The following is a 65286-nucleotide window of genomic DNA, read 5'->3' as shown; positions in this document are numbered from 1 at the left end:
TTTTTTTTTGTTTATTATTTGCTTTTGTTTTGTCTCAGCCGAAACCTGCACTTTTTGATACTTAGAAGACAGAGCCTTGAGAGAGGTTATTCTTGCGCAATACTAAGGCTCTTAGTACAGTTATGGGGAAGAAGTAAAAATATAAACAAAAGTTTCAAAATGACAATGTCATTTGGTGTGCTTCTTTTCCCCTGGACGTAAAACGCGGAAAGAGAAATGGTGAACATTTACACATTGTGATGCGAATCACTGAGCTAAATTACGTGAACCTAGCAATCGTGTAAAAATCTTTTGTATATTTCACTTTCTGTGATTTCATTTTTGTTTTTCTTTTCGAGAGATGTGTTACATCTCAGGAGTTCGTCCCTCTGAAAATTATCTCGACACACTTTACTTGCTGCGGGACAAACGATTTCTCTTCTGTGGAGCAAAAAAAAAAAAAACGACAGAAATACAGATGTGGCCCTTTTCACAGTCACCTACCTTCAGCAAAACCTGGCTTTGAAAGCCCACTCCTGAGCCTTGGCTCATCTCTCCACGCAAATTTTCGTTAGGGTCCACAATATAATAAGCCATTAATCTTCCAATGTGTCACCGGCCTCCTCTACTGATAGACTGGCCAGTCCACCTGGTGTTCTGTGTTGGTAGGCCCTAGCCCAATGTCTATTGGCGTAAAAAAAAAGCCCACCTTTCTTAAATTCTTTTCACCTTTCGCCATATTAGCACAACTAAAAGTGTTGAGGTGTTAGGAAAATCTCTCCAATATATTTCCCCTAGATTGACGAAGGCATACCATTATGAACTAAGTAAGCTTAGGTTGCTATTAGGGTGTCATTCAATCAGGGCAAAATTCCAGAAAAATTTATTACTGTAATGAAACGCAGAATGTAGCCTAGTCCATTCCTTACGAAAGAAAGCAAAGTGAATTCCATAGTTTTAACTCAACACACAGCCATGACAGACGACTACATACGTATTGGAACATGATTATTAGATCACGCTATCTCGCCCTTCATCTTAGGCACGCCAACGTCTTTCAGAACTCTGCGCTTTGTTAATTAAATCTATGAGGTGTACCTTGCCTTCCTTACTTGGTTGTCAGTTCGCTTGGAAGCCCTTAAACTATCGCTTTCCGATGGCGTTCTCTCTGACAGCAGAACCTCAGCTGATGAACTCATAGAGTGAGACTTTACAAACTTATGGGAATCTGAAACTTGTAGGCAGAGCGGAATCAATGTATCGCTGGCCCATGGCCGCCCTTCTATATGTCTAGCTTCGATCAGACACTCGTGGTCGGCTTAACCAAAGCAAAGGCGTAGGATAAATAGACAACGTAACCAACGCAAGAAACTTTCACAGAAACTGCTTCAAAAATATAATGCGCTGAAAGCACTCCCAAAACCATTTCCCCTTTTTGAACGACAAAATCTTGTATTGCATCAGTTTTGTTAGCGTATTAAAATTAGACAGCCACTTATTATCTCTAACCTAATATAAAATGCTCAAATAGTTATTATGCAAAATGTCACGGCCTTGTCGTAAACGGTGAGAACGCATTCTGACCTGAATCGCCGTATCTAGTGTTTTTTTTTTTATTTTTTCATTTTAGCATGCCTACAATATTTATGAATAACTTGAATGCTCCTGAACTTTGGAAGTTTCGTGATACGTTTACAAATTTATCCACAACGCAATCATTAAAAGAAATGCTAACATATTGTGTGTTAGTTTACCAGATTTTTTTTCACCATGCAATCCACTCCATTGAAGGCTCTTTTATTTTCAAAAGTATTAAGCACGCGAGTAATGTTATTTGCCGTCTGTGCGTTCTTTGTGTCACCTGTACTTAATTCAATCAGGCGTATCTTATCAAGCTGCTCTCAGCAAACCATAAACGACTGTAACCTCGAAAGCAAAGAATAAAGCAGAAGAAAACGTACTCCTCAATGAGCAAAGGCGCCTGACTCGTTTAATCTCTATTCTGACAGACTCACACAACGCTTAATGCTTTGACCACTAGGCAGCAGACAAATTGATAGCCATCGCTGCATTGACAAGGCCGAATGATCACAGGGACTTATACAATATGCATACGGTTCTTATGTCGCAAACGATGCGTACAAACGTGGTGTTTGTCTGCGCAGGGCTGATTTGTGCCACTGATTTGAGCCAGTGCCTCATTGCTTATGATTTCCTTATTTTAATAGCACTGCCAGTTGGAAGTGATAATTTTACCGTCAGGCCAAGCTGCATACTCCCGTCTCATACATACTTTTTTTACTCGATGTCGACTTCACGTGACCGTAGTACAAAGAATCAAGTACTTCCTTGTACGCTGGCGCTCTGCAGCTGAGGTGGAGGTTTCGAGTTCGATTTTTATTTCAACAGTGACCGCATTCGCACTGAGGTGGTGCAGGCAACTCTCCGCCACTTAAATTATGCACACGTGCAGACACTCCAGGTTGGGGACCTCGGAGCTCTTAGAAGCTCTCTTGCTTCGGGAACTTGAAAGTGCGTCGCGCAGTCAATAAGCCGATATGTAAACCAAGCAAGCTTTGCATTCACCTGAATGCACCACGAAGTACAAAATACAGGTACCAGCAGTCCCTTTCATGTATGTGTTTACATTTCAGTCATGCGATGAGTGTATCTGCCTAACGGCGGGCTGTGTCAGTTTGCGATAAAAGTGAATGGGCACATCTTATGCGCAGAGGACGAACGTTATCGTAGTTCCCGGGACACGTATTCTTGAAGTCGCCATCAGAATTCTTCGCACCCTAACTCGACCGCGCAGGAAAGGTCGTGCCCTCGAATCCCAAGCCATGCATTTCTGTAGAAGAGGTCGACTTTGGTCGATTCCTAGGCTTAAGTGAAGTATAGCAGCAGGCGTACTGTCGGAGATCTGAAAGTTTCGGAGCGCAGGCCTATATTACGTGGTGGAATACTGCATGTATGCCGCAGAACCCTATTTTAAACGCACACACACGGAAGAATGAATTAAGAGATGTGGATGTAAACTGAGCTCTGTATAACATGTAGGCCAACAGCTAGGTGGAACCCTTAGGTTCACGCATAAGCTCGCCACAACGTCCCGGAACTTGGCAACATATCTTCACCTGTAAAGCACAACACAGCATTGTAATGGAACCAAATACTAAACGCACAGACTTTCGCCAAACTTTATTCTTCCCCAGAGCGGCCCAAATATGAAAAAGCACCTTGAAATGCGGGACATTACACACCCCTAGCGGCACTCAAGGTTTTCCCGCCAAATTGGATTGAAGGAAGTTTGGCCTACGTTGGCAGGGGTAGTCACGCAAAATATCCGTACGATATGAACGGAAATATCGTTCCTAAAAAGCGTTACCGGTCTAAACTTACTTAACGCTGGTGTGCGAACATAATGTATTCCCCATACTGCCCCATCCTATGCAGCAAATCCTAGAGTAAGCCACAGCACCGAGCAAAACCGATACTCTCCGGCCAGCTCCCCGATTCCTTCACTCTCAACATCTTCATGATAGGCTACACTGACCAGCTCAGGCCCGCAGAAACAACGAAGGGGCATCCAACACGCATGTGATGTGGCCCGCACCATTGGGGCATTCAAGAGCTCCACTTTACGAAGAATATGCCCCATCCTGTTACAAATAAAAGCATATTTGTGTTTCTTTCATTAACAAATGCTCCGAAGGTGTACTTCGCTGCACGTCTGCGTGCTACGTAACATGCATGATGTTATACGCGTGAAATTTCACAATTGCGCTTTGAAAGCATGCACAGAGGAGTGCTCCTGTAGATTGCCTCAGCATGTGTTGAGGACTGCTTTCGCGCATACAGGTTCAAGCGCCATCACAACGCGGAGGCCAAGGAAACGCGAATCCGGAGAGCATGACACGTAAAACACGTTTCACGAAATGTGCGGACATGAGCAAGGCAAGCTAGCGATTTAAGTATAGCGGGTACATCAAAAGGTGCTAAACATAAAGGCGCCAACACGCAAGCTGGCTTGATATCTAATGCTCACATTCCAAAAAAATCCTGGACCTGAAAAACAACCAAGCGAATGAACAGACAATTCATTTAGAACAAACGTACGGGACATTTTGTCTTATGTTGTTTTGAAGTGTGCACTTAATAATGTAAAGAAAAATGAAAGTGGCCGAAATGATAATTTGGCAACTGGGGAGCCGAGTGTACATTTTCAACAATACACCTACAGTGCTTTACTCATTATTTAGGTACCATGAGGGCCGTGAGCCACTCAACTTTCTTGATTATTTCGTATATGCATAATGCTAGCACTGACATTGTTGGCCAGTGTCACTCACAACCAAGGTGGTACCCAATAAACCGAACACACGCCCAGTATCTTGCCAAATGGCTCGAATGTCTATATGCCAAAGCATAAGAAGCCAACAAACAAAGACACCAAGGACAACACAGGGGAAATTACTTGTACTTACCGGTTGAAATAAAGAAATTATAAATTAATGAAATTGAAAGTGGGTGAAGAAACAACTTGCCGCAGGTGGCGAACGATCCCAGAACCTTCGCGACGGGTGTGGGATCGAAGGTTGTGGATGCGAAGGTTGTGGGATCGTTCCCCACCTGTGGCAAGTGCTTTTTTTATCCAGTTTCATTTCCATTAATTTATAATTTCTTTATTTCAATAGGTAAGTACAAGTAATTTCCCCTGTGTTGTCCTTGGTGCCTTTGTTTGTTGGCTTTTTATATGTTTAATAAAAATCGGGCGCCTCGGGTAATCCCGTTTCTTCTTGTTCATATCCCAAAGCAACATTTGAGAAACATTATTGAAACGTCTTCCCTGGATATAAACAAAAAAAGTAAAAAGTTACTAGGAACCAAAAAGAGCCCTAGCATGCCGCTGCGGCAGCACTTTCATTAAAACGCGACCAGCACACAACAGCCCTCTCTATTCCACAGAACGGCTACATAAGACGAAATCTTTCAACTTAAATGTCATAAAAAGCAAAACACCACATTTAGTCCCAAAAAGAAACCCTTTGGGAGCAACAAAGCCTAGGAGCAAACCTTCCTTCTGCGTATTATTTCATTGTTGCCAGCGCCATAGGCCAGCGTGCCGAGCGCTGGCCTATGAGTGTGAAGCTTTTGCAGAGCTCTTGTCGAAACGTTGCTCGAAAAAGCGCGCATTTTGAAATAATGGCAAGCAACCAAGAGCCTGTTGCTTGGCAAGTGCAAGTTGTGCGGTGCCATGGCGTGGATGCCGATGTTACGCGTTCATTGTCGGTGCGTTTTGTGCGGTGGTTATTCGCTTCGAGCTCTTGCAGGTGTTGTGCCAAGGCTCTCGATCTGCTGTCCGTGATCCCACGAGGTATGTGTGCCCAGATTTAAGGACACGCTTTCTAACGGCTGTTTGTGCTGCTCGTTGTGTGTGGAAGTGGTGCGAGTACTATTCTGCATGGGAATACGTAGTTCGAAGTCATGAATTAGTACTGCGTGTATTCCGAGGCTGGAGGGAAATTCGGGCGTTACAAAAAAGAAAAAGGTAACATGAAGACACTTGGGACGATATGATCACACCGGGGCTCATTTATTCGCGAGTGTGTTGCACATGCCTTGCCTCGTTTTTCTTCGTTGTCTTTTATTCGGGAACCACCAAACGCTATCACTATTATTCTAACGTTGTACCTCTTCGACATTTCGCTTTGACTTGTAAAAGCTTTGCTTTCATTTCGGTGCCCAACTCCAAGGAACAGGTTATATGTTCAAGGAACGCTTATATGTAAAAGAGACTAAAAATAAGTTTCTAGGACGTTCTGTGCAAGCAATGTATTTGTTTACTACTTAACACCCTTTTTTTCTATCGTGGTCCCTGACGTGACTGTTAAATTTATTCCTTAGTTTACCGGTTAGTGATGATGTTTGTCCACACTGTGATGTCTTTTTTCCTTGTACAAATTGACCAAAGTGTCACTACAAGCTTAAGCAGGCACTTATATGTCATTATTGGCTTCTTATGATATGACTAATAAAAATCGGGCCATTCGGTTAACCCCCTTTCTTCTCGTTTATTATCCGTCAGGTATTATACCAAAGACCTCGTTACTAAGCAATAACCATGTTCGACATGTTGCAGTGAGGGAGAAAATATTAATCAATACTCATAATTGGATACGACAGTTGTAAGCATAGTTACGTGTAACCGTCCTTCCCGGGTCAGAGCTAGCACAAAGTACCAGCCAGCCCGATCCAAGATGTACTCGCAGCACATTATTTCTGAAGGCATATTGCGTTGAATGGTTTGTGTACGAACGAGACGGAACGAATTTCGTTAACTGCAAGTTGTTTACTGTTGATGAAAAAGTAAAGAGAAGGAGCGCAAATTATGACTAGACAAGCTATTTTATCGAGCCGAATCAGGGAGTGATGTATTGTTGGGAAACTTGCAACCATTTGCAGATGTCTAGAAGAGTGCCAAAACAGTGCCCGCCACAATACCATGTGTGGCATGCAGGATTATGTTGAAGATTAAGGAGGCCAAACAAATTATTTTGGGTGATGAGGCAGGACGCCCTCGTCAACATGTATTTACACAAGTCACGAACATAATTTGCACTGTTGAGGTCATCCTTTCGACTTGGAGGGCTGGTGTGCGCTGCTGCCGCTTTCCCCTAGAGGTCGACGGCGTACGGCTTTCGATGGAAGTTTCTTCACTCTGAAAAGGAAGGGAAATATGGTTGCACATAAGTATCATAATTTGACGCAAATACACTGAAGTGGTTCGCATGCATACGCCGCAGGAATTTCTGAGGTGCCTGACGGTGTTTTCTTTAGGATATAACCGAAAGCACACGTCTCTGTGGGGCACTTGATTGTAGCTCAAACAATGTACTCGGAGTAAATTCTGTATGGTTACTTGGTTTAATATATGAAATTATAGGCTTGCGGCAGCCAGCAAAGTGCACATCACTGAAATCAGACATGTTAAAAATGTGATCGACATTTTGCTCCACATGTGCAGGTGGAGCAAAATAGCCGCAATTCATCTGCAGCGAATACATCCTAACTTACGGATACTTTCTTTTTTATATTATTTACCACAAAAACGACCCTCTTCGTAACGAGCAGTGATCGCGTCTTTACATTCGCAAGTGTCACTAATATGACTGTCCGACTCATGCGATGGCTGCACTTTATCTGCAAAACTACAAGCAAACAGCTACTCTATGCGTTAGCATCCGGCTTAGTTCTTGTCAAAATTATTTGAGCAAATTGAAAAGTACTACCGCTCTATTTACATGTAAAAATCTAAATAGTTTAAGCAATTTTTTTTCACGTTATCGTCTTGACTCAAGATGCCGACGTGCTTACTGCTCACGACGTGCTTAAGTAAGCTTAGAAGAATCGCGCTCTCTAGCGCTTGACCCGACAGAGCAAGTTGTCCGAAGTGTACATTCTGATAATTTTTACTTTGGAAGCAAAATTAGTAACCTACCAGATTGTTGAACACATTAGAAGTGGACGCCTATTTGTGGTGCTTGACGACCACGACCTTGCCGACGACACCGCTGCCGCCGCCATATCCACCAGCGCCGTAGCCACCATAGCCTCCGGCGCCATAGCCCCCGTAACCACCATAGCCACCAGCACCGTAGCCACCATAGCCACCATAGCCACCATAGGTGACGCCACCTCCGTAACCTCCGAGGCCACCTCCGAGACCTCCAACACCACCGCCGAGGCCGACACCTCCAGCGCCAGCGCCTCCGCCGACGCCTCCGAGACCGGAGTGGGCGACGATAGCGCCGCCACCGTGAACTTGGTTGACGTGGTGCACAGTGCGGACCAGGAACGCCGGTCCGGCCACGGACTTTCCGGCACCAGCCCGGCCACCGCTGAGCAGCACGACGCTGCTGCCGACACCAACGGCACCGCCGCCTCCGCCGACGCCACCGGCACCTAGGCCTCCGAAACCGACGCCGCCCCCGAGACCTCCGCCGTAGCCTCCGCCGTAGCCTCCGCCATAGCCGCCTCCGTAGCCTCCAACACCACCTCCACCAACGTATCCACCACCCAGACCGCCGCCCAGACCACCGCCTAGACCACCGCCACCGCCGCCTCCGATGAAACCTCCGAAGGCGCTGGCAACCAGGGCACTTAGTAGGACGCTGCTGACCTGCGACGATTTGGAAGCACAGAGCGCTGATTCGATCATTTTGTCTCTGTACGCAACATACTGTTAGGAATGGCTTCTGAGGATGGGGCTACTTTGGGGAGAAGAATTTACGGCTGGTCTTATGCTGTCTTGATCTTTTTATTGACACTTGCTAATATAGAATCAAATTGTCTTTATCAGTACAACTAGTGTACTAGCTAGGCTTTTCACTGTTATTTCTGCTCTACGACATAACGAAATGACAAACATTTCTTACAAATTCTGGTTATTGGATTAGGTGGTCCCCGTTGCCATCACTCTGATTAGATTTAAGAGTATCATCTAGATCAACACTCTTATTGGCGTTTTTACACGGCATGTTCTAGATTCTTGGTGCTAACTAAATAAAATAAACAATTTCACGAAGAAACTGTGGGCAGCATGCAGGGTCGCCTGACAGGTAAAAAGTTCTGTAGTGCATTAGGAACCACAAAGCGGACAAAGTTGGACTGTGGCACAATCCGGTCGCACACGCACACAAAACGCGCATAGATGAATAGCAGTTATCGGGGCATGGCATAGAACACGTGATGTAAATTCGCTGGCTAAGGTATTTGTCAATCGCTACACATAAATGCGGATCATTGCAAATCTGCGATGTTTACTTGTCTAAGCTGGACACGACTGGATAGAGAAAACACTAGGGCACGTATTCAGAAAGGTTATTTAGCTAGAAATATTCGCAAGGGCACATCGTATCCAATCCCGATTACGAACATCATATCAGCGAAAGCCTATGGCCAAACGCAAAAAAAAGGTGCTGCCGAGCGGAAAGCTTTGCAAGTTATCCCCAATTTCTCCATGTCGCTGCTTAATACAGCAATCTTTTTGTTTCGCCCACCGCTCTTGCGCTAGAGCAGAACGAAATACAGATGGGCGGAGAACCACGCAATGGTGTATGTATGCCGCTGCGCACAGCTCCAGAGTAGTTGCTCTGCTTTTGATACCGCTTTAGGTAGATACGATGCCGTGAGTTTTGTGCCAGTTCACGTAATAGGCAGCTTCGCGATACAAGAGCAGTAGTTTGGAAGAGCAGTAGTTTTGCGCAGGTGCAGTGTCAAATTGGCGCCTTCATGCTCAGTTTGTTCCCCGCACTCTATGCGTCGCTATGACTGTGCGCCTTCTGTACACTGGCGTGGTTACCGTGGTTTGGATCATTGCTTTGAACACATGAACAAGGACAAGGACTGAACAACACAATAGAGCCCTGCCTGCTTCGCGATTCTGCAATTTCTCGTTGACGTTCTTTTCTATATTTGACCGTGCAGTTGCAAGCGATACTACTTATCACAAGCTCATCACTACAGATTCGTTGTCGAACCTAATTGGAGGCCTCTGCACGCGTGTACTATTGCCTAAAGTGACGGAGTATTAAGGCTGCTAAAGGAAACACCAAAATATTCTGCAGCTCATGTTTAAACACTGACGTGGGTTTCATGGAAGTATGTCTTTTAGTAAAAGTTGATGGAGGAATGGGCGCGGTAAAGCCGAACTCAGGAGGTAGTAACAGGTACAGATCTGCACAGAAGCTTGCATTGCGCCACGACTATCAACAAAATGTGGAATTTTTCTGCAATAGTGGACAATAACAGATTACTCGCTGAATGGCGATTATGTTGATTACTAGCGTACTCATCATTAACGCCTATGTAAGGCTTAATAGGTCCCATTGAAACCATTCAAGCCAACGGAAAGATATTTTCTTGTTATTGTGATGCCTCATTGATAAGCATCCCATCTTGCGACTGCTGATACACGAGTTTTATCAAAGTCACTATTGAGGATTTATGCTATACTGGACCAGAATATTAGCTTCGTTTTTCTCACATGTGCTTCAACTCTTCCTTTGTCGTAAAAACCTGCAAGAATCTTGTCACTGGCAATTCTGTGTCGTTCTTTTTTTGGTGCCCATGTATGACTGACCTCCCAACGATTGCTTTCTGCAAGGGGCGTTACCTCCCTCCTACGGAGTGAAGGAGGTAACGTCAGATGGCGTCATATTTAACATAAATATTTTGGAAATCTAAAAACTACATTTCTGGTCGCAGTGGCAAATATGCCGCCCGGTTCCCACAAGCGCCGTAAGACGCCAAGGGTGCGCCATAACATTCCAACGACATGCCAATACGCCGCTCAATTTATACTCAAGTTGGAGCTATCGCAACTCCGCCGTCTCTAATGTTCAAATAAAGTACGTGCGGCTACAATGATTAAAAAATAAACACGGCGTCCGTGATTCTAATTGTGCCATTCCAGTGGGGTACTTATGCTGCTGGGTGATTTGGTTTTTCAGCATTCCGGCGTAAGCATTACATGGAAAAGACGGTTCCAGAAACTAGGCTGCTCACTTTCTGCACTGCGTAAACAACGGCCGACAGCGTCATAGGTCGAACTGAGAGCGCCAGCACTTTACAATCATTGCGTTTCGGACACCTGCAGCGACAGTGTTTCCGTGTCAGGCTCCCACGGTCGTCCTACGTTCTAGCACTTGATACGGCATTCATATTCGAGCTTACAGAAGCGCCTCAAAGGCGCACGAGACCCACCCGGCGAACTGGCGACTCCTATTGTTACTAAAGTAAGCTACCGCAACCAAGATACTCCACTTTCCGGCTGACGTTTTCCAGTGAATAAACTTCTCCTTCTACCGCAACCAATGAAATGGGGAAGCTTTCGGAACCGAACGCGTGCGTCCGGGCGTTCCTGGAGCGGCACAACGGCAGATCCTTACCAGGGCGTTCATGGTGTAGACTGACGGATAGCTCAGAGCACAAGCGATCGAGAGGCCTCGGAAGATGTGTGTCTTCTGCGCGCAGGCAGACGGGCTTTTATACCCAACCGACACGACACGCCCCCCCCCCCCCCCCCCCCACCCCCCCGTGGTGCCCTTCGGCCTACGTCACAGGCGGAGGGCCTAAGGTGTGCCGCCAGTCCGCATGGACAAGCTCTCACCAGGAGAGCACGGCTTCCGATGTCCTCCCTTTCCGTTTCGGACCGAGATCGTGAGGAAAGGAGAACCGTCCCCCTACGCCGCCACTTTCCCAGAGCAACGCTTCCTCAATGCAGAAGCGCGAAAGCATAAGCAAGCGAAACGCGACGCGTGCACAATCTCTTCCCGCTTATCTCGATCTAGAAGTCGAGTTATACGAAGGGCCGCGAGAAGGAAGTATTACGGTAACACCGCAGAAAGGCAAGAGCCGCAGCGCAACAGTGTTCGGCGGCGAGCTGCCTACCGCCCTCCGTCAAGAATCCGAAGAATCACCGGGCAATTTTTCTTTCTGCGGCTTCGCTGTATTCGTGACTACTTTGGAACGCCACAGGCAGTGCTGTCGTTTTTGTGCTGGTAGGCCGAATTCTGTTCTGTATTCTTTTCATCAACCCCCCTCCCCGTAGCGTGTACTAACCCTTCGCCCCCCGTTGCCACCCCCGTATTCTTGAAGAAAAAATCAACCAATGCAGCCCCATCCCCGGATGCCAGCTTTTTTTGTTTATACCGGCATATCTCGACATCGTCAGCAGCATGAGGAATTGACCCTCTCCCATGGTGAAACAAAATGTGATTTAGATTATATACCACGCTTGAATTCCGGGTTAGTCGGAAGCTAACACCGGTTCTGTACCACCGAAATCTCGTGGTCGGCGTTATACAGACTAACCTTGATTGGTGGAAAACAAAATAAAAAAACGCATTAAATAAAGCATTTTTTTTTCTTTTTTGAAATATTTTACTTCATGCGGGCCTTGCTCAAGTCATCCTCAGGGCGAACCACTTACAGGAGCAGCGCTAACTGAAACATAGTTTGCAAATTATCAACACGTTCAGCATGTTTTCAACGGTTCAACCAAGTTCGAACATCTTTCAAAGCCATATCAACATTTTGACGTTCTAGTCAGATTTCGCGCGCCTTACACAAAGTCAGGCCGCAACCAGCGTCAGCTGATTATGCGTAAGTTTACTTAACGCAGTCACTCGGAGCGCAGTGGAAGCTGACAACTGTTTTTGAATGTGGCCAACCATAAATGAAAAGTGCAGGCGCACTTTGCACTTCATCAAGCTCTTGGAGGAGCTGTAATAGAATGAAAGGAAAATATTCTCATCCATTGGACTGCAGCACGAAACTAAAACGCGAATCCATAGGTTGTCTCTCAAGGTATCCTACGCAGCTGAACAAAAATTCGCCCTGGTCCTGTGATAAAAAGCGAGACCAATGCGTTTCCAGGGGGTCACTCTACCATCGGAGCTAACCTCGAAGATTGCAAAGCGAGGCCAAATGAATCGACAACTCGAAGCACAGGGGCATGGAATATGACAAATTAGGGGCCGAATTCAAAACGCTATTGTTTCAAAGTGATTTTAAATGTTGGCCGACCACCTTTCCTGATAATACGTACGTCCAGCATCAGGATTGGCTGGAAATTTTTTCTTGCGAATAATTCTATCTTAAAAGGTTTTCGTTAGTACAGGCCCAATTCTGCGGAAGCCTGCAAGATTGAGAAAGGTTCATGAAAGAAAATGTTGTCAGCAATCCCACTGTACCACGGAGCTACTAGAGAAACTCAAACGAAATTCTCTAAATAATGGCGTCGGAGTTTCAGCGTTTGTATGTATAACTTCAAAAATGTGAAAACTTCAGTCATGTCCTCCGAGCATCATCTCGGCAAACAGTGCTTGTTCGTGACAAGGGATTCTATCTCATGCCAAAGAAAAAAAAAAAAACGACAGAAATTGAAGACGTTCAATTTGCTTAGGCATCGTCATTCACTAAAAGCTCCCATCGAAAGCTGATTCATATTCCTGGTCACATCTCTCGATTCAAGTTTTCGCCATTATGCACGATATATTCAGCCATTTAACTTATGATGTGCAAAACGCCTTGTGTGCTAGTAGCCTGCGCAGCCTGGTCAGTATTATTTGTGGCTTCGCCCTAATTTCATGTCTATGCGCGTTAAACATTCCACGGAATTTTAATTTCATAGTGTCAGTACAAATGCAGGTCCGGAGGAGCTGGAAAAAAATCTCCCAAAAATATAGCCTGTTTTGACGAAGACATATGGTTCTAGAGGTTACTTCAGTAAGCTTGGCTTGCTTTCGGGCTCTTATTGTATCAAGGAAACATTCCACAGAAATTCCTTCCTTTAATAAAACACAGATTAAAGTTTAGTTCGCTCCTTGTGAGAGAAAGAAAAGTAGTTTTAAGACAGTTAACACAGACTTCGTTTGAATCTCACTTCGCTTGAAAGCCTTCATGATATCCTTTTCCGATGGTTGGCTCGGATAGCACAACGTCAACTGATGAAGTACCAGAGTGAAATTTTACAAATTGATGGTTGAAATAATTTCTTCGATTTTTTTTACTTGACGCCACGTGCCCCGTCATGTTAAAATGCGCAGCCGAAACTGGTAGGCAGAGCGCAATCTTTGTATGACTTATCCGAGGCCACCCTTCAATCTGTCTACCATCACTACGACATACAAGGTCGGTTCAAAACCATGGTGTACGCGTAGCTTAAATTGACCACGTAACCAACATATACTACTTTCACAAAAACTTCTCCCAGATTTGAAAAGTCTGAAAGCGCTTCGAAAAAGCCGTACTTTATTTTTTTCAAAGCGAAAATTAGTATTGCGTCATTCGCGTTCGGAATAACACAATTTCGCAAGCCACTAATAATGCCTAACCGCATATAAAATACTCAAATAGTCATCATACAAAGCCATAGCCTTTTCGTAAACGGTACTAAACCATTTTTGCTTCAATCGCCACCTGAGTTTTTTTTTTGTTTTGTTTTACCATGCTGCAATATTTAGGAATAAATTTAATGCATCTGATCTTTGCCATTATTTTTAAAAGTTTACACGTTTGTGCCTAGCCCCGGGCACCAACATCAACAACCGTTGGACAAATAAAGTTTATTCCTACCCTATCCTACACGTTTGTGGGGAATGCTATTATATTTAAGTAAACGCTAATAATGTGTTGTCTTTATTTTAACAAAACATTTTTGTTTCACAACGCATCCGCCTCATTGAAGGCTTTCTTTCAAAATAAACCAAGCCACACGTTTGATGTTATTTGTCGTGTGCGAGTTTTTCTTGTGTGTCACGTGTGACTAATTCGATCGTGCGTCTCTTATCAAGCTGCTCTTAGCAAAACTTGAACTATTGTCGTTACAAAAAGCAGCGAATAAAGCACTAAATATAGAACCCCTTCCATAAACTGTGGTCGTCTAAATTGCTTAATTTGTATTCCGACAGGCTCACATGACGTTTAATGGGTTTGACCACTAGGCAGCAGACAAATGGATAACCATAACTTCACTAACAAGGCCGAGTGATCGCAGGCCCAAATAGAATATGCATATGTTTCTTATGTTTCAGACGATGCGTATGGACGTAGCGTTCGGTTGCGCAGGGCTGATGTGTGTCAATGATACGAGCCCGTTCCTTGGTGCATATAATATTTTTGTCTTGTTAGCCCTGTCAGTTGGAAGAGAAAACGCTATGGTCAGCCCACTGATGCATGGTATCGCTTCATATTTTTATTCGATATCGACCTCACGTGCCCGTGGTACGTAGAATTAAGTAGTTCCGTGCGGATATAGGCATGAGAAAATTTGCATCTGTTCTCCATGGTGGCTTCCTGGCAATCGCTTCCCGCAGACCTGAGCTAGCGGTTTCGAGCTCGACCCTTCGTTATCGGAGTGACCGCATTCTCATTCATGTGGGATCCCAACCACTCGAGCATTTAAATTAGCTGCCCGTCCAGAAACTCCAGATGGCAGAATTTCTGTAATTTTTTTTTATTTCAAGGCTGTCGCGAGCCTCTGTGTTACTTACAGATTTAAATGTGCACAGAGCAGTCGCTCAGCCAATAAATCAACCCAGAACAATTTGCATTTACCTGGCTAAATGCTCCCCGAAGTAGATAGGTGGCAACTTGCGCTGTCACGCATACGTTGTCGTTTTGGGACGCGATGGTTTGCGTATCGGCGAAGTAAGTGTGCCAATCTGCGATAAAAGTATGCCCTAAGCTCCGTCGTGTAGGGGGCGCCCATAACAGTATTTCCCCGAACGCATATTCCGGAAGTCGCATCAAAGTTCTTCGCAACATGATAAGTCGACAGCCGTGGAAAGGTCATGGCCTCGCATCCCAAGCCGAGCCTTTCTGAAGAGGTCCTACTTAGACGGTTGCTATGCGTAAGTGAAGTCACTGCAGGCATTGCGTGCTGTCGAATTACGCATCGCTGCCTTATATAGTCATGCTCGCCTGCAAGTAAAGATCAGTTGGAAGTTAGCGCTGTTTTCTCTGACCTTTTTTCCCACGGCCGTTATGTACAAAAACCAACTCGCCCAAGCTTCTGCTCTAATCATAATACACAGTGGAAAAGGATATACGTGCATAAAAGGGCCTCTTTGAGGGCACACAAAAGAATAATTAGCGCGGCTTGTAATGGCAAATGCGCTTCCAGCTACAATAATGAAATAGACAATGTCCGATGTACAGGAGGTGGGCGTGAGCGCATTCGGTTGCTGACACAGGCAATCTAACGGGGTGAGTCGTAGAAGGAGCTGGTAGCAACAGTGCATACAGATGCAGAGGAGATGTTCGATAGACACCTCACACATGCAAGTATTGTATTAAATTGTGTCTGTGATCCCAATAAGGAACGAATTGCTCTTGGTGAACGCCACATCCAGCCCCGAATGACTCTATTGGCCTTGTTACAGCTGGAGCTTCGTGGAAGTGTAGAAAAAAATCTAGGGTGGTGCTACGAGACAGTGAGACAAGTTTTTTTGGCAAGGTCCGCTCGAAACAGGGCTGTGCGAACTATCTTGGCGGTGTCGTGGGTGGACGCAGCGTAACCTTCAACGGGTCATTGCAAACGGTGCTGCTATGACCTGGCAACCAGTGAAAATGGCCTCACCCTTTGAGAAAGCACAATGGTAAATCTTCCGGATCGCGGACATCAACTGTTCGTAGTTTCGGTGAGATACGTTTTTAGCAAGCTCTGAAGCACTGGCTTGGAATCACAAAACACTGTCTCTTTTTTTTCGTGCTTCTTCGATGGCATAAGTAGTAACGGAAAGCAGAGAACCAAGATCAGCGGCCATCAGTGTCGTAACTATGAAATGGGGCATTGCTAACTTAAGCGGAATGATAACGGCATCGCAGCAGCTCTCCAAGAAAATGGAGCCGTCGGTGCAATGTGCTAGCAGTCACGTACGCCTCTCGCGGCAAAGTAAGCACATTTGGTTAAACGCCAATGCAGACATTACGGCCTCTTTTGTGACGTCTTAAATTATGAGGCACACAATTTGCGTTGCGAGAAACACAAAAAATGCACTGGTCTTGCCGTAGGTGAATTGTTCAGAAGAATGTCGTGGTTATCAGCCAATAAATGAGAAAATGTTGCACGTCGTCCCCACGCTTGCAAGCAAGCAAAATTACAGTTCTGTAACCTCCGATAGTGTCAGATGTGTGCTCTCAGAGAGTCAGCAATGATACACATCGTGACCGCATTGTCATTCACAATGGAAACCGCCACGTGTGTGTGTTTGTGTGTGAGCTGTTAAGTATTTATCACTGTATATAACATAATCATCACCCGCCACCAGGAGTAGCATGTCAAGCCAACAGCCAGGCTAACATCTCCAGCATGTCATTAAAGCTTATATCTCTGTCTATATCTCACATCCGGTAATGCGCAACGAGGAAGATTGATGCACCTCGATGGGGCTTGAGCCTTATATACGTTTAAAAGCACGAATATTTGTTTTGAATGTGTTCCACAGCGGTGGACCACTGTGTCCTAATATCACAGAAAGGGCCTTCTGTGCAGCTCAAGCGTAGCAAGCACTTATTCGCCTCAAACCTTCGTAGTAGAAGCGCAGTGGATGACGACCTCTTCTTGAAGTATGCGCATTGTGGGCTTCAGGTGAAACCGCGATCAATGATCACGACTAAGAAGCGATGCTTGTTAACAGAGGAGAGGACATGGTGGTTATTAAAAATAGTATATGGCCTCACGGACTTGCGGGGAATAGCTACGGTGCGCATATTTCGGTAGAAACTCACAAGCCTTGTGCACCGAATTAGGTAACATTCGTTTGGCTTCCGCTGTACTTCGTTTTCAAGTGCGTTCGACTGTAGCTATCCGCAACAGAGAACTGAGTATCGACTCAGAATAGGATGCGGGCAGTTAAGCCAATATATTTGCTCTCTGTTATCTTTTGTTGTATTAAAACCATTCTAAAACTGGTACAGCGCAACAAAGAAAAGAAGAAACAAGCCGAGCCGGCCAGATGGAAGAACAGAGCACTTTGTTGCTGCTTTATCGGACCATTGCTGCTTTTAATTGCATTTACCATTTAAGGAACATTGTTGCATTTAACCATTGCTGCTTTATTAAATGCATTTTATGCACTAGTGGTTATGAATAGTCTCCATCGTACGGGTTGTGAGGCCGTGCATGATAGCCTCCTGTATGTCTGTGAAGGTTAAGTCTGAAATATACAGAACTCTAGAGGACACACTTCAACTACCCCCTCCCCTCCACACATACAGTAGATGTACGTATGTCTTGAGGTCTTTCATATTTCTGACAAGTGCAAGGTTTGTGGATCGCGCAGGTGAAAACTAGGGACGAACGAAAAAAGAAAAATGCCTTCGTTACTGCTTGTACATAGCGAAGCACCTTATGGCCTAATATTTGATGTAGGTCGCGCACGTTATTACGTACCGTGCACAAGGGCAAGCTCTACTTTTGTACTCGGAAACACAAAAGTGATCGGGCACTTTTGTACCGGCTGCTGGCATCGTTTCGGAAGCACGTTTTGTTCGAACCGCGACGGATGATCCTCCCTACAAGTTTTGGATTGTCCGACGCACACCGATGGACACGAAGTGTTCATTAGATACAGATTGAAAAACATCATCACCCTTATTTAGCGCATGGCATAGAACGTCGTTTGTAATATCACGTTAGGCTTCTATAAGAGAACTCTGCTTAGAATAAGTGTACTGAAGGAAGGCATCGCGTTCGCAAAATTTGTTGGATTAGACGTTTACGCAAGAAGAGTTGAATAATAAGTTTAGCCAAATAATCTTTGTGACGGAAGTTTATGTTAAGTGAGTGTTTTTAAATGTATTTAGTCATGACCATTGTTGTCGTAGCAAAGTCGGCTACAAAACTCGACATTAGAGGTTCATTGTGACTTCCTAGCGATTTGAGAAAAATAAGATTAAACAGGCCACGCGATGAGTGCTTTTTATTGCGATAGTAATTATGCGTACTTCTGATGCGCATCCGGGCCGCACTCGTGCCGCAAGGGAAATGGCTAACAAAAGAAAATCACATAAATGTATGTTACTGCGCCTTGTTCAGTAACTGCAGGCATGTCTGTGCAACCCAGCGCCACGCAACGCGTGTCGTTTCTTACGCTTTCTGACCTTTCAACAAAGCGCCACAGTCAGGGTTTAAGAAAACACTTAGGTACCATGAAGCATCATATGTTATATATATTTTGGACGCCTTCATCCTGCAAAGCGGTAACATGTTTTACACGTCCCTCTAAAAATAAAGGAAATATAAATTTCTGTAGCTGGATACGACCTTCTGTAAGCACGATTATGTGTAGGCATAGGTCGCGATTGAGAGCATGGTCATATTGTCATGCCAGCATTGTTTACCTTTTTTTTCGCAATGACTGCTCTTTCACAACTGTTCTGGTTGTTAACTTACAGTTAAGGTATTGTCACGTTGTCGTAACGCTATCAGCCAGCCCCATCTCGGATGTGCTTGCAGCGCATTCCGAGTACAATTAGGCCGATTCCAGTTTGTTGAAGGAAGAGGAAGAAGAGGAGGATGAATAAGCTTTATTTTAGGGCAGGAGAGTAGAGCCCTAGGCCTCTCTATCTAGATGACAGCCTCGAGCCCTTGGGCCTTGGCGGCATCTCCGGCCTGCTGGATTGCCTCAAGTTGGCTTTCCAGGGCACAGCTGAGCAACGTGGTCTCCCACTGCTCCCTGGTCTTGTGTATCTTATTCTGTGTGAGTGTCCGAGGACAAGCCCAAACCATATGTTGTAGGTCCGCCCTTTCTTGGGAGAATTTTACATCTATCCCTGTAAAGTTGCGGACAGCAGCGGGGGTAGGCCACCGGGTTCGTATATGCATCTGCTTGCAAGAGGCGCCATGCCGTCGCTTGCAGTCTACTTAGCGAGGAGTGTGCCGGGGGGAAATGGGCCCTTCCAAATTTATAGTGTTTCTTGATGTCGTTAAAGCTGGTCATCCGGTCTCTCTCCGTTCCCAGTATTTGTTGCGTGTCACCTGCTCGGCCTGTCAGTTCTCGAGCCAGCTTGTGCACTATTTCGTTTCCGGGAAAGGAGGAGTGTGCGGGCGCCCATATAATGTGAATGTCTCGATCTTCACGAAAGTTGGTCAACATTCTCAGCGCTTCCGGCGAGATTCAGTTAGTCGAAAACAAGTTTTTTTACAGCAAGAGATCCAGTATTGTCGAGAAAGCAAGAACAATAACAGAAAATAACGACTAGATGTGTTATTTTATCACGCAGGTTCAGGGATTGTTGTATTTTGCGTACTGACATCATGTGTTCATTCGCTAATTCAGAATCTTTTGCAGCGGTCTGGCAGAGTCCCGAAACAATGCCTACAGAAAAAGTCATTTGTTCCATCCAATTTGACGTTGAAAATGAAAAAGGCGAAGCATTTTTTTTCTGGTGACGAGGGACGTTGCCCTCGTCAGCATATATTTACACGAGTCACGAACATAATTTGCACTGTTGAGGTCATCGCTTCGACTTAGATGGCAGGTATAGGCTGTGAACGTTTTCCCGCAGAGGCCGCCATTGTACGGCTTTCGCTGAAAGATTCTTCACGCTGTAAAGAAAAAAGAATATGGGTAAGCTTACGTAACATAATTGGGCGCAGACCGAAGTGGTTCCCGCACATGTGGAAGCAGAATTTCGTAGATGTGTTACGCACACTACCATATGATATAGAATAAAAGCGGCCGCTTCTATGGAGTACTCTCCCATAGCTGAAACAATTATTCAACTCTGGTCAAATTCTGTTTTGTTATTAGGTTTCACACCTGTTGTTATGAGCGTGCAGCAGACACTTTAATGAATTTCTCTTAAACACGCCACGCAGATAAGTTTCCGAATTTTTTTGCTTCGCACGTGCACCTATGAAAATCTTCCACAAAGATCCGAGATCCCGATATAGTGTACACATTTCCAATAAACAGCATATATCTTAATATATAAAGGCGTCGGAACCTATCACTCCTATATTGTTTACCACAAAAACGACATCGTTCAATGCGAGTGATAGCCACATATGTATATACACAAGCGCAACGATTGTAGCTGTATGAGTCATATGACATCCACACATCAAATGCTAAAATACACGTACAAAAGGCTACCCGATTGGTAAATCTCCACTTTCGTTTGTTTAAAAATTACTTGGACAGATAGAAAGATGCTCCTGATGCATGTACATCTATAAGATTTTGAGCTTTCTTACACCATCTTTTTCAACCAATCATTGTGTCTCAAGAAAGCAACGAGATTTTTTTTACTGCTTAAACTGTTTCAGATTTGAGCCGCACCGTCCTGCCTTGGGACCCACCCATGCATATTGCCCGAAGCATACATTTCAATATATTTTTTCAAGTTTCAAAGTGAGATTACCAAGTAACTTACCAGAATGTGGCAGATACTAGAAGGGGACGCCTATTTGTGGTGCTTGACGAGCACGACCTTGCCGACGGCACCACCGCCGCCATAGCCGCCAGCGCCGTAACCACCGTAGCCACCGTATCCACCAGCGCCGTAGCCCCCGTAACCACCATAGCCACCATAGGTGACGCCACCTCCGTAACCTCCGAGGCCACCTCCGAGACCTCCAAAGCCACCGCCGAGACCGGCACCTCCAACGCCGGCGCCTCCGCCGACGCCTCCGATTCCGGAGTGGGCCACGACGGCTCCGCCGCCGCTGACCTGATTGACGTGGTGTACAGTGCGGACCAGGAAGGCCGGTCCGGCCACGGACTTGCCGGCACCCGCCCGGCCACCGCTGAGCAGGACGACGCTGCTTCCGACACCGACGGCACCGCCGCCTCCGCCGAGGCCACCGGCACCCAGACCTCCGAAACCGACGCCGCCTCCGAGACCTCCGCCGTAGCCCCCACCGTAGCTTCCGCCGTAGCCTCCGCCGTAGCCACCGAGACCACCTCCACCAACGTATCCACCACCCAGACCGCCGCCTAGACCACCGCCGCCACCTCCAATGAAACCTCCGAAGGCGCTGGCAACCAGGACACTTAGCAGGACGCTGCAGACCTGCGACGATTTGGAAGCACAGAACGCTCATTCACTCATTTTATCTCTGTACTCCACATAATGTTATGAACATTTTGTAACGCTTCGTAGGCGTACTTTCTGGACGCTTGCTTTGCTGTTTTCTATAATTTCCTGCTTCATTACCCCTACACGCGTGTTATTGTACGAATCAGATTGTTTTCTTTTCAATGCAACTGGTGTGTTAGCTGAGCCTTTCACTTTTACTTCTGTTGTAGTACATAGCCAATCAGAATAAGGCATTGAACCTTCTGGTGGTTCGCATTGCATTACTTGTGTCATCCTCACTCTGCCTTGTATAGGAAGCAACGTCCCCATGAACATTCTTACTTTTTACACTCTAGATCAACAGAAGTAGGCAGTCACTTACGTATCCTTACGTGATGTGAAGGCGAAAGCATGATGACTTGTCCGAGTTACCTTAAATAGAAACTCTACTTAAATCCACCTTAATTCACCTTCCTTTAATTTGTATCAACCTTAGTTCACCTTCATCCACTTTAGTCTGTCTCAATGCAGCCTAATTCACTTTATTGTACATTATTCTACCATAATTCATTTTAATCCCTGCGCTGAGTCCTTGTGTGTAGGAGCAGCCCGAGAACCTCTACTTGATGCTCAGTCACTTCCCCGCACTCTATGATTAGCTATGACTGTTCGCCTGACTCGAACCTTGTATACGTTTAATTCATCCACAAAGACATGGACTTGACAACAGAATAGTGCCCTGCCAGGTTCTTGCAATTTCATGTCATCGTTTTCTTTCTTTTTTGAATATTTTGAAGAGGACTTGCACATCACAATTATTTATGACAAGCTCATTCTTACAGATTCAGGATCAAAAATAATTTGAGGCCTCTGCTGGTGTTTATGGTGTCGTTCACGGTGACTGAGAATTATGGATACTTAATTGGGAACACTAACAAAACCTTGTTGGTGCTGTCCTGAGCGGAAAGGCCCTGGAGTAATGGATCCAGTTAAAATATACATTAGAATGTAACCACCAGTACAGGTCGGCCCTGAGGCATGTGTTACGCCTATGCTATGAACGAAATCTTCGAGCACTCTGCATAATGGATAGTATGCGATTACTTATTTCATATTACAGAATTTCAAGCGATGATGTTGCAGAGAACCGAAACCATCTGTAACGCCTGAGTCAGACATAATAGGATAAGCTGAGTCCATTGCTCCTGAAGAAAGATATTTCCTTGGTTTTGTGCTGTCTCATTCACAGGCGGCGAATCATGCTGCTGCTGCTGCTGCTGACGGCATATTAGGAAACATCACTATCAAGAATTTGTGTTCAGAGCTCCAGAAAATTAGTGTCGTTCTTGTTGACTGCCTTCAAAGTTTCATTTATAACGAAGAGCTCCAAGAATCTTGTGCCTGGCAGTTATGTGTCTTCGTTTTGTTTGTTTACATCCAACACTCATGTTTCAACGAGTGCTTTCTGCAAGCTGGATGGCCGGAGCTAACGTCACGTGATCCCAAGTTTAAGATAAATGTTTGGAAAGTTCGTAAACTATACTACTTTTGCCAGTGGCGACAATGTCGCCGTTTGTTAGCAAACTCCATCAGGCGCTGGAGATAAGTGCTAACATTCCAACGCCATGTCACGCCTTGGAAACGACCAATCCATAGCGCTTATGTTAACTACGCTGTAATACACCGAGCGCTTTATACGAAAGTTCGAGCTATCGGAATGTTTTTGTTTTGAAAATTCGAATTAGCTATACGTGGTTACATTGATTATTAAATAAATTATGTGGCTGTGAGCCTACTTGTGCCGTTGCAGTGTAAGATGTACGCTGCTGGATGATTTGGTGTCGCAGCAGTCCTGTGGAGGAATTAGCTCTAAATACGGTTCCAGAACTCTATGTACACAATCATGCGCCAACAACGTTTTAGGTGAACTGAAGCGCCAAAAGTTCACAAACTTTGCTTTTGGGATCCAGGCACTCACTGTATATGTGTCCCAACTCGGAACCTTCGTAAAAATTAGTGCCTATTGGGGTGATCTCCTTCGAACTTCGAGACTGATCTCAAAAGTACACGACATTTAGCGACCGAACACGCCAGCTCCAGCGGTAGTAAAATAAACTTTGGCAACCGATGAAATCAAGAAGTCCTCGAAACCGAACGCAGCGCTAGGCCCTTGGAAGAGTGGGACACTTAAGTGCGGATGCTTACCAGGGAGTTCATGGCGAAGGCTGGCCGGTTGCTCAAAGCACAAGCGAGCACGAGACTTTGGAAGATGTGCGTCTTCTGCACGGAAGCAGACGCGCTTTTATACCCAACCGACACGGAATCCCCCCCCCCCCCCTCCCCCTGCCCCGGTGTTCCCTTCTGCCCACGTGACAAGAGGGAGGTGTGCCGCCACTCCGGGCAGGTATAACCCTCTCTTAAAGCTCATAGCTTCCGATGTCTGTCTTCCCTTTTCGTTTTGAACAGAAATGAAGCGGCGAGGAGGAGGGTCCCTGCCGCGACCGTCCCAGAGCGGCGCTTCCTCAACGCAAAAGAGCGAGAGCATAGGCAAACGGAACGCGACGCGTGCACAGTTCCTCCGCTTATCTCGATCCTAGAATTCGAGTTAAACGACACGCCGCGTGGGGGAAGTGTAACGGCAACATAGGAGAGTACGAAGAGCCGCAGTGCAACATTATTCGGAAAGCTGCGCGCAGCTATCCCTCCTAGATCGGAAGAGCTGCTCGATTTCTCTTTCTGTGCTTCCGCCGCGCTCGTAACGTCTCTGGAACGCCACCCGCCGCGCTTCTTTTTTCTCACCGGATGGTCGAATCGTGTTCTTGTGTAATTCTTGCTTCGCCCCTGCATGCCGTGCGCTAAACCTTCTCTCCCCTCTCCCCCAGAAAAAAAAAGAAAGAAAGAACCGAACGAAAGCAACCAATCCTGCCCCACCTCACGGTGTTCGCGTTGTTAGTTATGCCGACATATCTCGGTATCCTCAGCGGCATAAAGAATTGCTGCTCCGGCCTAGTCAAACGCAGTATTACGTGCAATATACGACGTCCGCATTGCGGGAAAAGGCGGAAGTTAAGCTTGGTTCTTTACCTCCGATATAGCATCGTCTGCGTTATACAGACTCACCCTGCTGGGTTACCGCATTTACTCGTGTAAAACTTGTGGTGTTTTTTCAAGTTTTGAAATATTTGCAAGGTGTGGGCTTCACAGGAGTCAGGCTTGTGGCTACTAGCGTATCCTAGTGGCGCTCAGTCAAACATTCTTTGCAATTTTCTGGCAGCTTCAGCATGCTTACAACGGGTTTAATAAGGTTCCAACGCCTCTCAGACCCATGACACGACGTATCGGACACCGCATTTTCGCAGCCCTGTCAGGTTTTGCGGGCCTTAAGACGAAGACGTGCCGTAAGCAATGTCTGCAGATTGTGCGTAAGTTTGCAAAACGCACTTACTGGGAGCGTAGTGGCATGACGACAATGGTTTTTGAACATAGCTAACGCCAAGTGAAAGCGCAAGCACAGTTTTTGTTTTAGCAAGTGCATAGATGACCTGTGTTTTCATGAAAGAAAGAATATGGTCCTCCATGTAACTGCAGCATGAAGCTGCAATAAAAATATTTACTGATGCCTCCGACAGAAAGCTACTCAGTTGAAAAAAAAATTCTATTCGGCTCCGGGGACCAAACCCGGGGCCAATGCATTTCCGAGGTGGTCACTGTGCCACCAGAGCTGACCAAGAGCATAGCAGATAGTAAAGCCAGGGCGAATTAATCAAAAACTGAGTGCACAGGAACATAGAACACTGCAAATCATCGACAGAATTCAGAGAGAATTTTATTTGTTATTGCTCTTTGAGGTTGTCTGCACACCTCCGTTCCGCATCAGGCTGACCACCTTGTCCAGTATGAGTATTGGTTGAAATTACTTCTTACGAATAACTGTGCCGTGAAAGTTTTTTATTATAGCAGTTGGAGTTCTGTAGAAATCCGCCATGTGAAGGAAGTTTCATGAATTGTAATATTGGCATCCATCCGACTGTAGCTCGAAGTTATAACAAAAAAGGCCCGTACGGATTTTCCTGAAAGTGCGCTTCGCTGTTTCGTGTGTATTATATATAATTCCTAAATGTCAAAGGAAAGCCGCACGAAGCCAGTGGCTTTGTGTCACATTGAGGTGAACCACAATTTTTCATCCCATAAGCTTTCCTGCACATTGAGGAATTTCACCAAAACTGATTTTCCACTTTCTAAACGTGGAAACAAAAGGATATGCCGTTTCTAAATTTCGTTTTCGTCATTCCCGAAGGTTCATTTGTGCACCCGAATACGTAGGACCGCCTGATCTTACCTTTATATTTTAGATATTTATCTTGCCCCACCGCTATCTTCACTTACATAGGCCATGTCCTTCATCTGTTCCTCCGTAGAAGAACGGTTTCTTGATGCCCCTTTACGATTGTTCTTGGCATCGAAGCTGCGATGTCTAAGGAAACCTTAGCCATAGCTCCAACGAGAGTGTGCTTATAGACGTAATGCCAATCTTTAAAACGTACTGGTATGTACAAGCGACTACTTACTGCTGCCATTTACAATTTCAAAAGTTTCGTAGATAATTCAGAGGCTGTGGAAATGGTATGGTATGATGAACTTTATTCAGGTCCTGAAGGTCAACCCTTTGGTTGATGCAGGTGTCTCCCACGTCGGGACTTAAAGTTTAACCTTACCGCCGTATCGTGGGCCTTCTGGATGGCCTGTAGTTGATCTAAAAGAACTCCACTGTGAAGAACTCTTTGCCACCAGTCTTTTTTCGTGTCGCACTCTGTGAAAGACACAGGACACTGTCAAAACATGTGATCAGGGTATTGATGCCATTAGACTTCTCGGAATTGATTGTTACCTCTCTTTGTGGATATAGCTGGCGTGAACTTATAGATTTCTCTTCATGACCTGAAAAAAAAAATGCTGTGGAGATGCTGGCTGCATACTTGTTGTCGACATATATGTGGTCATACTGCAGCAAAGTCAAATTACCACTCGTTCATTTCAGAAAGAAATACGGAATTTCCTATTTTTAACCACAAAAATGAAGCGCGTGTACTATTTGGCTGAATCTAAGACCGTCAAGTCTTAAGCGTGTTGTGGTATGTTCTGTGTGCATATCTTTCAGTTTTCCTTTTCTTAATTTTTTTTTTTTTTTGCTTTTCAATACGAAACTGCGACATTTTCCCGCTTCACAGATAAGCATCCAAGGAGTGGTTATCCCTACCTCATTCTCAGGTTGAGAGTGTACTGAAATGAAAAAAAAAGCTGCAGAACGTTAACAACGAAAAAACTTTTATTGCGCGATTTTTCCTGGGCATATAATGCGGGAAGGATAGAACGTTCCGAATTTAGATTCTGTATTTAGGAGAATTGAAATGAATCACGTGGAACTAGCCGTTGTGCAGAAATTCGTGCCACGTACAATAGTTAATGCAGTTTGTGTAATGTTTTTACGGTCAAGAAGTTTGCTGCATCTCCAGTGTCCATTCCTCTGAACATCATCTCGACACACATTAGTTGTCAAGGCATGAAAGGAACCAACTTCCCACGACAGAAACACGACAGAAATTACAGTCGCGGCAGTGGCCTTATTCATCTAGATTAAGACAAAGCTGGCTTCGAAAGCAGAGTCACCCGAATTACCTAATCTCTCGAAGCATGTTTCCGCTGGCATGCACGATATAATCATGCCTTTGTCTAAGAGAGTGCGAAAGGCCTTCTGTGCCGATAGAATGGTGAGTGCGCCAAATATTCTGTGTTGTTAGTCTGTATAGTTCCATGTGATTCGCATCCAATATAGCGCAGAATTTTAATTGATTGTTACCTTTGGCCACGTCAACACAAATGACGGTGCTTAGTAGTTAATTTCTTTTCTCTACGATATCTACACCCTGTATTGACGGAGGCATACCGCTCTTGCGATGGCCTTAAATTGGCGCCTGCAATGCGCAGCCTAAACTGGTTGGCCGAACAAAATCCCTGTATGCCTATTCCTTGGCCACCCTTCTGTACGTTTGACTTCGCTGAGATATTGGAGGTTGGTCTAGCCATGACGATACGTACATTACTAATCTCAACACGTAACCAACGCATACTAAGTTCACACAAACTGCTCCTCAAACTTAAAACACAGGAAACGCTCCCAAAAAGGCCTTCCCTTGAAATGTCATCGCCTTCTAGCAAGCGGTGTGAACGTATTCATACATAGACCGTCATCTGTAGTTCATTTCATTTGACCTTCCTTCAATCGACAAGAATAAGTTTGAATTATTCCGTGCTTCCCGAAAAATATTTCTGAGAAGCCGGGGAAGCTTTTACACCCATACCCGAAACGGAATTATTGTAAATAAAATCTAATGTGTTGTTTGCTATTTTGAAGGCAATTTGTGGTATTCAACGCAATAAGCATCTCTGAAGGCTTTCTTTCAAACTAAATTAGGCCATGGATCTGATGTTACCTGCCATGTGAGTAATTTGTTCAGTAATGTGTAACTAATCCGTGCGTCTCTTAACCAACGTCTGAAGCATTAGGATACTAAGAGCTATTCGAAGCGAAGAATCTGTACTTATTGAAACCTCTAGAGACTGGCGACTACAAGCGCAGCAAATAAATAACAAAAAAGACCCCACTCAATCAGCTGTAGGCGTCGGTCACGTTTAATCTATCCTGACGGGCTCACGCAGCGTTTAATGTGTTTTGCCACTAGGCAGCAGACAAAGTGATAACCATTACTTCACTAACAAGGCCGAATGACCGCAGGAACTAATAGAATATGCATAAGGTTGTTAAGTTTGAAACGATATGCGTGTGCACGGGGCGTCTATCTGTGCAAGGCTGATGTGTGTTGCTGATATGAGCCCGTCCCTTTAACGCGTATCATTTTGACACTTTGGTTGCACTGCTAGTATGAAGAGAGAATTTCATGTTCACCCTAATGATGAATGGTCTCCCCTCATTATGTTTATTGCGTTTACGGCACTCTACGTGACCATGGTGCAAATAACGAAGAACTTGGGTGCGGATACAGGTGAGGGAAGATTTGCATTCCTCCTACACGGCGGATTCGTGGCTATGGCGGTATACAGCTGAGCTCGGAACTCCGAGTTCTATTTCATTTCGAGAGCGACCGCATTGTCATTGCTGTGGGATCCCAAACACTCGAGCATTTACTTTAGGCGCCCGCTCAGAGATTACAGGCGGCAAATTTTGGAGCACTCGCGAGTTCCCGTGTTGCTTCCAAACTAGAAGGTGCATAGAGAAGTCAATCTGCCAATAAATCAATCAAGCAAGCTTTGCATTCATCTGTCTCAGTGTTCTACGAAGTACAAAATAAGGGTGCCAGCGTTCACTTTCATGAAGGCATACATGTTTTTTTGATGAGCGGATTTGCGTAGCGGCGGAGTAAGTGTGTCGACCTGTAATAGAAGTGCACAGACAACTTAATCGTTTAGAGGCCGAATACGCGCGTGGTTCCCCGTAAGCACGTTTTGGAAGTGCGCATAAAATTTCTTCACTACACGATAAGTAGACCGCAAAGTAAATATTCTGCGCTCGCATCCTAAGCGACGCATGTCTGTAAAAGAGGTCTTTCGAGCCGATTTCTTGGCATAGGTGAATTAGTAGCAAGCGTACATTGCACTGTCGAGATATCGACTCTGTGCAGCATGGTCACATACTGTGAAGTGGAACACCGCATATATTCTAGAGAGGGAAGCGAAATATAACTTAGGATAGCGTGCAGTGGCAAATACGTTTCTGCGATAGAGACGTGACCACTGTTTTAGGTGCTGGAGGCTCAGTAAGGCAGGAGAATTAACAAGAACGAAAGACGCGGAGGGCAAGCTCGCCATACGTTCCCGCATGACCTGACCGTCGCCTCACGGATATGGACACTGTCTCGTCGCGTGGAATCTACCCGTAAAGCACACTACTGCAATCTAATGGCCCTCCCTCTGCCTGCGGACGGTGTAAGTGGTACGCAATGCGGCGCACGTCTCAAAATGTTGGCGTGCACTGAATCCGTACGCTCGTGCCGATTCGGCGTGTACACCAACGAACTCTGATTTGACGACGCGACGTTTGTTGACAGGTGGAAACCGTTCGGCGGAGCAGAAGGTGTTCGAGGTTGACGACCATCGGCACCAGGAGACATTTTTCTTCTCGAGCCGAGTTCAAGTTTCCGCGTGATTGCGCGAACGCGCCTCGTGCGCTGTCACATTTTGTTCTGCGGCCACGCCTGTTGCTGCATTGACTAGATTATGCACGATCGAAACATAGCACGGCCGTCTTACCTGTGCCTACCTTGTTAAAGAAGAATATATTGCTATTGCATCATGTACCACTCACATGGCACGTATTCTCGGACGATCACTTTCAGTGCGCGCTGAAATGGCTTGTTGAGCGAAACCGCTCAAATAACCAGTCGCGCCGCGTTCCGCGTCACGCGGTGCGACCTTGACCTTGACCTACGCAGCGGTATTCCGTGACGGTTGGAGTCCCAGAACACCGCTGCGTAGGTCAAGTCACACCCCTTTACCAGTGATCAGGCGTGTGAAGCTTCGAATACAGCTTGCTCATTTGCTTGCGTTTACTTGTGCGTGTTTATGATGATGAATTCATGATGATGATGACGATACTGACTTGAATACCTTTGGCACATACCCACTCACGGGGATTTGGCCAAGAGTCTGGCAGATTTTTTCATACGTGTTAAAGTTAAGCGCGGCCTGGACATTCAACGCTCCTGTAATGCTGTCTTTCGGAGTGGCTGTGTTTGGGCACTCACACAGGAAAGTATGCGTCGACATCAAAAAATTCATTATTGAATCAAGCCGATTTCATTGTTGACCGTATTATTCATCTCACTCCACCCTTATTCCCTGAATTATATATATATTGAATGACTGTCTACTGAATTGTCTTGGGTATAACTCACCCGCCGTGGTTGCTCAGTGGCTGTGGTGTTCGACTGCTGAGCACGAGGTCGCGGGATCGAATCCCGGCCATGGCGGCCGCATATTGATAGGGGCGAAATGCGAAACACCCGTGTGCTTAGGTTTAGGTGGACGTTAGAGAACCCCAGGTGGTCCAAATTTTCGGAGTCTCTCACTACGGCATGCCATGTAATCAGACTCTGGTTTTGGCACGTAAGACCCCATTATTGTTTCCTTTCGCACACTATGCTTTGTCTTTCATGCAAAACTGCAGCCTCTTTTTGTTTTATTTTACTCTTCCACGGGAGTATCCATAAAGTAGCTTGATGAAAGAAATTCCTGTTCCTTTGTTTATATATATATATATATATATATATATATATATATATATATATATACGGGGTGATCCTTTTTGAGTGTCAGGGAATTTTCAAAAATCGCCTGTTGCAGATAACATCGTAATTCAAGTCCTTGAGCTGCATTATCTAGACATGCGGACATTACTTGCACAAGAAATCAAAGCACGTATTTATAAAAAAAACACGAATTCACATCTTAACGGCGCATATCGCAATTTAGGATTGTAACCGGAGAGTCTGCAAGGCGTATCCACTTTGAAAGAATTTCTAAAGTGACAATCATTGAAAGATATACGAAAATTCACTGTTGTTCTACTACCTCTTCAACAAAATGCCCTTTCATGCATTGAAGCACAAAATTAACTGGAGCGCCGATGTATTTTTAACCCGTAGTTTCCGAAAACAATGTCTCGAAACTGGTGTCATCCTGGTGAATCATTTCATGTGCATAACTCTGCTAAAGTGGGCGGTTACAATTTGTTAATTGCAGGATGTACCATACGGTAATGACTTGAGAAGATAATTAGTAATTTTGTCAATTAGTTGAATATGTGTTTTGATTTCTTGTGCTATAGTAATGTCCGCCTGTTCGAATAATCCCTCTCAACTGCAAGAATTGTGCTATCCGCCACACGCAACATCTAAAAATTCCGTAAACATTAAAAAGATCACCCGTAAAGAATCACCAGACAAACTGCGGCATAAAACAGGCCTCTTAAGGATTTGTCATTTGCAGCTTATAAACTTTGCAAAGAATATAAATTCAGCAGAAAAATAAAATATGTGCTCAGTCATGAAGGAAGTTCATACCGTTTTAAATATATTGTGAATAAGCGGTTAACATGATACAGCAGGGAAATGAAAGTTAAGAAGTGTGAGTGTAGAATTCAGTATTATTGGCGGAAATGCAATATGGTCACCTTATTTGGAGATACTCATCCAATTTTTTCAGGTTGAGAATATTTGTATGAAAGCAAATAACAATTTTACGTTTGTAGTGCAAGACATTTTACGTTCGAAGTGCGAAACCCTAAAGATGAATAGGAACGACACAACACAGATACTTGCGCTTTGGCCTCCCGGTGATAATACAGGTATTTTCTGCGGTTCTCTCTGTTGTTTTCTGCTACAAACATGGACAGAAGGCTACAGGAGAAAAAGCCGCAGCTTGACAGCCTCCCGAGTCTCATATATATAAAATACAAAGAAAAGCAACATGAAGCTCCAGTATATGCATTTCCTATCCGATGACCATTTTCTTCTACAGGCCATATATATATATACACACACACACACACACACACACACACACACATATATATATATATATATATATATATACATATATATATCATAGGAAGCTAACAAACAACAGTACAAGTAATTTATCCTATGTTGTCCTTGGTGTCATAGTTTGTTGGCTTATTATGATATGATTAATAAAAAATCGGGTTCCTGGGTTAACCCCTTCTCGTTCACACACACACACACATATATATATATATATATATATATATATATATATATATATATATATATATATATATATATATATATATATATATATATATATATATATATATATATATATATATATATATATATATATATATATATAATATATATACCATTTCTGGCTGCGAGCAGTATGCAGTTCTCATTCAGTGTTGAAAATGATCCGGGCAAGCTACTTCTAATGATCTGAAGTGAAGGCGCGATAACGACGGTGGACGAAGAGGGAACACACACACGCAGGGCACCACTTCCAACAATCTTTAATCAGGAAATAACTGCTTTAACTGCTTTACCTGAACGCGAATGCGCACTGGCAAACTGTGATTGCGCTCCCTATAAAAAATAGTGGCGTTTTTTCCTGATTAAAAATTGTTGGAAGTGGCGCCCTGTGTGTGTGTCTGAGTGTATGCCCTCTTCGTCCGGCCTCGTTGTTGCGCCTTCACTTCAGATGATACTTAACCAACACGCCCAACTATCCATCCTTACTTCTAATGTGTATGACATTCAAATATGTAAATTCGCTAGTGGCCCAATGTTTCACGCACGAATAGCCATGTTTGGTGCAACACATTCATAATGGACTACCTCATGAAACATCTGTTGTATGCATTGATACTCTACCAGCCGACACAGAATACCGGTCTCCTAACTACAATATTCAAGTCGATATTCAAAAGAAATCAGCATTGGGCAGGTTTTTTGCTTCACGCGTCACCATTTTACGCACGTGGTACGCGTTGCCTGTGCGAATGTGCATGAATTGCCTGTTGTATATCTGTTAATGTGAAAACAGTTTGTTTTGGTGTATTTTCACCTTCATAATTTTTAACTTCTCAAAAAGTTCACTATGTTCCAGACGTACAGATACCTCCTTCAGGGGAGCTATATAGACTATGCCTTCATTGTCGCAACAAATGTTTTGAACGTTCTCAATTCGCAAATTAAAAAGCTTCTTTTATTTAGACAAGAAATTTACATATAAGAGCATCATGGCAAAAGATGGTGGCACTAGTCTAAAGCTTATTTCTCACTTATTCTGTCACACAGTTGTGAGCAATGTGCTCATGAAAGTATGGGTAATTCATATTTGAAATGATGAGTGACGGTTACATACATTCGAAGTCTTTATCTGCGCCTGTCTATTAATTAAGTAGATATAGCCTGTGGAGTTGTGTGAATACTCAGGTAGCTGAAGTGATGTATTATACACAGCTTCCGCGCAGATTATGATTGGCGCAGAAATAGTTTTTTAAGCTATCAGATTTGTGGTGGTTTTCCACTAAATTGACAGACGAGAGGGAGGTTTCGTTTGCTCACTTGACGAAATGGCTCAAGTGAAAGTGAGCTTTAGAACCCATGACACCAACTGCAGTCGCTATGTACGACTAAGAACACCATCTGACAGAAAGTTTAGCAGTGGAATTTATTTCCTACTATACAAAGTAGTGTAGGTGTATTGAGCATTTCAATGCTGGTATACTAAACACAAAATTCTAAATTCTGTGTTGTTCAGGTCACATGCTGGCGACCTGACTCTTGATAAGCCAATCAACGACAACCACCGGTCGGTGACGTCAGCCACCAGGAGTATAAATGTCCTACGCATCGACCTATTCTTCAGTTGGCCAGGTTGCAGCCGCAGCAGCACCAGTACGATGTTTAGTCGTTCCTTGCTCTTAATGCAGGTGCGTTACTATTCCAACGCTGTATGGATCCGATCTGATGATTGCTTTTCGCTGCTGCTTCTTTGCCCCATAGACTTGTGCCCTGGTGTTCGCACGTTTTATATTGCACAAGTCGTCTGATGTCGAACTCAAACCGGGTCTTGAGTCCGAGTCAGCGAGTACCAGTACAAGCAATGAGTCTGGTAATAAATCTGGAGCGCAGAGTGCGATTGGTTTTAACTCTGCTCTCGATGAGCCTGTTGATGCACATACTCCTCCTGTATGGCATGCCACTCATGATCTTTCTGTATCCGAAGTCTTTTATAAGCTACAGAATGGGCAAAATAAGTTCGCGCGAGACATTGCTAACGTCGAGCCATTTCAACAGACAGTCTCCTGCCGTTTTGATGCTTTAGAGTATCGTGTCGGGGCATTAGAGTCCTCGCCTAATGACTCCAGGGAAATTTGTAAATTCCATGCAGATATCAACTCCTTAATCTAGTAAAACTACCAAGCTGGTCTTAAAATTTCATCAAATAGAAAATTGTTCTCGAAGAAATAATCTTATAATAGACGGTATATTGGAACGCGCCAATGAAAACGCGGCCATACTGTGGTCAAACTTTACTTCTGTGTTTACCGACGCCTTGAAGACTAACTGTCCTCATATTGAAAGCGCCCACAGGCTCGGTAGAACATGCACTGGTCACAGTCGTCGTATGATATTAAAACTTTCTGACTTGAACAGCAAAATCGCGGTAACAAAAACAGTTATAAACTCAAGGTCTCAAATGTGTTCATTAGAGAAGATTTCTCTGCAAGGATTAAATTTATTCAGAATAAAATCTGGGAAGCATCAATTGCTTTTCGTAACAACGGCTCTGTCGTAAAGCTAGCATACAATCATGCATTCATTGACAAGATTCGTTATAACTGGGATGACAATTCAAACACAACAGTAAAAGTACCTCATCAACCAGTACCTTGCGTGCCTGTGTCTTCGACTTCTAGCTTGTCCACTACCTGACATTATTCTTGCCATCTCGATAACCTCTACATTTGAACAATAACGCTCACAGTGTTGTTGAAAAACTTCCAGAGTTACTGTCTTTTATTTCGATTTATTCCGCGCGTGTTACAGGCGTTACTGAGTCATGGCTACGTATTAATATGTATGACTCCGAGTTTATTCTATTCACTTTTATTGCCGTGTGCCTAGACAGGATACACGGCACTGGCGGCGGTGTCGTACTGCTCATCCGTTCGGATCTTCGTTTCTTAGTTTTGCTCTCGCCCCCGGAGACAGAAACCGTGGGGCGTCAAATTTTCTTGAATAATCAGTGTGTTGTAATTAGCGTTATATATCGTCCGCCCGGTTCTTCCCCTGATTTATTTCACGCTATTGCAAAGTTCATGTGCCTGACCTAATATTTATTCATCATTATTCGTCTGAATGGGTGAATTCAACGCTCCTGACATCCACTGGCCAACACTAAATACGACAGGTCGTCACGTAGCTATTTCTAATGAAGTAATGAATATTTCCTTGTCCTGTGGGCTCACTCAAGATTTTTCTTTTTCTAGTGCAACTAAGTTAAGTTAACTTCCATCCTCGACTTAGTTTTCTTAAGCGCTGATCTGGCGAAAGATGACTTCTCTTGTGATGTAATTGAGGGAATCTCAAGTCATAAAGGCGTTTTGTTATCGCTCTCTTGTACAACCTCCAAATCACCTTATACCTTTACTGATTTCCCTGACTTCACTCGTCCAGACGGCCTTCAGTTACTGATATCTTAGCTGATTATTTCGATACGTTCTGCTCTCTGCTAAACAGACAGGATGTAAATTGTCTTGTCAATTACTTTGAGGATCTTGTCAAGTCACGTATCCAACAATTTGTGCCCATTAAAAATAAGAACAGTAATGCCAACCTTCCCGATATCACTGGCGACATCTCGCATTTATCTCGTCGTGCCCGTAGGCTTAGGTGTTCTAAAGGAACCATAGATTCTCATAACCTTGGACAGGTTTCACAAGCAAAAAAATGAATTTAATTTTACGCTGCAAACGGCGAAAGATTTCTTTTGTCGCGTTCAACTGCCTGATCTGTTACGAACTAAACTTCATGTTTCTGGTCTTCTACTTTACCTCACGATGCTTCACCCACTTCATTCAAAATTGATAATGACGTCATCAGTGATCCATCAGTAATATCACATGCTTTCAACAAGTATTTTCAGTCCGTATTTGTACCCGATAACAACGCCATTACTTCTCTCACCAATATAGTTTGTTCTGAAGTATTCAGTGACATTGACATAAACAATGAAGGCATCATTAACCTGATATTAAACGCGGCTATCAAGAACTGGACAGTTCCGGATGGGACACACAATGCATTCTTGGTTAGCTATTTCTTGTTGTCATCAATATATCTACGGTCATATTCAACAAATATTTATCGTTTGCTACTATTCCTCCCTTGAAGGAAGTAAGCTAAAGCGCTTCTTCTTTGTTAATCCGGTGATAAGCAGTTTTTGTCGAACTACAGACCGATTTCGTTAACATCACAGTCATGCAAAATCTTAGTACATATCATTCATAAACACAGTGCTTTTTCTGGAATTACACAATCTGTTATCTAAGATACAGCATGCGTTTAGGCGCTGTTTTAGTACGACAACACAGTTAGTTGAGTTTAGGCATGACATTTTCTTTAACCTTGATGTTGGCAACCAGGTTGACTCTATATATATAGATTTCTCTAAAGCATTTGACTCGGTATTACATTCTAAACTGGTTCTAAACTTGACACTGTACTAAATTATCCTAAACTGATTAACTGCATTTCAAGTTTTCTTTCACTTCGCTCCCAGTTTGTCTCTTAGAGCTCGACCAACTCTACTGCTATTAATGTGACATTTGGAGTGCCCCAAGGCTGAGTTCTTGGGCCACTCCTATATTTAATCTACATAAATGATTTTCTTGTTAACTTCTTTTCTAACATTCGTCTTTATGCTGATGATTGGGTTTTATATGATGTGGTTAACTGTTCTAAGGATCGTTTCCGCCTCCAGGGGTCATATGCTAGGTTTTGCACTTGGTGTAACACCTGGCGACTGAACATAAATTTTGATAAAACCATCCTTATGTCCTTCTGTGAAAAATCTTCTCCTTCGGTTTGTCATTACTTCTTCAATAACCGCGCTGTGGTTAGGGTATCTGAGTATAAATACCTCGGTGTCATTTTTACGCATAACATGTCATGGTCTAATCAGATTACGACATTTGTTACAAACCAATAAAAAAAATTGGTTACCTATGTTCTCACTATCCAACCTTCCAAAATATATTATGCTACTATTATATAAATTCCTAATCCGTCCTGTTGATGACTAGGTATCTATCGTTTGGAACGATTATAAGCAGTGTGCGATTTACAGGCCAGAAGCAGTTCAGAAAAAAGCTGTAAGGTTTATACGTCACCGTTATGATCATGACTTTTCACCGTCTTGCGCAATTTGTTCCTTGAATTTAACTTCGCTCTATTCACGTCGCCACATAACATCATTAGAATTATAGCACAGCATTGTCAATTCTTCCTTTTGACTTTTAAACAACGAATATATACCAACATCGAAGCAGAGTCATCGACGAGACATCACAAGCTGAACTTCATGCCCTACTTCTCACGGCCTACTATGTTTAAATTCAGGTTTTTCTCTGGCTGCATAGAAGACTGCAATTCCTTACTTGGATTCATTCGCTCATGCACATCCCGGAGTTTTGTATCTAGCATCCAAGATGTATGATATTTTGTTGTGTATAATTTTCCTCTCTGTTAACCCACTTCTCCTATAGCGCTTATTACGCTGCATGATGTACAAATAGATAAATAAAAATGTAAATAAATAAATAAGTACATAAAGAAATAGATAGACCTTTCCTCGCTGCTAAGCAGCTGAATATAACTTTCGCTAACGCATGCTTTCCCTCTTTCGGGAATATAAGATATTTCCATCAGAAAGAGCAACAGCTCTTTGGCACTGGAATTCTTGCTTCTGCCCAGAATCTTGATATACCTAAGTGGGGGAGCACATGTGGAAACTCGACTACACCCAAGAAAATCCGCAGTACCATTGTTTCATTAACGAAACCTGATGTTCTCTTGCATCATCATTGATGCAGTGACCAGTTCGCCCGATATACGACTGCCCACATGAAAGGGGAAGGTCGTGGACAGCACCAAACGGCGCATTTTGCTAATGCCTGAGCTTTCTTTCTTTTTTTTTCTTTTTTTGCAGCGACCACCAGCTTATTCACCCTCAGATGCATTTATGGGGCCAGTAAGGCTTCTCGCGGTGGAAAAGAAAACCTTTCTTGAGTACTTTGAACCAACTCGCGTAAGAAGATTTGCTAATTCTTTTTACATATTAGTATTGAGTACATTGATCATAATGTCCCTCTCTTTCCCTTTAATACATAGCGTAGAAGTGTCCGCGGCTCGCCTGCACGTTGCGCCGGATGAAGGAGGTCACGTGTGAAATTACGCAAGTAAAGGAAAACCGCGTTACCGAATTACGCATAGACACGTCCTCCCGAAGATCGTTTCAGCATGTGGTGAAGATTGCTCTCCCGCATTACTGTTACAGAGGGCTCACGATGCGGATGCGAAAGGCAGCGCTACTGTGGAGTGCAAGGCGTGCAACAAACACTCATGAAATGTACGGATATGAACAAGGAAATATAATTATCTAATAAAAGCGTGTGCGCACGAATATATGACAGAAACCCGGGCCACCGCGTGCGTACGATGGATTTCTGATCATGACCGAAAGCACGCAAAAGAACCACGAAAAGTATGGAAATCACACGATGAAAACCGATAAATAAGAGGGGAAATTATTTATTACGCCTAATGAAATGTACGCAAATACAGTGTAGGGAAATGAAAGTGGACGAAAAGATAGGTTGTTTGAGGCGGGAGCCAAATCCACATCTTCCACATTTGGGTTTCGCTCTTTACTGAATAACTAGGCTACCGCAACGGCCATCCGCCCGTCCAATGTTTCGGGTAATTGCGTATGTGTGCAAGCTTCACCCTACAAGTTTAGCCAGTGCCCTTGATGTTCAAGGCGGTGGTCATCGAACAGCATTGGAACGAGAAAACCATTGCCGATGGTGGTTTGGACCCTCGAAACGTGTTCAATGTGTACTCTAAGAAAGTCAGTGGTGATATACGTCGTGATGTGGTGGTTCCTGGCAATAGCAACCGTCGCCGTCATTAATTGGCACCGAGGAAGACCTGAGCACATTCGTGCGGCTTGGCCTTGCATACTCTCATGATCACGGATATTTGTTTTGCCCGTGTTTGATAGCACTTCCACACTGCACCCTAAAGCTCCCAAAGCGACGCTCTGTGCAGCTCTAGTATAACGCTCACTAATGTGTCTCATGCCTAGAAGCATAAAAATTTCAGGAAGAGGGCCATGGATGGCAACCTCTCCTTCAAGCACGCGCATTGTGAACTCCAGGAGAGAACACGATAGATTATCTCGAGTACGCTGTAACGCCTGACCTTATAGGGGATGTCACAGTTCTAACGGGTTCTACCGAACTTTCAGTAGAACGATACTGTGTGCATTTTTCAGTAGAAACACGGGAGCCTTGCGCACTAAGCTAAATATTTGTTTCGAGCCAGTGCGGTGAATCGTTTTCAAGCGCGTCCGACTTCGATGAACCGCATATGAAAATCGAGCACCAGATATAATTTCGAGAATATTCAAACAGAGATATTTGGTCTTTTTTTAGGTTCGTCTGATTCGAAACCGTTGTTTTTGGCGGAAAGCATTTTATGCGCTTGAGTGTACGAGCAGATAATATCGCTTGGTTTAGGGGCTTCATGCATGTTAGCCAGCTGTATCTCTGTGCAGGTCAACCCTCTAACATGTAAAACTCGATCCCACACACACACGCACACAGTGTACCCACTCAGTATGTCATCATCCTCCTCATCATCATCATCATCAGCCTGCTTACGCCCACTGCAGGGCAAAGGCCTCTCCCATACTTCTCCAACTGCCCCGGTCATGTACTAATTGTGGCCATGTTGACCCTCCAAACTTCCTAATCTCATCTGCCCACCTAACTTTCTGTCGCTTCCTGTTACGCTTCCCTTCCCTCGGAATCCAGTCCGTAACCCTTAATGACCATCGGTTATCTTCCCTCCTCATTACATGTCCGGCCCATGCCCATTTCTTTTTCTTGATTTCAACTAAGATGTCATTAACGCGCGTTTGTTCCCTCACCCAATCTGCTCTTTTCTTATCCCTTAACGTTACACCTATCATTCTTCGTTCCATAGCTCGTTGCGTCGTCCTCAATTTAAGTAGAACCCTTTTCGTAAGCCTCCAGGTTTCTGCCCCGTACGTGAGTACTGGTAACACACAGCTGTTATATACTTTTCTCTTGAGGGATAATGGCAACCTGCTGTTCATGATCTGAGAATGCCTGCCAAACGCACCCCAGCCCATTATTATTCTTCTGATTATTTCACTCTCATGATCCGGATCAGCAGTCACTACCTGTCCTAAGTAGATGTATTCCCTTACCACTTCCAGTGCCTCGCTACCTATCGTAAACTGCTGTTCCCTTCCGAGACTGTTAAACATTAATTTAGTTTTCTGCAGATTAATTTTTAGTCCCACCCTTCTGCTCTGCCTCTCCAGGTCAGTGAGCATGCATTGCAATTGGTCTCCTGAGTTACTAAGCAAGGCAATATCATCAGCGAATCGCAAGTTGCTAAGGTATTCTCCATCAACTTCTATCCCCCAATTCTTCCCACTCCAGGTCTCTGAATACCTCCTGTAAACATGCTGTGAATAGCATTGGAGATATCGTATCTCCCTGTCTGACGCCTTTCTTTATTGGGATTTTGTTGCTTTCTTTGTGGAGGATTGCGGTGGCTGTGGAACCGCTATAGATAGCTTCCGGTATCTTTACATATGGCTCATCTACACCCTGATTCCGTAGTGCCTCCATGACTGCTGAGGTTTCGACTGAATCAAATGCTTTTTCGTAATCAATGAAGGCTATATATAAGGGCCGGTTATATTCCGCACATTTCTCTATCACTTGATTGATAGTGTGAATATGATCTATTGTTGAGTAGCCTTTACGGAATCCTGCCTGGTCTTTTGGTTGACGGAAGTCTAAGGTGTTCCTGATTCTATTTGCAATTACCTTAGTAAATACTTTGTAGGCAACGGACAGTAAGCTGATCGGTCTATAATTTTTCAAGTCTTTGGCGTCCCCTTTCTTATTGATTGGGATTATGTTAGCGTTCTTCCAAGATTCTGGTACGCTCGAAGTCATGAGGCATTGTGTATACAGGGTGGCCAGTTTTTCTAGAACAATCTGCCCACCATCCTTCAACAAATCTGCTGTTACCTGATCCTCCGCAGCTGCCTTCCCCTTTTGCATAGCTCCCAAGGCTTTCCTTACTTCTTCCTGCGTTACTTGTGGGATTTCGAATTCCTCTAGACTATTCTCTCTTCCATTATCATCGTGGGTTCCACTCGTGCTGTATAAATCTCTATAGAACTCCTCAGCCACTTGAACTATCTATCTAACTATATATATATATATATATATATATATATGTGTGTGTGTGTGTGTGTGTGTGTGTGTGTGTGTGTGTGTGTGTGTGTGTGTGTGTGTGTGTGTGTCTGTCGCGAAGCCTTTGATACGTCAGCTGGTTTCGAGCGTATGCATAGCACAGGTGGAATTGAGACGGATGGGGAAAAAAAGAACGCTGTATTACTGCTTGTACATTGTGGAGCATTTTACGGCTTAGCATTGGACGCAGCTCGCACACAGTGTCACGAACCGTGTGCACAAGAGCAAGCTCTCCCTGTGCAGTTGGAAACACAAACGTGCTGTGGAGAACAAGTTCGCCAGCTGCTGGCATTTTTTCGTCGACGTCGACGAGCTCGACTGGATATATGTCAACGAATATGAGTGCGTGCAAATCGTGCCTCTGAGTAGGGCTATAAGCGTAAATTGCGATGTATTACATGGTCGCTTGCCAATGACGTGTCACCCAACCAAAGAGCCCCCATCACTGAACATGGAAGAGAGAAATGGTGAGTGTTTTTTTAAGGCGAAGCTTTAACTGCCTTTTCCGCAACTTTTCGGGTACTGACTGTTTGCACCTGCCTGCTGGCTACTATACTGGCTGCTCTTTTGCACGATTGGGTTGCACCGGGCGTAGTACAAACCGAGTTGACCCCAAGTAGCCGGTGGTCGCCTAAGCGGACACGTGAACTACTCAGAAACACGCCTTCGTCTACATGCCATCGTCGTCATTTCTTTTGACCTTGTTTCATCGCCTTCATACAAGAGTTTATTCATTTGTTGTTATAGGGTCATCATCCTTATGCCCTCATTTATTCATCACTGCGTATATCATCGTCATTCTTCTTCGTTATCGTTCAATTGTCATCATTCCATCATCGTCACTGAGTCATTATTATGACGACGTGGTCACTCCATGGCCGTCAGACCGTCGTCGAGATTTCAGCGTTGTTACACCATCTCAGCCGCCTGAGGCCGCGGTCCCATGAATTTCTATTCTGTGATAACCTCTCATCTAAGTGCCCTAAATCTGTCTCAAGGGACCGCTTTATCTGTCCTCTTCATATCTTCTGCTGTCGTAAAGGAAATGTTCCTCTCTTCGACACCACATCTTTGACAATTTGCAGCTTTCCGTTATTCCAATTAGGAGTGAGTAAGCGCTGGGGAAAGGGACTCCTAGTTGCAGGCGCCATAGTGACTTCTCTATTTCTTAGTCAGGTTATTCTGATTTTTTTTCCTTGTGTTTATCGCAGAATCTACGCACGGGCGCTTGAGAAGAGACATGGGCCTCTTCAGTGCAGTTGCCGTCGTTGTTGGCAGCTGCATAGGTAAGAATAACGCAAAACAATATTCCAGTATGTACATGCACTGTGCGGCCACGTTTGATGCATATACGTAAGATTATACTCACGTGTACCATCAGTGTGGCACGGAAACATGTCCGGCTAACTCCTACACATGCTTGCACAGTACGAACGAACTCATATAACAATATTAGGAATTATGTAGCGGGTGGTTATTTTCCTCTTTAGATTCTTATTTTTTTATGTTTTCGTGTTCTGTTGGTGAAGGTACAAGCTTACGCCATACAATCAGGCATTGTACTGAACGAATCTTTATACTACATTGAACGGTACGAATATTGGCATCTGCTCTGTAAAACAAAGTACAGTACGTTATTAGCACTTACAGCGCATGGGTCGCCATAAAATGTTTGTTATTCGCCGATTTTCAATTTACTGACATGCTCATAGATATTCATACGCGGGCCATAACTATGGCCTAAATTGAATTTGTAGGGTAAACATAAGCTGATTACCGTGCTACATGACCCGCGTTGTTTGTTAACTTCCTTGTGTGAGGTTTCTGAAAGAGTCACGCATACAGTTCCAACACGGCTGAGAGCGACGGAGACGTGATGGACTGGGAACGGAATATCAGGTGTTCTTTGTTGGTGATATCGAGTATACTAAAATTTCTAAGTGCAGCTTGATGCCTGATTTTTACGTACGTGGCACATTTCGCCATTTCTTTAGTGCTTTGGTGTCGTCTACAGAGAGAGCGGGCTGACTGTCTCATGCGTATTATTTTCGAGTCATGAGTTTCATTTTCGCGTCAAACACCGGATGTTTGTAAAATATGAGTGGAGAACGGTTGGGTACATGTTCCTGAATATTTCTGACGCTCGCATGCAAGCTACGCTTATCATAAAGTAGGCAAAGTGCATGGCAGCACAGGCTCAATGCATCTGTTTGTGTCGTTTCACCAGTGATCTTCGGGCCGCTTCGTTACTCATTTGCATTCGCTGGACAGCAAGACTGGAGACTAATGTGAAATGCGGAATTATAATGAAATTATTTGCAGAACACTTATTTTCCGCCCAACATTCATGTGGCAAAGAACTTTCTCCCGTGTTTTGGTGTCGTGTGCACAAAGAACGCGCTGCATTCTGACTCATTTCGTGCTATACTTTAGGACGTGAATCGAAATTTATCTACATCTGCCAATACGTTTACGCGATTGATTTAGTATTTACACAGCGAGAGCATTTCGACATTCCAAGGGTTTATGTCCGCATAAAAATTTAGTATCCTCTAAAGGCAAAACTTTCGACCGTATATTCTCAATATGGCGATATTAAAGTTAGCGTTATCTTCTAATTACTTTTTTATTAACATCATGAAACAAAAAAATATATTTCTGCACGTCACATTCTCGCGAGAGTTGTGCCCGATCATGGAAGTAGGTGTTTTTGTTTACCCTGAAAAAAGTTGTTTTTTGTAATTTTGATTGCGATCATTGCAGGGTCTGGAATTTTCATAACACCTAGTATTGTTTACGAGGACTCTGGATCTGTGGGCGTCGACCTTTCGATATGGGTCGCAGCTGGGGTGGCATCTCTCATTCGTAAGTATTGAAAATCCTTAACCTATTCGCAATGTTGGTCTTGAATAGCTGAACAGCTTGGCACGAACGAAAGATCACGCTTGGCCATTTGATGAGACCGATGTCGTTTGAGGGACGTGATATGCCACGTGACGTTATTCAGTGGAAGCATTCATTAAATGTCCTCTGTGGGGAATAGCGCAATTCTGCAACAGTTTCTTATGCGCACATCAATTACACGGCAAATAGCACATATTTTACCTTGTTATGAGCGAATCACTAATTATTGCAGAATTGAAGTCCATGGTCAAGTAAGTCTTATTCATTTAGCAGAAATCTGAAGCTCATGCATCATATTCACAGATATCTTACAGGTGGTCTCACTAGCTGTAATTTTCACGCCGAAAATGTACGTGTCCAGCTGTCGCTTAATTGCACTTATTTTTTTTTTTACATTTCCCTTTTGACTGCTGCATTTACCCGCCAGCATGAAATACCTCAAAGGTAACGAAGTTTCAAGAGTGTCACCACGTAGTGTACCCCTTTCATTCGACAGACGGCCTCTGCTACGCTGAACTGGGTACGATGCTACCATTCGCTGGAGGCCCGCATGAATACCTCAGAGTGGGCTTGCAGTTCATGGGACGAACGGGGGACTTCCTTTCGTTCCTGTGTGCCTGGAGCTTTCTTGTGGTGGACCCAATTGCAGTTACCGTACATGGACTAACGTTCACAGCGTACGCCCTCAGTTTGCCCTATGGCAACTGCGCACCACCTCGCGCTGTGACCATTCTGGTAACGGTGGTTATTATTGGTAAGTTGCTGAAGGCGGAAAGTAATCCTTGCCCGTTTGAGTTTCACTAGCATATGGCCTTCTTTCGCGCTAAATCTCTCGGTGGCACCCCGAATCCCATCGCACACGTTTGTTGAAACGCACTGCGATGGGGCAGTGTGTTGTCCTCGCCGTAGAACAGCGGGATCGTTGTCGTTACTTCTGCGGTGAAGCCACCACCTGGGTACTGCAATGAACTCGCGTGCCCAAGGCACAAAATTTGGTTTGCGGTTTGAGGATTTATGAATTCATTACCTAAAACACTGCGAAAACAAAGTTAAGATTGTCACAAATAGCATGAATGAAAGAAACAGCTGGTTACGCTGCAGTCATACGAAAAACAAAAAGCCATAGGACTTCGAAATGCAACTATGGATGTTTCTGGTCACAGGTCCTTGACCCTTTGATTGTCTCTGTGATGTTTTCAGTGCAGCAGGACTAGAATGCTTCCGTTAGTACGTGCATCTACGCTTTTGGAATCAAAATACTTTCAATTTATACCCTGACATACCCCAGCAATAAGTAATAAACGAGTAATGCCTAAACTCGGCCAGCTCTCCGCCACGAGCATTCTTTCACGTGGATCAGCCATCATGTCCGTCGATAGGCGTCGCTAAAGAATAATCATGCTGAAGTATGACGAAAGCTATCACCGTCGCGTACACATTTCCCTCCACAAAAACACGCCAAAGTTCGGGAACACATGAGGATGTACCTGGTGAGCTCTGAGCTAAGACCGTACGTACACTAAGCGGTTGGAAGAGGACACGTTATGTATAAAAAGCAAGCAGTGGAAAGTGCGTCTGCTGTGCGCGTGTCAAAGTGGGTGAGCGCAAGCGCAGAACTCCCCTGGAAAGCAGTCAGCGAGCTCCGCACGACAACCAGTCGCGGTAAACATGGCTTCCGCCACAGCTGCAACTAGGAATCCCGAAGGCCCTGTATTCCGATTAACTGACTGCGCTTACCGACATTAACCTCCTGGGGCGGATGGCGACTGAGGGATGGCGGCGATGGCAACTCGTGGGATTCAGGGATGCAGAATGCGCGTGCAGGTTAGAAGCAACGGGGAGCAAGCCAGCTATGGATCAATATCAAAGAGGAAAAAAGAACTGAAATCTGACGGGAAAGGTTCCATGGCAACCGATAATTGTGGGGCTTGTGGCACTTTCGTTCAAAGCCAGACCAGGGTGTCCGAGAACGCATGTATACGTGGGACAATTTTCAGATGAAGACGACTCGTGCATAGTAAACGGAAATTGTGCAGAGACCATTGAGGACATGCTGCTTGATCGTCATAACGTCAATGGCAGCAATAAATGCGGAAGCAGTAAGGAATAATGTGGCACTATTTTTGAAGAAAAAGAACAGCAGGGGAGACGCAAATGAAACTGCTGAGCAGACCAGCAAAACAAAGAACGGCGGCAATCTTGGTGGCACAAAGGAAAAAATAACAAGCCATAAGCAAACTTTCTGCACTGAATAGTAGAGCTCGCATCATAAGGACATCTAGAGATGCAAATCAGAGTGTAAACTTTCAAAAATCAGCTTGGAGGCATGTGGTATTGCCTCGTTTCAATCGATACGCTCACTACCCGACATACTGCCCCCTTCCAGTTTACTACATATTTGTGTGCACGTCTCTTCTCGGCCAATTCAGTTTTGTCGTATCAGTCGAAAAAAACACGGACATTAAAGGCCCCACCACACGCAGCACGGAATAGGCGTTTCAATACGCGCACACGTAAGTGTACGCGTCTCCGAGTGCGTACGCGGGTGACGAAGGGAAAGGCGGCCAGTCACACGATACGCGCATCCGTGCGCGTTTAACTGCGCGTAGCACAGGGCTGACAGATCAGTGCACCAGCGATGGCGGAAACGTTCGTCTGTGGGTTTTAGAAAAGTTTATCCTTAATTTCATTGTGGCTAGCCTTCTGTATTTAATTTATCAATGTTTGGGGCTAGTATATTGTTTTTAAGCTGAGAAATGCACGCGGTTTGTATATACACATCCGTATGGCAAGCGAAGCTACATCAATGATCAACATCACGCGCGCTAGCGTCTGCTTGCCCACGACTCCAGTTGACAACTGCGCGCGACCTCGCACGACACTGCGGTCGAGCTTTTGCTTAGCCGTTTGCTTCGCCGGCTTCAGTGTTCTCTGCCCGCAATGTACCACATGAGAAAGAAGCTTTTGCTGCTGCTGCTGCTCTTGCAAAGACGGCGGGAGCGCAGGAAGCGTCTGCAGCCACGTTGGTGGGTCCGGCCCGTCTTTCAACGGCGTGAAGAAGAACGACTTTGGCTGTGAGTAACGTCTTTCCTTTCGATGATCTACAGTGGTATAACTAGGAGCCAGTGTTTGGACATGGGCGCTTAGCTTCGTCGGGACAGCGATTACTTATCGGCGTTTTTAAGTGTGCACATATACGAGACATAAGTGAACGGGTTAAAATTGTAATGCGGCGATCGTGCTCGCAGCTCGCGAACGCCACAATTCGCAGAACGGCACCGCCTCGTCGGTACAAAGTCCGTGCAGGTTGACAGCACCGACCGAAACGATAACGTGACGTACGACAACAGAGGGAACGACGAGAGCAGGGTGTACTACGGAAAGCGCGAACGCATAGGTGAAGATCGGGCTGATTAGCCGCTGGAGGCACGCAGATCGCATATTGGATACGTGGTGACGATACTTTACGCCGTTTCAGCAGGCGTCTGTCTAACCCGTGTATGCAGTACAACATACCGTCGCTAATTCTTCTTCTTCTTTCTTCTTTATTCAATACTGCAAACCTTGTACAGGTCCAAGCAGGGTGGGTCAAATGACAACAAAACAATAAGCAATAATAACAAAGCTAAAAAAAAAACACCAAAGTGTGGCGAAAGGCAATAAGGAATCATTCCAGTCGGTTATCGTGCGAGGGAAAAATGAAAACTTGAATAAATCTGTTCGCGCAAAATATGGTGTCAGGGAATTAGGATGATGGTGGCGTGTATGCCTTGACGTTGAAAGCGACAGGTATGGAGAAGGGTTAATAGCTAGATCTTGATTCCAAAGCAAGAAAAGAAATTGCAAACGTAAATTTTTTCTTCGTTGTTCAAGACATTGTATACCGTTAATGTGCATTAATTCAGAGGGTGAGTCATACGGGGAAAATTTAGAGTAAATAAACCTTACAGCTTTTCTCTGTACCTTTTCTAGGCGGGTGATATTGTGTTTATTAAATGGGTCCCAGACAACGCATGCATATTCAAGTTTAGGTCTAATTAGTGAATTGTAAGCAAGTAATTTTACGCTAGGGGGAGAACTTCTTAGCTTATGTCTTAAAAAGTACAGTTTACGGAATGCGGAAGAACAGATGTTATCTATATGTAAATTCCATGATAAAGTATTAGTTAGTGTGACACCCAAATACTTATATTTAGTCTCTTCCAGCAAAGGTGACGAACCAAGCCTGTAGTTAAAAGAAAGCGGAGCTTTTTTGCGAGAGAAGCGAAGAAAGACGGTCTTATCTGTGTTAAGTTTCATGTCCCACGTTTCACACCATTCAAAAATCTTAGCAAGAGAGGAGTTAAGATGGATTTGGTCGTTAATTGAAGTTATTTCTTGAAGAAGCACACAATCATCCGCAAACAACCTGATTTGGACATTCGGATCAAGTTCAGCAGCAATGTCATTAATATATAATAAGAACAATAATGGCCCCAGCACACTTCCTTGGGGTACGCCAGAGCCGACCGGAAGGCAACCTGATTGCTGCTCATTAACTGTTACAAATTGGTAGCGATTGGTTAAATAGTTTGATATCCATATGATTAAAATTTCTGGGAGTCCAATGCGTCTGAGTTTTAAAATTAGTTTGTCATGGGGAACTCTATCGAAAGCTTTACTGAAGTCAAGAAATATTGCATCAATCTGCCCGTTCCTATCGAGACATGAAGCGAGTGAATGTATTACTGTAACTAATTGTGTAATTGTTGAGTATCCTTTTCTAAACCCGTGCTGGAAATTAGAGAGGACTGCGTGTGCATCTAAAAATTCATTAATCTGGTTTGCAATAATATGTTCGATTAGTTTACAACATGATGATGTAAGTGATATTGGACGATAATTTTGTAATAATGTGCGGTCACCTTTCTTGTGTATTGGCACAACCCTGGCTATCTTCCAGTCGCTCGGTAATTTCCCATGAAGTAATGAAATACGAAATAAAATAACTAGAAACTTTGCAATAGATTCCGCATATCTCTTCAGAAACACGTTAGGAAGGTTGTCGGGACCACATGATGATTTAGTTTTTAAATTTAGTCACATAGAAACTACGCCAGGGTATGAAATAAAATTTACATCACAGGGGTGAAACACTGCGTCATTGGATGGACAAGCACCGGATTTAGAAAACACACTGTGAAAGTAATCATTGAATTGGTGAGCAATATCCCCGTGATCGGTAACCACAGAACCATCAACCAAAATTTGCGACACTGGTTTCTTTTTTTCACTTATATAATTCCAAAACTTTTTTGGTTCCTCTACTGAAAGTTGGCAGCACTGTATTAAAATAATGTTCCTTCGAAGAGTGTACTGCACGTGCAAGACCTTCTTTTAAATCCTTTAAATGACCTAAATGCGAGCGCTGTTTCTTTAACCTTTTTATTTTTCGCTTTAAGTGGATTATTTCACGCGTCATCCACGGCGTTTGTCTACGAACAAATTTACGTTTGCTCGGCACAAATTTATCGATACAGAAGTGGCACATATCTTTAAAACGGCGCCAAAGTGTGTTCAAATCAGTATCATTAAAATCGATAAGGCATGTTTCCAAATGTTCTATAGTGGATGCATCATCTGCACGTGAGTAATCTTTGAAGGAACAACGTTTCACAGTGTTATTAGGTAGAGTACAAGCGACAATGAGTAAGTGAACACTGACAAGCAGGTGGTCAGAGATGCCTTCCACAATTTCAACAGTGTAATCAGGTAATCCTCTTGGCAAAAATACCAAATCCAGTACAGATTTGCTAGTTCCTTGTACACGTGTCGGTTCCTGAACTATTTGAATGAGGTCATGTGTTAACATTATGTTAAGCACACTGTTTAAATTTTTGCTGTTTTGAGGAAGGGATTCAAAACGATCCCAATTAACGCCTGCCAGGTTTAGGTCACCAATAAGTACCAATTTGTTTCTCTGGAACCGAGACATGTGCTCTTCAAGTTTTAACAGATAATCAGCTGATAATCAGCTGATTCTTTAGTTGCAGAGGGGAAGAAGCACTTCATTCTAGTCAACAAACAATCTGTTAATAAAAGAACTATTTTCCAGACCTTCATATACTAGAACAGAGGTGTAACAACTGCTGGAATACTAATTTGGAGCTCCCTTCATTATTAACAGTACACCATACTGCTTATACAGAGCTTGTGTAGCACCCTCTTGCACAATATCTGTAAGAATTACGTTTTTAATAAATTTTCTGCTATATTCGATATTTTATTCGATATTCGAAAATATTCTTCATTTGATTCGATATTAAATTCTACATCCACTATTCGGTATTAGCACACCCCTACAAAAAGTTAGACTGCTAGTTATGTTTGTGCCATTAGTATAACACATGCATTCAAGAACACCTTTTTATACGTGTTGGTTGTCATATAAGGAGCTAGTGGACGAGATAGGAGTTCCTATATTTTCTGTCTCAGAAATGTGACTGTAGCATATGGAGTGTAATGTAATTAAATTGTGACCTGACAGGTTAAAATGCTGTGCGACTGCTTTCGGAAGTTTCTTGGCAGTGGCCGCATGATTTTTGTTTAATATAATGTTGACTGGATCTCCTGTTTTGCCGACACAGTGTTTGTATTCAAGCATATAAACAAAGCAGGGGGTAAAGTTAATCATGGCTAGTGGCAATGCGTGTGTCTCAGTGAAAAGTGTACAGCTCCTGATACTTGCGCGTGCTTGTGGATAGGGCAAGGGGCCTTCTGTCAAGTAATAGTGCACCGTTTTTTACAGATGCAATGGATGCGTCAGGATGACCACAGATTTTTCTACAAGTTCTTTCGCATGACAACGCAGCTCTTTGACAAGCTATTGAGCTTTGTAGCAGCGGACCTCACACGGCAGCACCACATTCGGGAAACCCCTGGAGCCTGGAGGATGACTTGTTATAACGTTGAGGTTTGTAAAGGCTAGTTGCCCCTACATTATAATAATGTGCGACTGGAGGAATGCAAAAGAACACCGTTTATTTGTCATTTAATGTATCATTTATTTTATTTATCGACATAATACTGCCCGCCGCCTTTTGGCAGCCAAAGCAGGGAGGGGTCCCAAAATAATTAAGCAAAACAAAAGAAAGAACGAAGCAACTGACACTGAGCATGCATAAAAAATTCTACTACATAATCTAGTTCATTATACACAACTAAATATTTATTAACTCATAAAAACACAAAGGATGGGACACAAAACACTGATACAAAACAAGAGAAATAGTAATGAAGCTAATGACAATACGCGTGAAAAAATATCCATGAAAAAAAAATTATCGCATGATCACAGAGACTGAAAGCTTGCACTTAGTGCATCATCAGTGTAGCAGTTCTGGCTAAATTATTCGAAAAACTTTGCCATCGAGTGGCATCGCACGAAAGCTGCCTCAGCGCTTTTCATCATCAGCCTGATTACGCCCACTGCAGGGCAAAGGCCTCTCCCATACTCCTCCAACTACCCCGGTCATGTACTAATTGTGGCCATGTTGACCCTCCAAACTTCCTAATCTCATCTGCCCACCTAACTTTCTGTCGCCCCCTGCTACGCTTCCCTTCCCTCGGAATCCAGTCGGTAACCCTTAATGACCATCGGTTATCTTCCCTCCTCATTACATGTCCTGCCCATGCCCATTTCTTTTTCTTGATTTCAACTAAGATGTCATTAACGCGCGTTTGTTCCCTCACCCAATCTGCTCTTTTCTTATCCCTTAACGTTACACCTATCATTCTTCTTTCCATAGCTCGTTGCGTCGTCCTCAATTTAAGTAGAACCCTTTTCGTAAGCCTCCAGGTTTCTGCCCCGTACGTGAGTACTGGTAAGACACAGCTGTTATACACTTTTCTCTTGAGGGATAATGGCAACCTGCTGTTCATGATCTGCGAATGCCTGCCAAACGCACCCCAGCCCATTCTTATTCTTCTGATTATTTCACTCTCATGATCTGGATCAGCAGTCACTAACTGTCCTAAGTAGATGTATTCTCTTACCACTTCCAGTGCCTCGCTACCTATCGTAAACTGCTGTTCCCTTCCAAGACTGTTAAACATTACTTTAGTTTTCTGCAGATTCATTTTTAGTCCCACCCTTCTGCTCTGCCTCTCCAGATCAGTGAGCATGCATTGCAGTTGGTCCCCTGAGTTACTAAGCAAAGCAATATCATCAGCGAAGCGCAAGTTACTAAGGTATTCTCCATTTACTCTTATCCCCAATTCTTCCCAATCCAGGTCTCTGAATACCTCCTGTAAACACGCTGTGAATAGCATTGGAGAGATCGTATCTCCCTGCCTGACGCCTTTCTTTATTGGGATTTTGTTGCTTTCTTTATGGAGGAGTACAGTGGCTGTGGAACCGCTATAGATATCTTTCAGTATTTTTACATACGGCTCGTCTACACCCTGATTCCGCAATGCCTCCATGACTGCTGAGGTTTCGACTGAATCAAACGCTTTCTCGTAATCAATGAAAGCTATATATAATGGTTGGTTATATTCCGCACCTTGTGCAACTTGTAAAACATGCTCTCAGGAATGCTTGCACATGTAGCATTAAATAAATGTGGTAGCTAACCTACAGAAAAGAATTTTGATCGTATGTAACCCAAGAAGGGCCCCCACAGCCATGGAAATCATTGTCAAAAACGTCTTGCCATCATAATTAATGAGCAAAACAACAATTGAGACATGGGTACTATTTTTTTTTCCAACTGGCATTCGACCTACTTGGCATCCGGGCAAGACATGAAAGACGTTGCCTTTGCTTACCGCGTGGGGATTGTGACGGCTAGACTCTGCAATGGTGTGTAAGTCGTATTGTGACGATCGTGTCTGCAAAGTATTAAACCGCTGCACAGCACGACAGCAGCAGAAATTTCTTACTTTTTTTAAGCTTACGAATTTTCTAAAGCTCACATGCTCTTCACTGCTCCTGTCAGGTAACCCTGCTTCCTTCCAGAGAAGCAAAGTCATATCTACAAATGCCTCATTTACGCATTGCCTTCAATGTAGCTGATTACGTACAAAGACGTTGGCCAAACATCCAATGCAGAACATGCTAGACCAACTCTGTAAGTGAGCCATGCAACACAATAAAAGAACAAGAAATGTCGCTTGCGGTTGTCTATATTGGCAGTGAACATCACCTCCTGGCAAGGTGGTGGTAAGAGTTCTCACTTTCTGCTATCTCTTCTAACAATAAAACAGTTTGAAAAATGCTTGCGGTGCTAGAACGCCCCGAGACAATGCTTCACAACTTGCAGCACATAACCGAAATTTCCTATGGGGATTGGTTGAAGCTCCAGTAGATTTATTTTTCCTTACAGGCACGTACAGACACCCATAGATACATGCACAAACTCTACATGCACACGTGATGAACTCAAAAACGTTCATTGCTGCAATACACGTTCAATGAGTAAGGACAGGTGAAAGCGATGAACACCTGTCTTGTAACAACAAACCTATAGTTGTAATTCAGTGCTTGTTTCTTTCTCATAGGTGTGTTGCTAAAACATGTTCACGCATCTCTACAGCAGCAATGGCCTATCAACCAGGCCCACAGATACCAACTTTATGAAATTCTTAAATAATTACGCACAAAAATACAAATACAACACAATATAAAATGAACAAACAAGAACAACTGAGGGGCTTTGATATGACACCAACAGTCAAGGAAATATAGAGCCATAGCATAGCATAGCAAGCATAGCGGAAAACAACTGTAGTTTTATTTCTAATGTCGAGGTCACAAGGAGAAGGGAAATGAAAATGAACAAAATATCACTTGCTACTGGTGGGAGCTAAACCCGAAACAAGTTGACCTGCAGTGGAGGCCATTCCACCATCAATTTCCTATCATGTTTACGTGTACTAGATTAGGCTTTCAGAGTGTTGTTGCGCAAGCAGCACTGGCTAACACTACCAGAAAGAGATGTAGTACATGCACATATATGCCCAAGAAAGTTTGCAGAGGGACAGCCATTGCTGCAGCTCTATTGGTAAAGCAATGCAAGCATAATTCAAAGTTTAATGGTTCGTCTCCCATCCATTGGAAGTTATTTTTCGTCCAATTTCATTTTCCTTCTTATTTTTCCATTTCAATATAAAGTAATGAAATTCCTCAATGATATCCTTTATTTCATTGTCACGTGGCTTTTTTATAGAAAAGGTATACATAAAAAACATCAACCTTTGAATTACTTTACTACTTGCATCAATTTAATTTTCATACCGAGATGCTTATCCTCACTGACCTTCCTCATCTGTTTGAGCAGAGAGACAGCAAAAGTTCGAGGTCGTCCTGTGGTTCTCATCTTTTGATTGCACTTGAAACATTGCCTAATTCCTCCAATATTAACTGACTCTCATCTTTCTTTTTCTTTATCCTCCCTCTTGACGTTGTCGCTTCAGAAGCAATGCTTCCCAACGTGTCCAGCTTGTCAATGCCTGCTCAAGCCAGCGATGCTTGTGACAGCGGCCTGCTGTGGTGTGCCTCGGAAGCCTCAGTAACCAGCACTTCTTGAAGCACCGGTGATTCAAGACATTCTAAAATGTCCCGAGACCCCACAGAATCGTGCGACGCCAAAGGCAAAGTCGATGCTGGCGCCTTTGACTCTTCACCTGACAGTGACGGCACTTCAAGCGTTGCCAGATCAAAAAACTGGCACATCTTCGTTAAGGTGTCCGCAGCGCTTCCCTCCTCACCCGATGGGGGCACTGGTGGAAGGTTGGCGGACGTCCTGCATGTGAGCGTAATAGGGATTGCACATAGTTTCAATGTGCAAATAATGTGCCGGTCTGAGTGCAAAAATATGTAATGGCTCAAGTCCGTCCACATTTGTTTTAAGGAGTCATATTATTAGAGAAGAACGCCCAAGCTCTGAGCCAGTTTCGTAGGGACAAGACTGGCTTGCATACACAACCAGAATGAACATTTTCTGTATGCACTGAAGTGTAGATTTTGTATTCTTTTTGTTTTTATGCTTCTGATGCATTTATGAAGTTCTTATGAGATCTCCATGCCTAAAGCCTAGTGATAAATTGAACTTGAAACAGTGCATAATATCTGGAATGTTTCAGTTTTGAAAGAGCAGCAAGCATTCGACTACATTTATTCAGTACAATCACTTAATAAATTTTATGTTGAAAGACCTACGCTTGTACTTTTTAAACATAGAGTAGTAGTACTGTTATGTCTTGCTTTAACATAAGGCTCTTTCCTGCTACAGTTTTTGTACTTGAAACCTTCTTGGCTTGTAACTTTGTGTTCCTTTCATTTGTTTTTAAACTTCATCTCATTCTAAACTGTTTTTCTTAATTGAATGTATGTCTAAACGCATTGTGAAATTGTGTACGTAGCAGTCAGTGTATTTGCTGTTTGTATTTAGGAAGTTATGTATGATCATGTTTGTCATCTTGCCATCTGCCTTGCAAAGGGCGTTTTGGCCTAGTGAAGCTGTATTCAGCGCGCAAACCCTTCCAGAAGGTTTCTTAAAGCTAAGCTTTCTTTGCCTCTTGTTGGGACTTTCGCACCGCTGCTGCTGCTGTCTTGCCAAATAGCTCTTACTTAATGCCTTGTACTGATATTAATGTGGTCGTTGAACTATTGCCATCCCAGCTGAATACTGGCTACTGTCTTGCACGAGTGACCAGTACCAGACATAGTGCAAATACCAGGTATAATAATGTAAATAGATTTTGGTTATCGCATGTTAAATTCTAGTAATCATTTTATGCACAGTGAAAATGTGTCTAATTGGATAGTCTAGTTTCTGGTCGGAAATTTTGCTAAGCAGGAACAGCGTTCTCCACAAACATTGGGAAAACTTCGCTTAAACCGATAACCACATCGCTTGGGATCTGTAGAATAACCGCAAGCTTATAATTAGTTAAGGACACTGCTGAGCAGACACAAAAACTACCATTATCGATTACGCAGCTGACAATTCTGTCAATACTATGATACATTTACACCTACAGCATGAGGGCACTGAACGAATCCTTGAGCAAGCTAAGTAAAATTTGAGGGTCGGTGATGGAGCACAGATTCGCTCACTGCTGGTAAGCAACAAAATGCAAAATTAAAGCTGTTCATTGCAGTGCCAGAGACACACGGGAATATAGCAACATTCAATACTCGGCTAAATACTGCCCATTGACTTGCATGCTGCCTTCTAGGATCAGTGCACAGAATCATAGGAAACTACTTGCATCTTTTGTGTTTTGTTTTTTGTGTGTGCATAATGCAAGTCCTTTTCTTTTTATTCAGCCTGCTAGTTTGTACTTGATATTCTGTGTACTTCTGTCTTATGCTTTATTATGTTAGGTTTTTATGTGCCATTTTACTTATTTTGTACCTGTATTTATGCTTTTTTCTGCTCCCCACTGCAAAGCCAAACTCGCTTTGTTGGTACCTAAATAAATAAATATACAAAGCTATCCTTGTACGGCTTGTATGTCCCCTTACCGGATCACATTTAACGAAATATGCGATAATCGGAGCAGCGATACCGCACAAATATTTTATCACCAATTAGACAAAGCGGAATACAGTGCATACAGTTCGTCGATTTACTTGTGCAAGCACAATTTCGAGTCTATCCCCATAAATGTGGTGCATTGCCAGCTGTAATAGAAACATACGGCATCGCCGGTCGACGTGGTGGTAAAAGGAAAGCAATAGAATCCCGTGTTTCATTTTTAACACGCTGGCTAAGATGGAAACTTCAAAATCACTTACGGTCTACACTCCACTGTGTAGCGCAGGAACATCATCTGGTCAAAAAACAACCAGATGACGTCGTCCTGCACGTCGTCTGGCACGGCGCGGCTCTTTTCTTTCTGAAGCGTTTTCCAAGGCGGCGAAATTTATTCCTCAAGGACTTCCATCACTTCTGCAGCGCTATGATAACGTCATCTGCACCGACGAAATGCGTTTTCGACATCTGCGAGTCGGCTGATGAGAGAGGCAGCTTATACCGGTTCCACACAGGCTTTCGATCGCGATCGAGCGTGATCACATTTCTCGATCACGATCGGTTCTACGCAGATTGCGCAGTTGAGGCAATCGTGATCACAAAATCCGATCCCGATCGGGCTCGATCGCGATTGTAACTGCTCCGGTATGACGCTCGTATAAAATTCCGAGCGCTCACCTTTTAGGCAGTGTTGGGCGTGACGATTCACGGGCACCTCGTCAAGTGCTTGTTCTAGTGGCGCTTGTGTTTCGCCTGCTTCCAATGCGCAGGTCGAGCCTCAACGCAGGCGATCAGCGCTTCGTTGTTGATCGCCTCCATAGCCTCTGCGCTCTAGCGGCACGAAACCTACTCCTGGCGTCCTCCGTACGATTCTGAAACTTCAACAACCTTCCCGAACCGCCGGAAGTGTATATGCGGCCCGCGTGACGTCGGTGCACAAGCTTCCACTTCCGTCGCGTATGCTCAAAATGACGCCCAAGATCAAGACCTCCTTGACGCGCATGATTACTGCGCGTCTCCCCTCTCTAGACGCGTAGGACAGGCGCTAACGGTGTCGCAGACGCATGCCGCGTAGCCAGGCGTGCACGTTTAACCGCGTGTGGTTGGGCCTTAGGGCCGATTTACGCTCAAACCGCCCATGGCCGCACAACGTACCGCAAGCGAGCGGTTCGCCAGTGATGGCCGACGTGACGTCACGAGAGCCAGTCGTGAACTTTCGCCTCCGTGTGGCGACCGCATAAACATGGCGCTGGTTCGAAGCGAAGCGGAGCGCGAGGCCTAGACCGCTAGGCTGCAGCGGCAGTTTTTTTGTGTGGTTTATTGTGATCATTGCAAGAGCTATTCAGCACCTGCAAAGCTATTTGTCCAACTCAACAAGCAGCTGTACTCTTCCTGACCTCTTCAGTCCGTGCGATCGCCAAAGGAAACAGATGGATGCGTGTTGTGTTTACGTGACGGTCGGAAGGAATGAAGCTGGCGATTGCGGGTGTTTTGCCGTTTTTTGCATGTGCATTACAAACGCGAAGGCCATCGCATACACCTGAATTCTAAGCATGACACTAGTTCAGTACGCGGCAAAATGAAAAGATTCCGATCACCCTCCTCAGCATATTGTGTTCGTAGGTGTGTGCGCGCACCTCATCGATACCAAGATTGCAAGTTTGTGCAATTTTGTGTTTCAGAAGTGATGGCACGATGTGCAGCGATGAGCTTCATTATCGCCTCATCGCAGTCGTTCGTAATGCGCTGCTTGTGTCTTGCTTCGTGTGAACTATTTTGCGGACTGCGATGCGCATTGCTGACCGCGAACACGTACAGAACGTTCGAGCGCTAGGGTTCTTACTTTTACGAAGCGTGAGTGTACTGTGATGTGTACGTGCAATGTGTCGCAGTGGTGCTAGGCGTATAAGTGTTCGTTTCATGCAATATGCACATGTTCTGAAGTGCACCGTGCATAAGCGTTGCGGGCGAGTTTTGGTTCCTGCCCGTTCTGCATCGTTCACGTATCTTGTGTGTTTTTCAGAAGTTATTTCCGTGCTATGAAGGTGTTTGTAATCAATGAGGGCAATATAAGGAACAGCTTAAAAGTTACATCAGTACATGCGCGCTGTCGTGAAATGCGGGTGCGCTTATGAACTGTTCTCATGAACGCAAATTTCGGGCACTCTTCATTTTTGTCATGTGGACATTGGTGTGAGCAGCAAAAATCCTGAGGTATATTTCTAGATTAAGCAAACTATACAGTCTTATACTGAGGGGTGTGACCCGCTTGCATTTGCAAGTAATTCAGCTGCTTGTTTCTTGTTAGTATCTGAGCACACTGTTAGTGCCAACACCAGTGGCGCGGCATGATAAGCATATTATGTGTGGAAATTACATACTTCCTTTTGATTCTTGACAATTTGCATTCTTTGATAAAAAGCCATGTGCTTGTAACAAAGCATGGAGATGACAACACAACTGGTACGGTCAATATATGATTCGAGGATTGTAGCAGCAGAACTTAAAATACACGGACACAGAATGGACGACTATGCGAGGATGCAGCTGCACTGTCAACTGATTTCTTAATTGAAATTACCACTCTTATTTATTTCGTCGCCATATCTCTTATCTGTCTGAGGCTGTCTCAAAACGGTGACTTCCTTTCTTGTCAAGGCGACTGACGGTGTGCTTACACATTGCGCTCCAGTTTTACTTATCTCAAATGCCTCAAGAATCTCATGAGTTAGCCTATTGTTGTTCTTTTTCAGGACTTGCACTTCATGAAATTTGGGGGTGCATGTGCTTACTTAGCTATCTTGTCCCTTGTTCATTTCGCAACGTTTGCAGTGCAAGGCCAGATTGCTGCCAGGGGTCCCTGAAAATGATGACGCGTGCTCTCTTGTTCGAATATCAAGGCATCTTCCTGTTTGCTCTATGTATTGTTTTCCAGAGGACAGGAGGATGGCGTACACTACTCCTTTGACACAATCGCAGTATCTGCTTTAGTGCGTGATCTGGCATTGTGGTTCCTTTTTTTCCTGGTTCACTCATGAGCACATACTTTTTCCCTTGTTTGGTGCTGAGCACACTACTCAGACACCGTGTCTTTTACCAATCTTGATGAGATTGTGGGTCAGTCCGTGCACATATGTAATTTTTGCAGAATTGTTTTTGGCATCCACAACTTCAGATCCGCTTTTGCTTTCTTGCTTTATTTTAGTCTTCTCTACGAGGCCTTCAGCTATGCTGCATAGCATTCACACGGCATGTTTTTCCCTGCATTTTTCAGCCTACTTAACTGCCGCTGAAAACTTTGTTCATTTTGATGCTGGCATGATTTCTTTAGTGCTGAACTAAACACTGCACTCGGTATTGGCCTTTTTGCAGTCTTGAAATGGCTTAACGTGAAGGGAAGAAATTGTCTCTATGCTCTGGGCTCGTACCCCCAATGTAGATGTGCTGGTTGGAATTCTAGTAAAATGTCAAGGAACTGTAGGGGACTGTGGTTCGGACGCTCATAAGGGAAGTTCAGCTCTGGGCACGTTCATCGAAAGGACTCCAGTACGGTGTCCTCAAGTTGTTGGTAATCGGTTGCATTTCTTTCAATAGATGAAGCGCCAATAGTGATGGCACACTAGGAAGGAACAAAGACAGGACAAGGCACTACGTGCAACTGTTTATTGAAGTCAAAGAGGGGGGCGAAAAAACAGGAACACTGATTATGTGAATGCGCATGTGCGAGAACACTGAAGATATATATGAAGGGAATCACATTTGATCTAAATCTAAAGCTTATCTATGAACATGCTTTAATTTGTGTAAATATTCAGAGACGGGGTGCTGACACAGGCGTCCCCTCTTTTCTTAATCTGGTTGGCCTCCAAGAATTCATGCGCCACAGAATCTTTACTTTTAAACGTGATTGTTGTATCATGATGCCTTGCTTCACATACTTGTTTCTTCTCATTCCCGCAGGCCTTGCAATGAAGCGGCAAGTTTGAACCTTATCCATTTTTCAATGAAAGCCTATGTTCCCACAGGCATCCATTAATACATCGGTCAGTTTGGCCGATATACTCTTTCCCACACTTCAGCGGTATACGACCCCTTCTTCACACCTAACAAAAGGGTTCGTATGTTTAATAGAACACCCAACTTTCTTAGAGTCATCCGAACCAATCGGGCGGCCCAAAGTAGCAAATTTTCGGGGCGCAGAAGAAGCCACAGGAATTTTGTATGTCACGGCGATGTGTTTAAGATTATGCGCCACTTTATGAGATTATGGTATCACCACTGGTTTAGCTTTCTTTTAGAACGTTTCACCTTCACTTCTTTTTCTTTCTTTTTTCACCTTTTTCAATAACGCCTCCAAAACTGCGCTTAGAACCAAGCAAGGAAAGCCAGCCTTCCTCAACTTCAAAATCTGTTTGTCAAAGCTTGCTTGTGCCTTATGACAGCACAACTTTTTCAGGGCGAATTCGAGGCACATACTGGCAGTCGCACGTTTAACAGTCTTGGAGTGTGTAGACTCATACGGCAACAATTCTTTGCGGGCACGGGGTCAGTACACCCAGCAGGAACCTTCGTCAGTAAGGGTTATGTGAAGATCTAAAAACTGCAAGCTGTTATGCTTGGCTAGTTCAAAAGTAAATTCTAAGCCTTTGCGTTGCTGTTTAAAATCAGATAAAATGCCCTGCACAGTATGTGAGTAAGTCACAGGAGATCATCCCGTCAGTAAAATTAAAAATCATCAACATACCTAAAAACCTTGAGCACTTTGCCTCCGTCAAACACCTTGGACAGCACTCTGTCCATGCCCGCAAGGAAAATGTTGCAAAGTACGGGAGCCACGCATGAGCCAATGCAAATTCCTTTCTTTTGCACATGAAACTGGCCTTGAAAACAAACAGCTGTTGAGCACAAATAAAACTCAATTAAACATACGAACCCTTTTGTTAAGTGTGAAGAAGGGGTCGTATACCGCTGAAGTGCGGGAAACAGTATATCAGCCAAACTGGCCGATGTATTAATGAATGCCTGCGGGAACATAAGCTTTCATTGAAAAATGGATAAGGTTCAAACTTGCCGCTTCATTGCAAGGCCTGCGGGAATTAGAAAAAACAAGTATGTGAAGCAAGGCTTCATGATAGACCAATCATGTTTAAAAGTAGATTCTGTGGCGCATTAATTGTTGGAGGCCAACCAGATTAAAAGAAGAGGGGACGCCTGTGTCAGCACCCCGTCTCTGAATATTTACACAAATGAAAGCATGTTCATAGATAAGCTTTAGATTTAGATTAAACGCGATTTCCTTCATATATATCTTCAGTGTTCTCGCACGTGCGCATTCAAATAATCAGTGTTCCTCTTTTTTCGCCCCCCCTCTTCCTATGGCTATATAATCAGCCACCTTTGACTTCAGTAAACAGTTGCAAGTAGCGCCTTGTCCTGTCTTTGTTCCTTCCTAGTGTGCCATCACTATTGGCGCTTCATCTATCGAAAGCTATGCACCAACTAGCCCCACAAGGTGTTTTATTGCATTCTCTGTTTGGCACTGTATCAAGAAGTCGTCCACATATCGATAGATCCGTGTGACACGCCTTTCCTTGATGGATCCTTGAATTTTCTTGTCGCATGCTGCCAAGTACAAGTCACTCAGGATTAGTGCTATTTTTGATCCAATGCAGACCCCTCTGTTTTGGACAAACAAGGTGCCATCATGTACAGTGATTGATTGTGGCAGTGAAATAGGCGCTCAACAGCTCTGAGAAGGTATCCACAGACATTCCTACGGAGTTTTGAAATGGGATGACTCCTTGCTCCATGATGGTCTCTCTCAGTACATTCATCAAATCTGCATGCGGTATTGAATAATACATATTTTCGATGTTAATCGAGAACCCGTACCAATCATTCATTTCGTACATTCTTATCTCGAAGGTTAGTTCTTCAGAGTTCCTAATCATGACCTGATCTTCTACCCTAACTTGAGAAAGTTGCGTGAAAAGGTGTGCTGAAAGCAGCAATTGCCATGTGTCTGCTTCTGATGAAATGGCGTGGAAGGGGGTACCAATTTTATGGCCTTTTCCACTGAAGAACACCGACAGCGTGGTGGTTTTTGCTGCTTTAACCTTGTTGCACAGCTGGCTACCATTAGTTGTTTCCCCTAGAAGCATCTTGACCTTTCTTTTCGCTTTCTTTGGGTCTTTATTTTCTACCTTGCAGAAGTTCTTGTTGATGGCTTCCAATGCTTTTGTGTTGTAGCTGCTGGCATCAAATACTACAAATCACGCTTTGTCTGGAAGGGACAATATGAACTTTTCTTTTTTCAGTTCCTTTACAGTTTTAACAAAACTGTGCACATGGCGTTTGCATTCTTTTGAACGAGCCAGTGTATCTACTCCGTCAGCCACAACTCTGCTAGCGCCCTCTTCATTCTCTTTTTCTGCTATTCGTCTGATATTCGCAAGCTTCACTACTGCGTCTAGTCTCGGGGGAAGTGCAAATTTCGGACCGAGTTCCAATACTTCTTTAGAAGGTTGTGAGAGCTGCACTGGTCCTACTGTGACCACTGGGTTCTTGCTTATCTTCTCGTACTCTTTTTGACCTTGTATTGTTGACTTCAAAATTGGCAGGAACCACTTATTCCACATGTGTTCAGTGGTAAAACTGCCGCTGGCCAAGTGAAGACGATAGGATTTTTTGCCAGAGGATCTCACCTTGAGGAAGTCGGTGAATAGGCGAATCTGTTTCCATATTTCAGCCCGCAGTATCTTCATAATTCTTCTTGCGTGTCCTTGGGAAGGCAACAACATCCCGAGTAGCAACCTAGCGTCTTCCACCGAAACATTCTTCTTGATGCAACATGAGGATAAGCAGGCCCAGCAAGTGAAGAAGGCAATGTGAAGACATATTGGTCGTGAGTCAAGCAGATGCAGGAAACAAGTAGGAACGCTCAGAGTACTGAAAATGAATGTCAAAAGGGTGTTTAACGGGGCCAGTTGTTTCATTATTCGAGGATAGTAGCAGCAGAACTTGAGGAACACGGACACAGAAAGAACGACTTGATGAGGACACAGCTGCACTGTCAACTGATTTCTTTATTAAAATTGCCTCTCATTTTTTTCATCACCATGTCTCTTCATTTATATATCTGAGGCTGTCTCAGAAAGGTGACTTCCTTCCTTGTCAAGGCCACTGATGGTGTGCTTACACATTACGCTTCTGTTTTACTTATCTCAAATGCCTTAAGAATCTCCCGAGTTAGCCTACATCGTTCCTTTTCAGGACTTGCATTTCATGAAATTAGGGGGTGCACATACTTACTTGGCTATCTTGTCCCTTCTTGTTCATTTCGATTCGATTGCGATTGCGTCAAAGGAGTAGTGTACGCCATCCCCCTGTCCTGTGGAAAACAATACATAGGGCAAACAGGAAGATGCCTTAATGATCGAACAAGAGAGCCCCGCAGGGGCGTCTGCGTAAGCAGGCGTTTGGTGTGCTGCGACACCACGTACCCGAGCACACGAGGGTTGGACCCTCCCGCGTGTAGCCGTGCGCGGCTTAGCCGTGTCCGGGGAAAGGGGGATCCTGGGGGTTGAGCCGATGCCGGGTGATTGGACCTTTAAGGCCCCCCGGCGGAGGCAACACACCTCTTTGGCCTCTGCTTCACGCAGACGGCACCTCCAGACTGACCCACCTGGAGGAAATCGGCAGTCGCCTTTTCCTGTCCTCCTCTTCAATCTTCAACTTTCTCTCTAGCCTTGTCATCTTTCCTGTCTTCTATTCACTTCTTCTTACTTCCGAATTTCCTGGCGGCAAGGGTTAACCGTGTGTAGTATATCCAGTCTTGGTTATATGCATTAGGTTATAGTGGTGGTGCATGGCTGGCGTGTGCAGATTGCTCACAACCTGTAGCGTCCCCCTGTTGGGCTCGGTGGTGAGTGGCTACCACCGCCGCCGAATTTCAAACCATATTATGGCAGAAGCTTTTCCCCGACTTCCAGATCGGCCTCTGAAAAGAGGCCGCACCGATGCACCTTTTCAATTCACCCTCCGAGCCGACCTAGACAACTTTCAACGTTACCACGTCTTGCATAGTAAAGGATCACAAAATATGCG

General features: G+C 44.1%; 2 protein-coding genes across 2 annotated transcripts; both read right to left on the bottom strand.

The window, feature by feature from the left end:
- Positions 1–6531: 6531 nt before the first annotated feature.
- Positions 6532–10986, bottom strand: LOC129381900 (uncharacterized). The gene is made up of 3 exons (XM_055065152.2): positions 10932–10986; positions 7481–8161; positions 6532–6700 (listed from the first exon to the last, which is right to left on the bottom strand). The coding sequence occupies exons 1-2, from the start codon at positions 10941–10943 to the stop codon at positions 7511–7513; spliced, it is 663 nt and encodes a 220-aa protein (XP_054921127.1). The 5' UTR covers positions 10944–10986; the 3' UTR covers positions 6532–6700; positions 7481–7510.
- Positions 10987–19906: 8920 nt separating this feature from the next.
- On the bottom strand, positions 19907–23828 carry LOC126519186 (uncharacterized). The gene is made up of 3 exons (XM_050168804.3): positions 23779–23828; positions 20929–21567; positions 19907–20098 (listed from the first exon to the last, which is right to left on the bottom strand). Exons 1-2 carry the CDS (start codon positions 23788–23790, stop codon positions 20959–20961), a joined length of 621 nt encoding a protein of 206 aa, XP_050024761.1. The 5' UTR covers positions 23791–23828; the 3' UTR covers positions 19907–20098; positions 20929–20958.
- Positions 23829–65286: the final 41458 nt, after the last annotated feature.

This window comes from Dermacentor andersoni, chromosome 10, assembly GCF_023375885.2.
Source record: "Dermacentor andersoni chromosome 10, qqDerAnde1_hic_scaffold, whole genome shotgun sequence".
In the NCBI taxonomy this organism is placed as follows: domain Eukaryota; kingdom Metazoa; phylum Arthropoda; class Arachnida; order Ixodida; family Ixodidae; genus Dermacentor; species Dermacentor andersoni.
This window is presented reverse-complemented; position numbering and strand designations above follow the sequence as displayed.